At 33.7% G+C, this 72,089-nt stretch overlaps 4 protein-coding genes across 8 annotated transcripts in view; all 4 read left to right on the top strand.

Moving 5' to 3' along the window:
• The window catches only part of LOC123885868, a 5,615-nt gene extending 2,660 nt beyond the window's left edge, over positions 1-2,955 (top strand). Inside the window, exon 2 of the mRNA XM_045935208.1 lies at positions 1,864-2,955. Within this exon, the coding sequence (XP_045791164.1) occupies positions 1,872-2,573 (702 nt within the window). The 5' untranslated portion in view covers positions 1,864-1,871 and the 3' untranslated portion in view covers positions 2,574-2,955. The remainder of the gene's footprint in view (positions 1-1,863) is intronic.
• A 26,229-nt stretch (positions 2,956-29,184) lies between these two features.
• On the top strand, positions 29,185-31,926 carry LOC123884851. 2 transcript variants are annotated; one of them, XM_045934084.1, is made up of 2 exons: positions 29,185-29,282; positions 30,923-31,926. In XM_045934084.1, the coding sequence occupies exon 2, from the start codon at positions 30,931-30,933 to the stop codon at positions 31,648-31,650; it is 720 nt and encodes a 239-aa protein (XP_045790040.1). In that variant the 5' UTR covers positions 29,185-29,282; positions 30,923-30,930; the 3' UTR covers positions 31,651-31,926. The 2 variants fall into 2 exon arrangements, with proteins under 2 accessions (XP_045790040.1, XP_045790041.1); XM_045934085.1 differs by having other exon boundaries at positions 29,223-29,282; positions 30,928-31,926.
• Positions 31,927-37,549: 5,623 nt separating this feature from the next.
• LOC123884859 lies at positions 37,550-38,354 on the top strand. Its single transcript, XM_045934093.1, has one exon. The coding sequence runs from the start codon at positions 37,581-37,583 to the stop codon at positions 38,196-38,198; it is 618 nt and encodes a 205-aa protein (XP_045790049.1). The 5' UTR covers positions 37,550-37,580; the 3' UTR covers positions 38,199-38,354.
• Positions 38,355-41,672: 3,318 nt separating this feature from the next.
• LOC123884866 lies at positions 41,673-71,300 on the top strand. 4 transcript variants are annotated; one of them, XM_045934104.1, is made up of 2 exons: positions 41,673-41,743; positions 70,305-71,300. In XM_045934104.1, the coding sequence occupies exon 2, from the start codon at positions 70,308-70,310 to the stop codon at positions 71,025-71,027; it is 720 nt and encodes a 239-aa protein (XP_045790060.1). In that variant the 5' UTR covers positions 41,673-41,743; positions 70,305-70,307; the 3' UTR covers positions 71,028-71,300. The 4 variants fall into 4 exon arrangements, with proteins under 4 accessions (XP_045790060.1, XP_045790059.1, XP_045790057.1 ...); XM_045934103.1 differs by having other exon boundaries at positions 41,675-41,743; positions 70,300-71,300; XM_045934101.1 differs by lacking the exon at positions 41,673-41,743 and adding an exon at positions 68,205-68,302 and having other exon boundaries at positions 70,300-71,300.
• Positions 71,301-72,089: the final 789 nt, after the last annotated feature.

Raw genomic sequence — 72,089 nt, 5'->3', positions numbered from 1 at the left:
ATAAAAAATTTCTCAACTTTTGTTACAACAAACATTACGTTTGGCACAACGTTTTAGGAAGAGTTTGCAATCTATTGAGTCCTACAAGATTCGGTAGATTTGCCTTTGCAGCAGTGTATAGAGGATACTTGATTTACGCCAAACAAAAAAATATTATGTTTGGCAAGACCTAAAAATTGCTTATCAGCTATAAGACTTTGTTTGAGAATAGTTTTTTCATCATGAGCTTACCGTTTATTTTATTAACTTATAACTTATTTTTTGGACGCTACTTCAAGTAGCTTATGAGCGTGTAACTTATCATTTTTCTTTCACGTTTACTCTTATTATTAGAACTAAAATTACCCTTTATAATTTATTTTACTTTAAAATAATATAATTATGTTTTAGAATGCAAAACATCTCATGTATCATATATAGGCAAGACAATGGGGCAGAGACGGATTTTGCCCACCCTAAACTGAAACTCTATAAAGTTCGGATATGCTCATATTCATTCTAATTTCCAATGGAGAAGAAAAGTAAAATCCCGAACGCATACTTGATGGGTTTATATAGGTATCTTCAATGGGATTCAAGTATTCCCGTACCACCTCAGCCCCACTTGAACTTGGGTTGCATTATGGTATTTTGTATTAAAAAAAGTTAAAAGCTCAAAACTATTTTGTTTCAACAATAGTATTTTTTTAAAAAAATAAAAAGACAAAAAATATGGAAAACGGTTTGTTTAAGAATCGATTTAAAAATAAACAAATAAATGTAACTTATGAGTTTGTTCAATGGTTTCTAATTTGAGAGAGATAAAATGTAATTTTGATATAAGCGAGGCGAGTCTGGGGTGGATATCACTGTCCTTATTACCTGTCCCACCACTATCTTTTGAAATCGGGAAAAAACCCATACCTAAATTCAAACCCAAACAACTCAAATTTCTCCGGTCAAAATTGGACGGGTTTGAGCGGGTTATATTGTCATGTCTAATCATATATGTAGTACAAAGAGACCTTCCTTTACCCCTCCATGCTCTGTTTCATCAATCCCTCCTTCTCTATAGTAATCGTTTTTTTGCTACACTTCGATAGATTATTGTTTGTAGTATTTGAGCGACTTATGCTTCTTCTTTTCACATTTGTTGTGCAAAGAATTTGTTTCATTAATTCATAGAAAAACCATAAACCCCAACAAGGTTTTAAATTGCGGTTGCGGTCGCGGATGCTGTTGCGGTTGTTGCGAATGCGGTCATTGCGGTTGCTGCAACGGCAATGCGGTTATTGCGGCCTGAAATCATTTTGAAATTTCACAAGCTATATAAAATGAAACTACTATGTAACTACACTATTTATCCACCATTACATAATCTTAGTTTATTTCATAAACAATAATTTGAATGTATTTAAAATACACGGTTGAAAGATTGTTAAAAGTAAGATTTTTCATTAATTTGACACAAATTAGGATTTGAAGTTCATAAATTTTATTTTTTAGTGAGAAAATTTCAACGAACATCGGCTTCCGATGCGGTTACGATGTGGCCGTACACGTGAATTAAGATCACACAGCAATTGCGGCCTCAATTGCGGATGTGGACCGCAATTTAAAACCTTGAACCCCAATTTAATGATAAATATATCGAAATATTTCAACTTCACCTTTAAAAAAAAAAAATACTAAAAAGCCTCTTGACTAAGGGCAGCAGGAGTAGTAGAGAATGAGCCGGAGAAAAAAAAAACATGAATGTATGATACTGGTATTTGAGTCTTGCATTGTAAAAATAAAATAAAATTTAAAAATAGTTTATAAAATGAGTTAGATTGCATCAAATAAATTATGACAATTTTATATATTTCATGGTTTGTTTTGAAGGAGAGACAATGAACATTGAAATGGAAACTCATGGTGATTCAATAGTAGAAACCCCAACAAATGAGGAACCAAAGGAAAGTGGTAGAAAGGAATTACAACGAGCAGGAATTACAAAGAAGGATGAATGGCTGGAACAAATGAGAGGGAACTTAAGTTTAATGGCAACAGTTATCGCAACAATAACATTTCAAATGGCTTTAAATCCACCTGGTGGTGTTAGGTCAGTTAAAGATGATGGAGCTGACAACGCAAATGATATAGCATGTTCAGATTCTTCTAACGTTACTTTGGACCTATGTCCGGGTGAAGCTGTCTTAGCCGTAGTATATAAAGACGAATATTTTCTGTTCCTTGTTTCAAATACAATTTGTTTTGTTGCATCACTAAGTATTTGTCTCTTGCTTGTGAGTGGAATTCCGTTGCATCATAGGTTACCTATGTGGCTTTTATCAATAGGGATGTGTGTAACTCTCTCAATGCTTGCTGTTTCTTATATAACAGCTTTGCAAATGACCACACCAGGTACTATGTATAATACAGCTAATAAGTTTCTTGAAAAGTTGATTTATGGTTGGGTGGGATTGTTAGCGATTATTGCGTTGTGGCATACACTAAGGTTGATTATTTGGATAGTGAAACTTATCTGCAAAAAAATTAAGGGGAAATCCATTCGCAGTTATTCAAGCATCGTCCGCCAACGTGTGGATTGAAAATGTGAGGTATATATTTTGCAACAATGTCATTGGAGTACTCCAACCTGTCGTCTTCACCAAGAAACGGACTTCGATCTAAAAAAATACTTAAATTAATATTTTATGTTGTAATTAAATTATTCATAAGAATATGTTGATTCAAATCATGCATATTAGATATTTAGAATCACTAAGTGTGTGTTTGGTTTAGTGGTGGTTAGAATTGATTTTGGTAGAATTGAGTTTGACAGAATTGATTTTGGTTAAAAGTGAGTTGAGTAGAATTGATTTATGTTTGGATAATTTTATGTAAAAGTGATTCTTATCAATTTATGTTGTTTGGATAGTTTGAATCAAAATTACTTTTAGATATGTAATGACCAAAATGGGTTTTAGTTGTTATTAAAACTATATAATTCATTTATATTATAGATAACTATTTAAATTTAATAAAATAAATCAAAGATTAGTAAAAAAAAAAATATTCAATAAAATCTGATAGTGTACCCAAAAAAAAATGATATTTATTATTTTAAATGTATTATATATAAATATTTATTGAACACATTCTACCAAAAAATTGCTTTTATAAATTAAATTCTAAATGAAAAGTGGTTTTTCTATTAAAAAAAATAAATTAAATTTGGGTAATTTGGTTGAAAATTACTTTTAAATGTATAAATTGCCAAAAGGTTTTTAACATAATACTAATGTAATATTAATTATAAAAAATCACAACACTTCAACCCAATGATTTACTAGAAAAAAATACTGCAACCCAATATTAAAAAAAAAGCCCATATTAATCATCTTTTTCTTTACTGTAAAAAAAAAATCATATTTTTCTCTAGAACCTTCAACACAATCACTATCTTTTTCTACTGTTTCTCCTTCCCCCCATCTGTTCATATTCTTCTCTGTTGAAGAAATCGAGTCACTACCTTACCATAAAAAGCAAACTAAGATACCATGGAAGTAACATGTTCTTACCTGCAACACCAATTTCTCCTCTTTACTTCTTCCTTATGAACAACATGTTGTTTTCAACTATGGCAGATCGATGCTTATAAAGGGTAATAACGGAAAATGGCTTTGGGAAACAAAATTGAATTTTCAGAATCGATTCCATCAAACGTAGAAGCTCTGAATCCTAGCTTCAGGTCCACCGTGCGTTTGGGTTAGAATCGATTTACACGGATCCAAAGCCAAACATGAATTTTTACGGTCAAACCGCGTTTGATTGCTCCAAACGCACGTTAGAGGTATTCTAACGCCAAACCAAACAGGCACTAAGTGTTTGTCTCTTACTTGTGAGTGGAATTCGTTTGAATCACAGGTTTCCTATGTGGATATTATCATTTGATCATGACCGCACCAGGTGATGTTCTTAATTAATAAAGCTGATAACTATCTTATAAAGTTTGTTTTTGCTTGGATAATTTTGTTAGCAATTATTTTTGTTGTGAATTCGGATCGAAAACCATACTAATAATATTTTTGATGTGTGGGACAAATGAATTGAAGCAACCAAATCAAAAGTATTATTGGTGTGGTTTTCGATACGAATTCACAACAATTGGCGCCCACCGTGGGGCAAGGATCATTCGATAATCAAGTACCATGGGTTCAAAGTTTGATATCGAGAAGTTCACCGGTAGTAACGTCTACGGGTTGTGGAATGTGAAGATGAGGGCTGTTTTAGTCCATAACAAGTGTGTTGAGGCCTTGAAGGGGGAAGCACGGATGCCGGCGAGTCTCTCTGCTGCGGAGAAGGCTGAATTGAATGATAAGGCAGTTAGTGCTATAATCTTGTGTCTCGGAGACAATGTGTTGAGAGAAGTTGCAAAGCAGATCAACATTGTGACTATGTGGGCTAAGCTTGATTCATTGTATATGACCAAGTCGGCGGCACATAAGCAGTTTCTTAAACAAAAGCTCTTCTTTTCCCGAATGGTGGAGACGAAATCCATGACGGAACAACTGGCGGAATTTAATAAGATTATTGATGACTTAGCCAACCTTGAGGTGAACCTAGAAGATGAAGATAAAGCACTACATCTACTATGTACGTTACCTAAGTCCTATGAAAGTTTCAAGGATATTATGCTCTACGGCAGGGAAAACCCTGTTACCTTAGAGGAAGTTCAATCGGCCTTGAGGTCGAAAGAGCTAACTAAGTCAAATAACTTGAAGGTGGAGAACGGTGTGGATGCCTTAAACGTTTCAAGTGGGAGAGGTGAAGGTAGAGGTAGGAAGGCTAAGGGAAAGGGCGGTGACAAGTGGAATTATTTCCATTGTCAGAAGAAAGGTCACTTCAAGAAGGATTGTCCGGAGTTGAAGGAAAATAATTTTGATCATGTTGTTGAAGGCTCATCGGAGTTGAGGGTTATGAGTATGGAGAGGCACTAGTGGTGTCTAGTGATGATGCTTGTGACGGTGGAGAGTTAGGGTGCGTTTGATCTGCAAAAGATGGTTACAGGACATAACAGTACTGGACAAGTGACTGAGTTACAAGACAACTTTTTGTGTTGCACTGTGTTTGATGATCGATGCACAGGACAAACAATTTTATACTGTACCTTGTTTGATACGTTAATGTATTGGACAAAATAATAAAAAATGTACCATAATACCCTTTGTGATGTACAATGTTTGATATTGAATTGTATAAAGACACAGAGCAAAATTTTAAATATATAAAAATATTATATTTGTTATTTTAGTAAAAGTAAAAATTTTCTTTTACGGATAAAAATAACAATTATTGAAACAATTAAAATTATAGAATTATGAGGACACCTTTTAAATAAATAATATTATTATTTTAACCGTAAAAAATATTACTATTATTTTAACCGTAAAAAAAAACAAGAAATACCCAAATTCTCTCTCCGCCTCCCTAGTTCTTCTCCTCATCACGTGGCTCCTTCTACTCTCATCCCACATAGCTATCACTTCATGGTTTCACTCTATTCCCCAATACCCACCACAAAGTTTCTCTATTTTCATGCTGTGAAGAACTTTGAATAAAGCCTACAAGAAGGAAAGCAGTTGACGGCGATGGCGACGGCGACGGCATCAAACATCAGAGATGCTACTTGAAAGAGATGAGGGAAGAGGGATGCAGTAGCAGAGTTGTAGCAAAAGGAGGAAGAAGAGGCGATAAATAAATCAGAAGCAAAGGACAAAAGAGTATTTTTTTAATTGTTGTCAGCCGGACAAAAAGTTGTCACCCACTTTAGTGGGTTACAAAAAATCACTTAGTTGTCCTGTCCATCAACATTTATTTTGTGCTGTCCTTCCTTCTTTTTTTAGATCAAACACTGGACAATTATTTTTGTTCTGTCTTGTCCCTAGTTTTTTAGCAAATCAAACGCACCCTTAGGGAATTTTGGGGTGGCTGTTTCAGAGGAGTTGGAGAGGTCTTGCTTGTTACAAGGTGGAGATCATGGTGGGTATACTTTGGTGGAAACTCAGTTTGAGGTGGAGTCTTCCAATAGTGGTAGACAGTCAACATTAACCCTTGGCTATCTAATCGGATATAACAAGAAGTCAGAAGTTGTTTTTTTCAAGATTACTATTTTTCCGCCCAAGGCGGAAGTTTTCGTGCCTCATGCGGAATTGTATGCAAGAAATATGCGAGTTTGTTGATTTTTTGTGAAAAAATATCTTTTCTTGGAGAGCACTCTAACTTGGATTTGTTTTATTTTAAAATAGATTGTTACTAGTTTTTTTGTATATATTTTTATATAAATAGGGTTCACTTTATTCATAGAAAAATAAGAGAGTGAAAGGAACAATAAGGATTTGCCACCATCAAAGGCTATGGTTTTAGAGAGAGAACAAAAGAGTTTTCTTTTGATATAATTCTAGGGCAAAGGTTTATTGTTGCCTTTGTTCACCTTGGGTAGACTAGGTCAAATTGAGTTTCTTCATCACGGGAAGGAATTCGGGATTTGGGTAGAGTTAGGGTTTACTAATTCTTGTAACCCAAATTTGGGAATTGCTTGTAAGTGACTTATTTGATTCTAGTGGAACGGATTCTAGTGGAACGGATGACTGCTCTCTCCCCCAGACTAGGTTATTTTAACCGAACTGTGTAAACAAAGATTTGTGTCTCTTCTCTCTTTTATTTGTTTACTTGCTTTTGGATTATTATCATTGTCTCTAAACTCTTTGATATTGGTTGTTTGATTCAATTACTCCACACATCAAGTTTTGTATTGGTGTGACTCAAAAAAAAAAGAAGGTAATGACTCAAAAAATTACATAGGATGAGATTCCAGTTTGTTAGTATTTTAGAACTTTCTTAATATTTTTGTCAAGAGGTTCTTAAACCAGTGTTTTAAAAACCGGACCGGACCGGCCGGTCGAACCGGTCGAACCGGGAACCGAGCCTATCCGGTCTGGTTCATACGTTGGATCGTCCATGTTATTGGACCGGAAAAAACCGGGAAAACCGATGAACCGGTGGTTTTTCCGAACCGCCGGTTTGATTACACGCATGTTTTTTTCGCCCAAAATTCCAAAACGATGTAGCTCTTTCTTCTTTCTTCTTCCCTCTTTGTTCGGTTCTGTTTCTTTATTTCTATTCTGTTTTTTGTAGGTTTAAAATGGTGTGGTTTTTTATGGTGTTGTTTGGTGGTATTTGGTAGAAAATGATGGTTTTTGTGAGGAAGATGAAAATTATGGTTTATGAGTTTCTGTTTGTGTTTGTTGATGAGTTGTGGTGGTTTTTTATGATGATGGTGATGAATGAATTGAAGGATGTCGAAAATGGTGGAGAGGGGAAGCGCATATGTTGTGTTTCTATTTCTCTTCTTTCTCTAATTTTTTTTTATTGAGTTTTGTAGACAAAATTAGGTTTTGGTGTCCATTGAACAAATTTATGAACCGGATTCAAGGGTGTTTTGGAAGAAAAAATGGATTGAAGTGATTTGTGCTTTTGCTTGGAGTGTAGAATTGGTGAAGATTGGGTGAAAAGAGAGGAAGGAAGTGTGCTGCTTGTTCAGTTTCCTGTGTTTCCTGCTTCCTTGATTGAGTTGATGATTTTTGGTTTTTTTTTTTTAATGAAATTAAATATAATAAATTACAATAATAATGATAAAATAAAAAATAAGAAGAAAAAGAAGGGTTGGGGGACGTGATTGTTGCTGTTATTGTTGCTGTAATAGTGATAGGTAGTAATTAAAAATGGCATAAAAATAAAAAGGAAATAATAATAATAATAATAATTATGATAATTAATGGATGGAATATAAAAAGGGAATAAAGGGGAATAAATATGGTAAATAATACAAAACAAAATTTATAATAATAATGATAATAATAGTGATAGGTAGTAATTAAAAATGGTATAAAAATAAAAAGGAAATAATAATAATAATAATTATGATAATTAATGGATGGAATATAAAAAGGGAATAAAGGGGGATAAATATGGTAAATAATACAAAATAAAATAAAAATAATAATATAAAAAAACAATTGGTAAAACAAAAGATTTTTGACCTTTTTTTAAAGATAAATTTATCTGATTTAATAATTATATAATTTTATTATAGAGACCGGTTCATTCCACCGGTTTAATCCGATTTAATCCGGTTTATCATGCAGTTCGACCAGTGACCCGGTGGTTCGACCAATAAACCAGTGAACCAATACCCTCACCGGTTCGATGTCCGGTCCGGTTTTTAAAACATTGTCTTAAACCTTCAATTTTGTTTTGAAGTGTATTAATTTCTCATTTCCACATTTTCCCAATTCATTCTATAGTATAGTCCTTCGAGGAATTTCTATTATTTTGTCGATATATTTATTAAATATCACATCAAAAATTAGACAAATAAAAAAATAATGACTAAAAAAATGAGTAACGAACAATATCGTTCTTCCGTATGGACCTGCAAATAAAGAATTATAACTCAAAATTAGTACAATTTTCTGATTGTAGAATTAAACTTAAATATTTTATCCACTCCTCGTTCCCAATTCACATGTTATTTATCCCTCGTAGTCATCTTCATCAGTCTCTGCAAGAATTTCATCGATCATCATATAAAAAATTGAATAAGTAAATTCTTTATTTTATTTTTTAGAGAATATCATACTTGTGCAGAAAACTAACCAACATTTAGAACCCATAATTATAATCAAAAGTGAATGATTCAATTTCCTTAGAATTCACATATCATATGCTTCTTTTGAGATCTACATCTGCAAAAATCAAAAAGAATAATGAGTATATATTAAAATGAGTATAGATTAAAAAAATGAATATAGATAGTACGATAAATTGAAAATAATACAAAGAAATTAACCAAAGAGAAAACAATTAAAAAATGTGAGTGATTTTTAGTATTCACCAAAGACCATTTATATAAGAAACAAATATGGGTATATAAATAATTTTATCTAAAATAAGCAATTAAACTCATTAATAACAAATATATTGATTCCTTATTTAATTAATTGCCTGAAATTATGGAGTTCATTATGTAATTAACATTTTGGAAAATATTTATCAAAAAAAAATCTGAAAATATATGTTTAACTTGAATTATTTACTGTGTCAAAAAAACAAAACTTGTATTATTAATATTTTTAAAAATATATATTTAACTTGCATTACTATAATTTTCGATTATTTTTAATCTATTTCTGAAAAGAAAAAAAAACATATTGAGTTGAGACAATGAAATTGGAGTACGTACCTATATATTTATAAAAAAAAAAATCGTTTTAATGTACCTAAAGTTTTTGAAAAAATAAAAACATTATTAAAAACCTTTCCTTACAATAAAAAAAAATATTAATTTTATGCCAAAAATTAATAACAAAAATTATTAATAACAATAACTTTGTCATCTAATATGGTGGCTCTGCAAGTGCACAGAATCGCAACCAAGTAATAAAGTGATAAGTTTTTTCCACATGGATTGTGCCAAAATTACTAGTTTCGCTTAGGAATTTAGATAGTTTTGCATTCGCTTTGTTGTTTAGAGATAGTTGTAAAAGTAAATAGCAGGAAAATAAATAACTGTAAAAGTAAAAAGGTGCGTGTGTGTCCATGCGGGGTGGTTAAGTGTTTTCGAATCTCTTCCTTACTCTTGCTTGGTGGTTAATTTCCTTTGTTCCCCTCTATTAGGATTAATCTTATAAAATAGGTCAAGGAGCACTCTTTGCCTATTTCTATTACAAACTGGTTAGAGTCTAGTCTAGGTTGCCTTTACTGCTTATATATATGTATCCTGGCCCCAGTCGGTTCCACTTTTTCGTAGTCAATTTTACTTAGGTATCCTTACCCTTAAGGCTCAATAGTTTCGCAAGTTGTCACGTGTGCCTAAACTAGTTCTCACCCTAACTTCAGGTAGAATTTATCGTTCGCTACTTAGCTTTAATCCAACACTAAAACCTCAGATACTGAATTTAATGGTATCGTCCTTCGCTCGGGATAATTAATTTTGTTTCCTATCTGATATCCACTAATTTCCTTAGAGTTTATTCTAATGTGATCAGTATTAAAATAAAGAATAAAAACCGGACAATAAAAGAGTTTCTCTAGGAACAATTGAATTTAAAACCAAATTATAGATTACCATGTTGGAACAAAATTGATTTAAAAATGTTTGCCCCTAAATCTATAAAGGTTTTGATGATAACAAAGTATTAATTAACAATTGGAAGGACTAAAAATTTATTTTAAGTGCGCAGATATAAGCATCATATAAGCTCTGAGTGAAGTTCAGAGGATGTGAATTCAGAAGTTCACAAGCGCTCAGAAGATGTTGGACTTCAGAAGTTGCAACCTTCAGAGGATGAAGTCTTCAGAACTTCTTAAGTGACTAAAGCGTCATCAACCTCTGAAGATCTTTTTGATATCTGTGAAGATTCCCTTTGCAAGTCAACTCTTCTACCAATGAAGAAAAGGACCCTTCAAGCCTGATCAGTTCAGCTACCCTCTGTTTGTCTGTTCTCTTTTGAGAACGTGGGCTTTCAGTTTTGTTAGCTGAATAAGGAAAGTCTTCTCTGCTGTAGTCAAAGTACCTGAAACTCTTTCTTAGTTTTGGATACAACCAAACTGCATCAAGACAGATTGCTTGAAGACAAAAGATTATCAACTCCAACGGTTGTTTTTGCAACGACTCTTTTCTGGTACTATATATACTAGAAGGATCAGCTACAACTAAAAGACAACAATCAAGAATTGAACGTGGGCTGAACAAACTCTGAACTTTGTGATATACAAGCTCTGAACCGCTGTCAAGTGTTTTTGCACTTTAGTCAAATACTTTGTACTATTTGTATTTGCTCTCTTTAGGTTCATCTAAGAGCATTTGTATATTGTTACATACTTTTCTATTACTTGAGGAAACTTAAGCTTGTGTGCTTAAGTGTGAAGTCTTAAGCTTGTGTGCTTGAGCATTGTTGAGAAGTCTCTTGCTTGTGTGCTTGAGCAGGTGTAATCTTGTGTGATTATAGTGAAATCCCTTGGAAGTGCAAGGGGACTGGACTACTCTCGTTTTGTGAGAGGAACCAGTATAAATTGCTTGTGTGATTTCTCTCTCTCTCTATCTTGTTTTTGTTTGTGTTATTTATCCGCTGCTAACGTAGTTGAGTTAAGAACTTGAAAAAGTTTTAACTTGGCTAAAACACAATTCAACCCCCCCTTCTTGTGTTTTCACACCTTCAATTGGTATCTAGAGCTCTGGTCTGTTACTTTCACTTAACAGTGAGACAGTAAAGATCTTCTTGTGAGAACACTATGTCTGGAGGAGACGATAGTAGCACTAGAACTGGTGAGGACAGTGGTGCTGGTGGTGGTCCTAGAAATGCCTTTGGTTATGACTACTTAAGTAATGAATCACATGAACATAGTGGCAATAGAAAAGCCCCTATATTCAATGGTGATGCTTCATTATTTGAGTGGTGGAAAGAAAGATTGTATAGCAATATTACTGCTATTGATCATGAGTTGTGGGATTTGGTTGAGCTGGGAGTAACTTTTGAAAACTTAAATGAACATGGAAGGTTGTCCATTGAGCATAGAAAGTTACTCACACCAGCTAACTTAAAAACCTACACTAAGCATCATAGAGTAAAGGACATTGTTGTTGGTGCTATTAGACATGAAGATTATGTCAGAATAGAGGACAAGTCTACTGCTAAATCTATTTTTGACTCTATGTGTGCTACCTATGATGGTAATGAAAAGGTTCAAGAGGCTAAAGCTAGTCTTTTGATAAGGCAATATGAACTATTCACTATGCAACAAGATGAAAACATTGAGACTATGTTTACAAGGTTTCAAATCCTTGTATCTGGTCTTAAAGCTCTTAAGAGAAGTTATTCCACTTATGACCATGTTCAGAAGATTCTGAGAAGTCTTCCTATTGCTTGGAGACCCAAGGTCACTGCAATAGAGGAAGCTCAAAATCTCAAGACTCTGAGTCTTGAAGCTCTGATAAGCAATCTCAGAAGCCATGAGATGGTTCTGGATGCTGACTCAGAAACTAAGAAGAAGTCCAAGTCAGTGGCTTTACAGTCAACTAAGACTACTTCTAAGGCTCTTAAGACTCAGCTTCTTGATATTGAAGAAGAATCTTCTGCTGATGGTCAAGAGGATGAGATGAATGAGGATGAGTTTGCTTTATTCACCAAGTTTCAGCAATGGAACAGATTTAACAAAAGAAATTTCAGAGGTAACAGCTCCAGAAATTTTGTCAGCAAAAAGGATGATCAGAAGAACTGCTTCAACTGTAAGAAGCCAGGACACTTTATTGCTGATTGTCCAGAAATGTCTGCTAAAGACAAAAGCAAAAGATACAGCTCAAAGAAGCAACAATTCAAGAGTAAATTGAGAAAGAGTCTGATGGCTACTTTTGAAGAGCTATCATCTGAGGAAGAAGTTGAGGAAGAAGAAGAGGCAAATCTAGCCCTGATGGCTTCAACTGACTCAGATATAGACTCAGACGATGAATCAGAATCAGATTCAGAAGTAACTGATGAGGTATTTTCTGACTGCTCTAAATCTCAACTTATAACTGCACTTAACAAGGTCATTGAGAAACATCTCAGAGTGTTAAGTAAACAAAAAGTTTTACAAGAAAAGCTTAACACTCTGACTGAACAAGCAGAACATTTTCAAGGTCTTTATCAAGAAACTCTGAATAGAGTAAATGACTTTGAAAAGGGTTGTGCTGTTTGTCACAAACCTATTGATGAGCAGGAAATAGCTCTTCAACAGTTTGTGCATCTCAACCTTGGGAAGAGCAAAGCTGCTAATAGAATTTATAATGTCTTGAGACATAGAGGAGAAGGACTTGGCTATGAATATGGTAGAACATATTCAAAGCTGAAGACCTTTGCCAAAAAGGTTGGAAAATCTTGGGTTTATTATGTTGTTCCACCAAGTGAAGAGGGAAAGAATCCTGGTATTTGTGAAAATGACAATGATGATCTGAGTGATTTAGAAGCTGACAGCTCAGAGGAACCTAGTTCCTCAGGATCTGGAAAGAAAAGTTCAGAAGATAGAAGTTGTTCAGAACCTGATAACATTAGTTCAGATGTTCTGAAAGCTTCAACATCTGAGACTTCAAATTCTAGATCCAAAGGAACTTCAGTACCTGAAGCTAGTCAATCTAAGAGATCAGAAGTTTTTAAAAAGAAAAATTCAAACTCCAAATCTCAGATGAAGTACAAGACTCAGATTATTTATGATTCTAGAGTCAGTAGATATAATCAATCAGAACATGGGATTGATGATAAATACAAACCCTGGAATCATAAACAATCCAAATCTTGGAACAATAACAGATTTCAAACAAAGAAAAGATTTCAAAAAGGTTATTATTCCAAACCAAGGTCTTTCTCTAACACTAGACAACATAATAAGCATTTGTGGACTAACAAGCGTGGACCCAGAAGATGGGTACCAAAAGTTGAAATTATGTACCATTCAGATTTACCAACTAGGAAAGGATATGTCTTACCTAAAGTATGGAAACAAGTCCTATGCAAAGGAAGAAGGGCTTATGTCCTAGACACATGGCTGACAAGTTCTCAAGTTAACAATCAGAACTTGATAAATGAAGAGGAAGAATACTGGGATGACTTTATCATTAACCTTGATGAAGAGTTCTATCGCAATGATTAAAGTTGTTTCTCATACAGCCTGCCACTCAAAGAAGTATCATGAATCATTCATGGTATTTGGATAGTGGATGTTCAAGGCATATGACTGGTGACAAACAACTATTTTCTAAGCTGACTATGAAAGAAGGAGGATCTGTTGGCTTTGGAGGTAATCAAAAAGGAAAAATAATAGGTACAGGTACAGTAGGTAATTCTTCCCTATCTATTAATGATGTTTGGTTAGTTGATGGACTTAAGCATAATCTATTGAGCATAAGTCATTTTTGCGACAATGGTTATGTAGTCATTTTTAATAAGGAATCATGTACTGTAACCAAACAATCTGATAACTCCATTATATTCAAAGGTCTGAGAAAGAACAATGTTTATAAAATTAATCTTTCTGATTTGAATGAACAAAAAGTGATGTGTCTTTTGACCTTGAGTGAAGAAAAATGGATCTGGCATAAGAGGTTAGGCCATGCTAACTGGAGGTTAATCTCTAAGCTTAGTAAGCTTGACCTTGTTAGAGGTTTACCTAAAATCAAATATCACTCAAACACACTTTGTGGTTCATGTCAAAAAGGAAAGATTACAAAATCATCTTTTAAACCTAAGAACATTGTCTCTACCTCAAGACCATTGGAACTTCTTCACATTGATCTTTTTGGGCCAGTTCACACTGCCTCTATCAATGGAAAGAAGTATGGATTAGTAATTGTTGATGATTACAGTAGATGGACTTGGGTAAAATTCCTAAGAACAAAAGATGAAGCTTATGATGAGTTTAGCATCTTCTGCAAACAAATTCAAAATGAAAAAGGCTACACCATTTTAAAAGTTAGAAGTGATCATGGTGGAGAATTTGAAAATGAACCTTTTGAAAACTTTTGTGAAAAATATGGCATTCTGCATGAATTCTCTTCTCCTAGAACTCCTCAACAAAATGGGGTTGTAGAAAGGAAGAATAGAACTCTGCAAGAAATGGCCAGAACCATGATGCATGAAACTAATGTAGCAAAATTTTTATGGGCAGAAGCTGTAAACACAGCATGTTATGTTCAAAATAGAATCTATATCAGATCTAAATTGAACAAAACTGCTTATGAATTGTTCAAAGGAAGAAAACCTGACATTTCTTATTTTCATCAGTTTGGATGTACGTGTTATATCTTAAACAACAAAGTCCATCTAAAGAAATTTGATGCTAGAGGTTATAAGGGTATTTTTATAGGATACTCTGAACGCTCAAAAGCATACAGACTGTATATTTCTGAAACACATACTGTGGAAGAAACTATGCATGTCAAATTTGATGACAAAGAGCCTGACCAAGTGTCAGAGCTTGTGGAAGGTTTGTCTAGATTTCAGGTATCAGAGGATCAATATTCAGATATTCCAAACTATTCAGAACATCTGAAACACAAGCTCTGAAGTACTTGACTCTGATAGAGAATTTTAAATAACTCAGAGGCTCTGAACTATTTAAGTGGGAAACGTTTAGTATTCACTGCTGAACAGTTGTCCATTAAAATAGCAGTTACCGAGTAAATTTTTGCACGTGGTCTACGTGTGTCAAGTAGTGGGTGGTTAATGATGATTTTTGGTATTCAACTTTCTGTCAATTAGCGTAACTTCCCAAATTTGCTATTTTCATGTTAACTGTACTCATTTAAATAAACTTACACAATACACTTGCACACTATTCACTTTCACAACCTACACTTTCATATTCTCTCTAAACCTCCAACACACTTTCTTTCTCTCTCATTAGTTTTCCAAACCCTACCCTAATCTCCAACAATGGCCGGACCTTCGTCATCTTCTTCAACAAAGATTCCACCGTTTATGTTCAAGAATCTTCAGATTGTTGGGAACGAGATGGAGTTTCCTGAATCTGAACTCTGCTTTCTGTCTGAGAAGATTGTGGACTTTGATAGTCTTTCTGCAAACGGTTTTGAAGTTAAGCAGTACTTTACATCACAAGGATGGGATAAGTACTTCGACATACTTAACGGTCCTATCTACCCAGACTTGCTTAAGAAATTTTGGATGAAAGCAAGAGTGTTTGATAAACATGAAGCTAAGAAGGAAGAGATTGCTGCTATTGAGAGGAATCCTAGTCTGAAGGGTAAAACTAGGAAGGAAATGGGCTTGCTGGAATTTACAGGTGTTCAGATTAGGTCTAACATCTGTGGGATGAATATGGCTTTCTCACCAATTCATTTCAATGCTCTTCTTGGTCTACCTAACTCTGGGATAGAGTTAGATGCTTTTGAAAAGGATACCAGATATAGAGATGATCTTCTGCATCTCATCTGCACTGACTTTAAGCTGAAAGGGAAAGTCAAAGGATTGACTGACGAGTGCAGAGTGATGTTCAAGATAATCCTTGCTTCTATCAGTCCAGGAGTTGGAGGGACTGATACAATCTCCTGGACGCATCGTCATTTGTTATATTTCCTTCTGACAAGGAAGAGAGTTAATCTTGGAGATTACTTTTTTGAACGGATTTGTGAAGCAATTTTTGCAAGTAAGTCTCAGAGGAAAACTAATATAGTTTATCCCAGGATGTTGTCAGACCTTCTATATCAAGGTCACGTGATTCAGAACCTGCAGAAGTTCCACCCAGAATTAGTTCAGAAGAAGTTTTATCCAGAGATTCTGAATGCTAGTTTTCTATCCAAGATGCGTTTGATTGCATCTAAGCCTGTTGCTCCTCCTAAAGAATTGTCTGTTAGGCTTGAAAATCGTCTGTACGTTGAAGGCTACCCTGTTATTTCTGAAGCTGATGCTGAGCATGTAATTCAGGACTACTTAGAAGTGCTCAGACAAGAAGGTTTTGTTGTTGATAGGAGTATGGTTCCAAAGGCTCCTGCAAACCAGTATAACCCTTCTAGGAAGCAAAAGAGAAAGGCTGAAGCTCAAGATGATCTACCTAAGCCAGATCTTTTGGCTCAAAAGAAAGTTAAAGTTGAACAATCTATGGCTGAGCAAAGGACTAAGAGAAAACATGAAGAATCTGCTACCAAGGCTACTGAAGAAGTTTCAAAAGAGCCTGTTGTTGTTGAAGTATCCAGCTCATCTGAAGAATCTGAGTCAGAAGATGAGACTGAATCTGATGAAGAGACTCTGGCTGCACGTTTGAGGAAAAGACCTGCTCCTACTCCTAAAGGTAAAAGTAAGTCTACTCAGTACATCTTTAATGAAAATGAGATTGGATTAGGTTACACAAAACCTCTCAGAACTGTTTTACCAACCTCTGATATTCCAACCTCTGACAACCCTTTGTCTGAACTAGAGAAACATCTTAGTCCAGATCCTCTGAATAACCAAACCTTCACCCAGAAACCTTCATCACCTCCAAAACCTAAATCACCTCAACCTCAACCACAACAACTATCACCTGTCATTCCACCATCTGAACCTCAACCAGATATTCCAAATGCTGAACCAACATCTCCCATCAAACAACCCTCTCCTGACCCAACCCCTGAACAACTTGCTCCTGAACCATCTCCTGAACATATTTACCCTGAATCAACTTCTGACATCTCATCATCTGAACCAACTCCTGAACCCCATCCTAACCCAAGTGCTGAACATGCTTCTCCTGAGCGTATTCACACTTGTGCTCCCAAGCCTTCAGAGGCAGAAGTTGTGATTATTGACAACCCTGCTACTGAAACACCTAATCTCTCTACCATTCCCAATCCTTCACCCTCATCATCTAACCCTTTTTGTAATCTATCCACTCAGTTTCATGATGACTTACGTAGATTATCTAAGATAAAGGACAGGTTCTTAGTTTGTCCTTCTGATGTGGACCTAGAAGTGTCAAGCATTAAGGCAAGGATTTGCAATGCTTTGGATGATGCTGCTGAAGAAATTAAGGCTGTTGTTGGTAAGAGGGATCTGGATGTGATAAGCTTCATGAGGGACAGTTTGGCTAGGGCTGAGTTAAAGAGGTTAACGCCGTTCAATCATGAAGAGCATGAGCGTGCTAAGCTTGCCGCTATATCTGCTGCTGTGAGGCGTCTGTCTGCATTCAAGGATTGCTGGGTTGATTCTACTCTTTTACAACGTCTTGAGGATCAACGGATTGAGAATGAACGACTGGAAGAAGCTGCTGCTAGAGTTGCCGAGTTGGCAAATGAGCTACATAATGAGGATGCCACAGAAGAGGATGTACTGAATGTGCTGAACCAGGATGATGTGCTGATGATTGACTACCCAGAGGAAGGTGAACCCTCTGATAAAGGCAAGGCACCTTTGGTTGAAGAACAAGCGCCTTTGGTTCAAGATCAAGCTCCTGTTGTTGGTGATCAGCTGCAGATCTTTCAAGAAGCTCTGAGGGAGCAGCAAGAAGGTTTAGAAAGGCAAATGACAGCTCACCTCAACTTGGAATCCAAAGTGGATGGTCTGGTTTCCAACGTGGGATCTTTGAATGACAAATTCGACCAGCTCTTAGCCTTTCTTAAGAAACCCTAGGATTCTATGCACTTGTTTTAAGCTTTTTTTTTATTTTCTTGTTTATCTTCTGAACACTTTTTCTGGTTTATCTATTTCAAGTTGTTTTGTTTATGTTTTGCTTGATTACTCTATCATGTTTACTTGATATTTATATTTTCTTGATAAATAAGAACATAAGAACACAAGATGCTTTTTAAAACGAAAATTTTTTATTAATGCTCCAACAATGTTGAGTACATTGGTAAAACGAAAAAGAAAAAGACAACCTAATCCTAATCAGATGGATAAAACTCAGAAGAAATCTCTGATTTCTCCTCAGCATCATCTGATGAAATTTCTATGGGATCTGGGTTTTGCTCTTCTTCTTCTTCTTCTTGTTCCTCTTCTGGAACATAGCTAGCCAAAAACTCAACATAGTCAGCATCATCTTCATTCTCTTCAGCTTCAGAATCTGATGAGATGATTATTATCTCAGCATCTTGTGGTTTCTTGTTTTCTTTATTTTTCTCCTCTTCTTCGCGTTTTTCGTCTTCTTTTCTTCTCTTAAACTCTGCGATGCGTAAACTAAATCTTTTCATTATTCCTAATCTCTCTTGTTTCACTTGTTTATTCTTGTTTTTACGTGAAGAAGGCATGTTAACTCGTTAACCTTTTATAAACCTTTGAGCGCGTTGGTTTTCGTTTTTGAAATTAATTCACCTTTGTAACAACCACTCTTCTTCTTTGACTGTCTTGGTTATATAAATTACTTTTTTACTTTTTGATAATGACAAAAGGGGGAGTAGTTACGCATTAATTGATAAGTGATAAGTTCAAAACTGAAACCACACTTTTATCTCGCTTTTATCCGTTATGTTAAAAGTTGTTACTTTTAAGTTGTTTTACGTATTTCAATGCGGAGACTAAGTTAGTTGAAACTAAAATAAATTTCATAAGTAAGGATAAGTTAAGAGTGCAATTTTAACTTAGCCTTATGAGACTTAGGGGGAGAGCTTGCAAACCTCTCACTCTGAAGAAAGATATGAAATTTGTTTTATTTCAAACCATCTTAATCTTATACTAAATTAAAATATCATGGATAAAACATAAAGTTCAGACTTTATGGAGTATCAATCTTAGGGGGAGCTTGCAAACCTCATAAACCTAAGAGAAACATGATAAGCTAATTTAACAACAATTGTCAATTAATACTGATGTTTGTCATCATCAAAAAGGGGGAGATTGTTGGAACAAAATTGATTTAAAAATGTTTGCCCCTAAATCTATAAAGGTTTTGATGATAACAAAGTATTAATTAACAATTGGAAGGACTAAAAATTTATTTTAAGTGCGCAGATATAAGCATCATATAAGCTCTGAGTGAAGTTCAGAGGATGTGAATTCAGAAGTTCACAAGCGCTCAGAAGATGTTGGACTTCAGAAGTTGCAACCTTCAGAGGATGAAGTCTTCAGAACTTCTTAAGTGACTAAAGCGTCATCAACCTCTGAAGATCTTTTTGATATCTGTGAAGATTCCCTTTGCAAGTCAACTCTTCTACCAATGAAGAAAAGGACCCTTCAAGCCTGATCAGTTCAGCTACCCTCTGTTTGTCTGTTCTCTTTTGAGAACGTGGGCTTTCAGTTTTGTTAGCTGAATAAGGAAAGTCTTCTCTGCTGTAGTCAAAGTACCTGAAACTCTTTCTTAGTTTTGGATACAACCAAACTGCATCAAGACAGATTGCTTGAAGACAAAAGATTATCAACTCCAACGGTTGTTTTTGCAACGACTCTTTTCTGGTACTATATATACTAGAAGGATCAGCTACAACTAAAAGACAACAATCAAGAATTGAACGTGGGCTGAACAAACTCTGAACTTTGTGATATACAAGCTCTGAACCGCTGTCAAGTGTTTTTGCACTTTAGTCAAATACTTTGTACTATTTGTATTTGCTCTCTTTAGGTTCATCTAAGAGCATTTGTATATTGTTACATACTTTTCTATTACTTGAGGAAACTTAAGCTTGTGTGCTTAAGTGTGAAGTCTTAAGCTTGTGTGCTTGAGCATTGTTGAGAAGTCTCTTGCTTGTGTGCTTGAGCAGGTGTAATCTTGTGTGATTATAGTGAAATCCCTTGGAAGTGCAAGGGGACTGGACTACTCTCGTTTTGTGAGAGGAACCAGTATAAATTGCTTGTGTGATTTCTCTCTCTCTCTATCTTGTTTTTGTTTGTGTTATTTATCCGCTGCTAACGTAGTTGAGTTAAGAACTTGAAAAAGTTTTAACTTGGCTAAAACACAATTCAACCCCCCCTTCTTGTGTTTTCACACCTTCATACCAAGCATTCGTAAGGAGTTCATCGACTCCACCTAACCTAGGAAAAATAAATTACAAAGACAATAAAGAAAAGAACCTTATTGGCCTTGAAGTTCATTGGCCCTCCTTGCCTCCTCCTTAGAGTTCTCCTAACTCTAGAGTGAATATTGAATATGTTCCAATATTTCTGAATGAATAATAGTGAAGGAGAAAGACTCTATTTATAGTTTTTCAGCTGAGTTTGGGCTTTTTCTGCGCGTCCATTGCACCCATCGTGGCCACGATGGCGTGTAATTTTGTCTCATCGTGGCCACGATGAATCTATCGTGGTACGATGGAAGATATTCTCCAGATTTTCTGCTTTCTTCAACCGCCTTTCAGCGTGCCACGATGACAAGTCATCGTGGTACGATGATAAAGATTTGTTACGGGCTGCTATAAATATAAATCGAATATGTAAAAAAAAATACTAACAAAAAAGCATATCATATTGAGGATATGTGTCAAATATGAATATCTCAAAATAGTCACAAATGAACTATTACCATTTTTAATAAATAAAATTTTTAAATGGGGAGAGTTCAAAATACACCGTGTAACACTCAATAACGCATTAACAAATACAAATTTTACAAAATTTATCGTTGGATTGAAAATTTATATCGTATAGATCATTAATGTTAAATTATACAAAAATTTAAAATCGTTTTATATGTTATTGAAATCAATCAAAATGAATGGTTTATGTGTTTTTAAAATATATCATGAAATATATTTCATGTCAATTCATGTGTAAACTTTATACTTTTTAATTAATTCTTATATTTATGTTTATAATATTATATGAATCTCTCCAACAAAAATTTAAAATTTTTTAACAAAAGATTGATCAAACTTGAATTTTTATACACTAAAGCTCTATTTTTTTTTTACGCAAACACTAAAGCTCTACTTTAAATTAAAAAAAATTGATTACTTTTTTCTCAAAAAAAATATTCTTGAATACTTTGACAAAATAAATTACACATTTTAAAACATCTATAAATTATTAAACAATAAAACATTGGAAGCTTAGTAAAAAAAAATTAGAAGGGACACTTCAAAAAGTAAATTAAAAAGGATGAATTCTTAATAATAGAAATTTTTTTGAAGACCAATTTAAGGAAGGTTAATAATCTTGTAAATTAGAATGTCAACTTCCAAAGAGAGGGGGTTTGAAACCCCCGCAAACTGGAAAGCAATAAAAGAATTCTGGATCGTAGTGATCCCTCACCCATAATTACGCATGACAACATAATTCACAGTCACATATATCGCCGGAACTAGCTCTAACATTGGCGGAAAAGTTTCGCTTTAAAATACGTGGTTTGTATTTTCCTTAATCTATTTTATATACATAGCGAGATTCACACGGAGCTATCTCATGCATTCTCAATAGAAATTGCTTAGGTGACATGAAATTAAAGAATTTGTTTACGTGGAATTCAATTGTATCTTCTTTGATCCATTATTTAAAAAAAAAATAAAAAATTCTTTGATCCATTAATAAAAAAAATCAAAAAGATTCTTAGACCCATTGTTAAAAAAAAAAAAAAAACTTCTCCTAAAAATTTTCTCTAACCCATATCAGATATACATTAACAACCAAAAAAATATCTTAAATAAAATAAAAAAATTATTTTCTAATCTATTATTAAATTAAAAAAAAAACCTGAGTATCTTATCTTAATTTTAATCTTAATAATATACAAACTCAAACCCATGTTTGGGCAAGTTTGCTTATTTGTCCACCTCTAATCACATTCTTGTCAAATCATCATTAAATAATATTATTTTCATTCCATATTTAGTTCCTTGCCATGTTGGATGCATGAGTTGGATGCAATTTCAAACTTTTAAAGAAAATAAAAGAGTGACTTTTTTCTTTGCCAATTCAAATACTAAATTTTTACCATTTTAAACTTAGGGGTCAAACTTGGTTGCTTGATTTGAAAGTAAAATTCAAATGTTTAAATTTCTCTCTTCTTTTGTTATTCTTTTTTTTTTTTGACTAAATAAAAGATATTCATTCATTCAAATTGATAAGAGTACATCGATGCAATACAAATCAAAATCGCTAAAAACAAAAATGAATCTGCGAACAAACTCACATCATCCGTGTTAATAGCATCAAACGGCATATTGCAAAAGCCTACATATTTGACTATATTGAAGTTTCCGGAACATTCATGTCGCCGGATCTGTAGCGTTGATGGTACAAAAGTCATTGATTGGATCTGCACTGGATCAACCTTAATCTTCAAACCTGAAACAAATGAACACCGCACAAAGACGGGACAACAATACTCCGCACTAAGACGGGACAACAATACTCCGCACTAAGACGGGACAACAATACTGAAAATCAAAACAAAGGATAAAATCCCAAAGATGAAAACAAAACTATAAGACTTAAACTATGTGAAAATCACTTATTTGTATTAAAAAGCAAGAAGAAAAAAATGTAAAGGGGTGATTTTAGGCCAAAAATTGACCTAAAACCACCCCTCTATGGGTGAGAGAAGAAGAAGAAAATCAAAAAGAGTTTTAGGGCCGGCGGTGGTTCTTAGGAATCGTATTGTTTGTGATGACAATCGCATGGACTATAAATTAAAAGTTAGATTTTGTTAACAAACAAGCCTAATCCGGATTTGGCCCAATACAAAAGCCCATTTTGCTTACAAACAAAAAAACCACATATGTGAGTAAAAAAATTAACACGCGTACAGTAGAAAGGAAGAAACCAAAACACGGGATTTCTCATCAGCAAATTTGGCAAACATATCTCTCCCTCACACGATTAAGCAAAAACATAGCCCCCAATTTATGCAACTCTCTGAAACCATATGGAAGAAGCCAAATTTTCTCCTCTGTACCCATGAACCAAAAGAAACCTTTAATCTATCAACTTGTACTATCTCAATTCTTCATCTCCCAATTTTATCCATAACGGTGAAATCAACACAGAGGAGGTAGCTTTAATCAAACAATTTTGAGGTATTAGATCAAAGTTGAAATCAAATTGCTGCAGAAGGTAAACAATTGTCAAGGTTTGAATCTTTTAAGAAAGGTTATAATATATTGTCAAACATCTCTATTAACCTTATTATAATAATAAAAAAATAACTTTTAACCTTTTTAAAAAAAAAAATAAGATCTACCAAACAACTTTAATTTTAGTTTTAAAGTTATTATTTTTAGCTTTATTGTTAAAATAGCTTCTACACTTAAAAAAAGTTGGGCCAAACAGTACATAAGTCCCCGAAGAAAAATTAAAATTCAATGAACTCATAAATAGAAGATTCCTAAGGTGCCCTTGGACTAGACCGAGAGCCACCAACCCCCAAAACATCAAATGGCCAAAAAGAGAGAGAGAAAAAGAAGAAAACAAGAAAAGACACACAAAAAAAAAAAAAGCTCATATCTCACCAAGACCACCATCAAGTCCCTGTATCACCACCACACAGGACTCGAACTATTCCAGCATAAAATATGTAGCCCCTAAAAAAAATCTTACAATTATGTTTGTAAACTTTAGTTGTGTTTCACGTTTAATTTGTCACTACTCTATGATCTATCTAATACCAAAAAGAAATATTGATAAAAGTTGTTTTATTCAGTAAAAGTCTTTCCATACAGACCACATATCAATTATCATTGAAATCAAGTTATCGTATCAAAAACGAAACAAATTGAATAATGCAATCAAAAGTTTAACTTTTTAAAAGGATGTTTAACTTTTCTTTTTGAGTAAAAACAAAAGTTTTGTGTTTTTAAATTTTTCAATACTTTTTTTTTGGTACATAATAACATCATAAATAGTGTTTATTAATTTATTTATATTTAATATTATTTTGTGGATTTACCAAAACTAACCACGTACATTACAATGTTCACTTCTGATAAATTTTGCTTCTTTTTTCTTAGTAATATTCTTGTGGAATTGGAGCTGCTTTAAAGCATATAAAATTGGATGTAATACTTTTTAAAAAAAAAATAAGTAATACTTTACTTCTGTGTACACGTAATAAATTATTATGTAAGATATAAAAACTTACTATTAAATTAATAACTCAAAGATGATATATAAGGAGGATTTAAAAAAATTATTAATTTATACATAAATAAAAGATTACATAGTTTACATAGTTAGTACGTAGCTAGTATATTTGTAGGATAATGAACATTTTTTATTAAATACTTTTTTTTTTTGAAGAAGCTAAATTAGCCCACCCAAATTGGCGCAAGAGAGAATCAAACCTCAGACCTCAAGAGGAGCACACTTTCAGGTCCCAAGTCAATACCAATGCACCAACCCAAGTCGGTTATTATTAAATACTTCTTATTTTAATTTTCTGATATATATTTTTACAATATTTCTAAAACATAATATCTCAAATTTATGGTGAACATGTAATAAAGTCATTTCTCACTTTTTCCGATAATTAATTAGTTCATTGAAAATGTCTATATATCCAAGAAAATTGATGGAAAAAGTACAAAAAAGTTCACAAAAAAGAAAAACCACCCAGCAAACACCTATTAAACAAACTTCTACACCACAAAGATAACAAAAATCGGAAACACCTAGACAAAAATAAGAAACTAATACAAAAGAAACTAGTTAACTAGAAACACCTTAAGGGATCATCTATTCGGAAAAGGATCCTCTCCCGTGTGCTTTTTCCCGGAGGGAATAAGTTTCAATCTTAGCCATTCAATAGTTTTGGAATGGCTTAATTAGTTCAATAGTCTCTTAAAGACATTTTAAATTTCACAATAGCCCATTAAAGAAAAAAAAATATCCGGATTGATCCCTTAAAGACATCTCTGTTAGTCATTTTGGTTCATTCCGTAAGTTTTTGGCAAAAAACGTTAAATGATGCACAAATAGCATTGTTCATCTTCTTCATCATTCTTCATCTCTCTTGATCACAGAAATTGAAGAAAAAAATTCAAAAATTTCATCTTCTTCCTCCATTCTTCTTCATCTTTTTCATAAACATCATAAAAAATAAACTCAAATACAAACCCAAAAATTCATCTTTTCCTCAATTTTTTAATATCATCTTCTTCCTTCAATTTCCTTTTTTGTCTCTTTGACCTAACCACCACAAACCACTCATACCCCATCACCATCATCAATAATAACTACAAGCTCGTGCACCGAACTCGAATCCTTAATGAACAAAATCAAAGACAACCTTCAAACAACACCAAATTAATAATAAAAGAAGAAGCACAACAAAATGAAAGGAAACACAAAAAAAAAAAAAAACAACCGCGGTATGTTGGTTTATGGTGGTGGAGATGGGTTTAGGGATGTCAACGGGACGGATAATGTGCGGAGGAAGCTTCCCCGTTCCCCGCCCCGAAGTTCCTGCGGGGGAGTTTTTGCCTCTATCCCCACGGGAGAATATTTGTCCCCATCCCCACAGATCACCACAGTTCCCGCGGAGATCCACGGATATCGAATATTAACAAAATTTCTATATTTTTCGGTCAAAATTATGACAATAGGATGACGTTATTTTTCCCGTTTTATTTTTAAAAACAAATATCTTGCATTTTTCTTTTTTAAAAAATAAAAACAACACATAATGCATTCATAACCAAAAAAACATTGCAAAAACATTTGGCTACTAATAATCATACAAAACCTAATAGTCAAAATATTCCATAATGTATAGCAAAGTATGCATAATCATACAAAAATTCATAACCAAAATATCGCAAAACTGTTGGAGAAAATAATGCATATATACAGTTATGTATATATGGGCGAATTCAGGGAATCTGCGGGGATGGATGCGTCTTCCCCAATCCCCGCCCCGAAGTCCAAGCGGGGGAGTTTTTACCTCCATCATCGTTCCCACGGGGAAAAAATCCTCATTTTCGGAGCTCTGAACGGGGCAATCCCCGCGGGAATCCCCTCTGACGGATGCAAATTGACATCCCTAGATGGGTTGGTTGTGGTGGCGGTTATGGCTTTGATGAGATTGAATTTGAAAAGTAAAGATGAAATTCAAGGTTGGGTTTGTTGGGGATTTGCCTTTTGGGATTTAGAGTTTTGTTTGGAGATTTGAGATTTTGATCAAAGTTAAGAGTTTTGCAGTTTTGAAATCTTGAAATTTTTAAATTCGTTTTGAAATTTTGGGTTTGAATGATGAAGTTATGAAAAAAATGATGAATGAATGGAGGAAGAAGTTGAAGAAATTGAAACAAAAATTTGTTGGTGATGGTGCACTCTTAGATCCGGTGGACATCCAAATCTAATTAATATTTGTTTTTCTTTCAAACAAATCCAATGGTTAAGACGAAAAAAAATATATTGTGGTATATGGTGAACCACATTCAATGTTGGTCCACCTAATACATATGTGATTGATAAATTAACGGAAGGGACCAATGTGACAAACAGAGATGTCTTTAAGGGATCAAACCGGACTTTTTTTTCTTTAAGGGACTATTGTGAAACCTAAAATGTCTTTAAGGGACCAACGAACTAATTAAGTATGTGTTTGGTTTGACGTCTTGAAGCCCCAAACGTGAGTTTCCATCTTCAAATGTGATTTGACCAATTTTTTATGTTTTGATAACTTGCAAAATCAAATCAATTGAACGTGAATTTAACCCCAAACGTGAGTCCTTTTTATTAGATGGAGAAATGGTGAAGGTTATGGATAAATGGAAGAGAGCACATGTAATGGAAGACTCTCGAAAACATTATTATTCCATTAATTTTTTTTTTCAATTGGGTTGAGCTTAGTGATTTTTGTTTATAATTTTTTAAATGTGTTTTTTTTTTTACTTATGTTGATTGTTAGTTAAATTAAAAACTCATTTTAGTAATTAGCTATCACAAAAGCAATTTCAATTTAAACTATCCGAATAATATAAATTGGTGAATCACTTTTACTAAATGTATCCAAAAATAAATCAATTATGTTCAACTCACTTTTAACAAAAATCAATTTTCTCAAACTAAATTCTTTCAAATTCAATTATCTTCATCGCAGAACCAAAGACACTAAGCCTTTTTGAATAGCATGGCAACCTTGCAGCAAAAAAGAAAAACATGTGGTTGAGATTTAACGAGAAACAATTTACACAGTAGAGGATGTGCACCCCATCTATTCAGTATATTCAAGAGCTTATTTACGTGTTTTTGAAAAAAATGTCAAGGTTAGTATTTTTTTTGAAAACTTGATATCCGACTTTAGAACGACTAATTCAAAGGAACAATCCTATTGTCCACTTACGGGGGACCCCATTTAAAGATTGATAATGAACTGTATAAATGTTAAAATGAGAAAAGTCACCCCCAACAAAGTTTAATATTTATAATTGTACAAATTATAGTTTATAAAGATTATAATTATAACTATCATACACGTGTGGGACAACAAATCTTATAATAATGAATAATTTTATAATGAACTAATTTTACAGTACAATATTAACCCCTAGGATAAAAAAATTGCAGGAATGCTACGACCCGTGTGTGTAGAAAATGTCAAACATTAATTAAAATTATAAATTGGTTCTCGGACATTAGAAAGTGGAGTCCAACATTTAGCTTTGATGTCGACTTGAAAGTTAGTATGGTCCATGTTAAATGTTTTGGGATTCCTTTAGTGCTTTCGATCATTTCAACTAAGGATCCGATTGCTTCGAGGTAGGTGGAGGGGAGGTGAGGAGATAATTTTGACAAAAAAAACATTTTTTTTATTAAATCATTTTTTTAAAAAAAGTAATTTATTCTTGAAAAAAAAATTAAAAACAACAACAGAAAATCTCAATTATTAGAGAGATTTGATTGGTTAAAAAAATGTTTTAAATTTGTAGAACATTTTAAATTTTGAGGGAATATTTAAAAAAATATATATTGTTTTTAAATTTTGTATCTTTTTTTCAAGAATAAAAAACGTTTTTTTTTTTAAAAAATGATTTAATAAAAAGAAATTTTTTTTTGTCAAGATTATCCCCTCATCTTCCCTCCTCTCTATCAACCTCAACCAATCGGGCCCTAAAGGATGTAGGAGAATATTGTTTGAGGTATTTTATTAGAAAAAATATTCATTTAGTCAAATTGGTATTGTACATCAAATATAAACAAAAATTTAATATTGCTAAAAATAAAAAAAATAAATATGTGAATTTCACAATACAAATTAATAACACAAAATTTCATACTTATCATGTTTACAAATAATGTAACAAATCAAAGTGATCGAAAAACATATATCTTTGGATCTACATAATTGTTGATGACCTAGTCATGTTGATTAAAAATAATCTGTCAATCTTCACCAAACAAATATCGCAAAAGATACAAAATTAAACAATATCTCACTCGACGAAATAGTTGTGATAAAAAATTGTAAGAAAAATTTAGTGTATATATGGGAAAAAATGCACAAGGGTATTTTGGGTAATAAATAAGCAAGATAATATATACTCTTGATTCAACTAATTAATTACCTTTTTTTTTGTCTAGTAGCCTAGAGACTAAAATTCCACTTTAAAGGCGAATAATTGGCGTGTCCGGGATTCGAATACCGACTCTTACATATATAATGTGATGTCTCAACCAACTGAGTTAAGCTCATAGGGACGATTCAACTAATTACTTAGTTCTTACAAATGAAAGAAAAATAATAATAATAATGAAAATAATAGAATGAAAAGAATATTGTGTGTATATATATCTGCTTCACTTCATTCACTTGGCTTCAAAAGCACACTCCACCTCCGCAAAACACAAATAGCACTTTGAGTTAGTAAGGTACGTATTCAAGATATTCATATTGTTCTGGTAATTAACTTTGTAGTTTTTAATCAATTTGCTTCAACAAAAAAACTCAAAACAAGTTTTCTCAAAGAAAGAAATTTATGCTTATAAATTGTTTAAACAAGTTTTTATTTATTACATATGCAAAGTATTAAAAATATGGCTCAAATGAAAAATATGGTTCAAATTGCAACTCTATTAATTATATTTTCTCTATTTCTTGTGGTAATCAATGGAGGTAATTAAGTAATTGTAAACATGATTTACTTTATGTTTTTATTTATGTTTGCAATAACCTTAACTTGTGCATTTTTATATTACGGTTTTCAAGAATACTTATCATAACCAATCGTTAGTTGGTTAGTGGTGATTGGCGCTGAACTTGGTAGGAAGAACCGCAGTTCGATCCTCCACAACTGCATCAGGAGGGGGCTGGAATCACTTGATGCCAGAAACGACCTCTCGAACCAGATTAAACTGATGATGAAAAAAAATACTTATCATAAAAAAAAAAGTTAATACTTACCATAAAACATAAAATTATATTCAAAATTCAAAATCTTTTATATCCAATATTTGGTGGATAGAGTGAAACTTTCATTTTAAAAATAGTTTTTAGGTAAATATTCTGACACCCTTGTTTTCTTCTATGAGTGGAGGATACACCCTAGGTATCGATGTCTCAGGTTGGGTTGAGGCCCTTCGATGTCTGTGTGCCTTGCTGGTTGATCATTTTCTTCTCTTCGATAGAATTATGATATTCTCAAAGTTGAGGTGTAGGGGGCGTTCTTTTGTTTTTGTGGTGTAGTTTTTGGTGTGATGGTCTTTCACTGCCTTATTTAATTTTTTCATTGCCTTTTATTTAGATGATGGATATCTAGTTGTGTATGTCTGATACCCATTTGTATTATGAACTCTCTTTTATTTTTATTTCATAAATATAATCTTGTTGTAGTATTGGGAAAAACACCTAAGGTCTGTTTGACAAGCTAAAAGAGTTTTTTGGTAACAGTCTTTTCAGAAAGAGCTTATAGTTTATTTTACTGACTTATAGCTTATTTTCCAGAAGCTATTTTAAGTAGCTTTCTGAACTTATAGTTTATAGCTTATCATTTTTGCTTCCAATTTTACCTTTATAATTTTATCTTAAATACATTTTTATCCTTTATACCGTATTATTTTTTTACGCTTGTCCCTATGTTTATTCCTGAAACGTTGTTGTAAGTACTCCTATATTATCACCATTTTATTTTTATACTAGTATTACTGTATCATTACTTTTGATTTATCCTTTTATATATATGTTACTCAGTATAAGGAAATTGCTTGTTATTACCTGTATGTACCTATATTTGTTATAAAAACCTAAAAAATGTTAAATAATTTTGTTTGTTATAAAACCTAAAAAATGTTTTTTTTACGCAACATGTTTGTTATAAAACCCAAAAAATGTTATGTTTAATTTTTGCCAAACAGAAGTCTTACATAAAAAAATATAAAATTTAATCAAAAAATATATATATATAATTTATAAGTGATATACCCTTACAAATTGAGTTTTGTAATAACGGGTTATGCTACTATTAAACAAGTTATGACTCATGAAAACTTTTATATTTCATGCTTATTTGAAGAAAAGACAATGAACAATGAAACGGGAAATCAAGGTGGTAATTCAACCGAAATCTCAACGAATGTGGAACCAAAGCAAGGTTGGAAAAAGGTATTATTAGAACAAGTAGTGAATTGGATGACACACAAAAACAAAGATAAATGGTTAAAGGACATGAAAGGGAACTTAAGTTTAGTAGCAACAATCATCGCAACAATGACATTTCAAACGGCTTTAAATCCACCCGGTGGTGTTAGACCGGTTAAAGATGACAAAGGTAAGAACCCAGATGATATAGCATGTACTCGTGAAAACAATATATTGAAACTATGTCCGGGTAACGCTGTCTTAGCTGTCATATATTCCGATGAATACGAGGAATTCCTTCGTTGGAACACAGTATGTTTTATTGCATCCCTAAGTGTTTTACTCTTGCTTGTGAGTGGAATTCGTTTGGATCATAGGTTTCCTATGTGGGTTTTATCAATGGGAATGTGTTTCACACTCACAAGTCTTGTTATTACTTACATAAAGGCAGTACAATTGGTTACCCCAGATCCTGTTTGGGATCCAGCTAAGAATTTTCAAAAAAAGTGTACTCATGCTTGGATTGGATTGATGACATTCTTGGCTTTGCTCCTCACACTACGTCTTATTATTTGGGCTTTTTTCATCAAAAAAGGTAAAATATTAGCAATTAGTACTCCAAAGTCCAAAGATTGCAAGGGAGAATATTCCACTAACTTTTGATTTGAACGTACAATATATGTATTTATGATGACTATATAATAAGTAGTGTACTAGGTATTGGGTATATGTAACATATGTATGTCTAAATTTTATTGTTGTAATTTGGGTGTTTTTTCTAATTAGCAAATGTTAGTGTGGTTAATGGTCAAAGAGTTATAGTATGGTAGGAGGAAGGAAGTATATTTGTAGTAGAGAGATCAAACCACTTCATTTCGCATGTATTTGTGTGTAAGGTTGTCTTTTATATGTTAAATAAGTATGTTGAAAATAGAAAAAGGCACATTTTGTTTCTTGAAAGATGATAGATTAAGAAAATAGAAAATAGTATTATATTAGCAACAATTATCATAACCAACTAACCGTGGCTAATAGACTGTGATTAAAGCATGAATTTTTTATGGTGACGTATTAACATGACCCTAAGCTATTTGTCCTACCTACTTCTCACTACTTATGATTGAGAAAAAGTGTAATTAGCTCTAACCTTAGGCTTTGAGTATCGATTACACTCACTACAAGAAAACATGCATTTACTGGCGGCCAAAAGCCCTCAGTAATGCACAAATTTCGTCTAAAATGCATGCATTACTGACGGCCTTGGGCCCTCTGCAATTAGCTCGCCAGTAATGTTTACTGACGGCCCAGGACCGTCAATAACGTTACTGACGGCCTGGAGCCGTCAATAATGCCCAACGGTCACAATCAAAAGACTTACTCATTTGTGACGGCCTGCAGCCGTCAGTATTGCTTTTACATTTGTGACGGCCTGCAGCCGTCAGTAATGTTAACGTATTAAAAAAAAAATTAATAATTTAATTATTTAAAAATCAATATTAATATTGATTTTTAAATAATTAAATTATTAATTTTTTTAAAAAAAATTCTAGTTTTAATAATTTAGTTTTTTAAAAAAATATACTGCATAATAAATAATTAAAAAATATTAAATATAATTTTATTTTTACAAAAAAATATTAAAATTTAATAAAAAGCATAATAAAAATACTTAACATAAGCATAATTAAACATAATGATAATATTGTCATTACAAAAAGAAAACAATTAAACATAATATAAATTGTCGTTATGTTATACAGATAATTAAATCAACAACAGATTATTAAAATTACACATCAAGGTTGGTCAGGCGGCTGATATAGTGGTCGCTTCCCCTTGCCACTGTATGTTGGCTGACGCGACCTTCCTCGGCCTCGGCCTCTACCTCCCTCATTTATTACGACTCCGGGGAGTGACGTTCGCGGAGGTCGTGCCACAGGCCTATGAACGAAGTTAATTGGGGCTTGATTGGGATCAAAGCTGGCTTGATTCGGGAAGAAGTTGTCTTGGGGTTGATTGGGGTTGTCATGTGGGATTATGAAGTCTTGTTGATATGGATTTGATGATCTCTGTCGATGGTATTCGGTGAAAGCAGTTTGTTGATTATTTCTACCGCTTCCGCCACTACTGCTTCCACTTGTTTGCCCAACAGGATCAAAAAATTGTAAATGAATTGGTTCATTAAGCATTTGACTCATATCCTCTATGCTCATACTCAGTATTGGATCACCCTCTCGGTACTCCGGCAGCTGATTCAAATTGACCATGCTATTCAACATCAGCGCATCTTCACTTCTTTTACCCATCGACAAACAGATTTTGCTTCGTCAGGAGATAAAGTATAGTTTGCACGAGGTTTAAGAAGTTTGCCGTTAGATGTCTCCACCAACAACAGTTCGTTACGTTTGCAATACAACCCTATGTCTCTCCTCGCGTTGTCATTATCTTTCGTTTTTCCTTTGACATTCATGACAGTGTTAAATATATTTTCAAACACATTTTTCTCAATATGCATAACATCAAGGTTGTGACGTAAAAGGTTGTCTTTCCAATACGGCAAATCCCAAAAGATACTTCTTTTTGTCCAGTTGTGTGTTTGTCCATAACCACGCGGTTTAGAGGCAACACCACCTACAACCTCAACCTTTGGAATATCTTTCACTTTGTTCCAGACTTGTCGGGATGTCAAATAATCTGGTGGATCACGAGTCTCGGTCTCACCATGAACAAAAGCATTTTTATTTCTTCTAAACGGATGATCAGTAGGCAAGAACCGACGATGACAGTCAAACCAAGTAGCCTTCCCACCGTTGTGTAACCAAAACGCTTTGGTGTCCATCATGCAAATAGGACATCCTAGTTTACCATGTGTCCCCCATCCAGACAACATCCCATATGCAGGAAAATCATTAATGGTCCACATCAAAGCTCCTCTCATATTGAAATTTCGTTTTTGGTTGATATCATACGTCGCAACACCGTTCCACAATCTCTTCAAATCATCAATCAAAGGTTGTAAATAGATATCAATACCAACAGTTGGACTAGATGGGCCTGGTATTACAGCGGCTAAAAACATGTAAGGGTTTGACATGCACATATCAGGAGGAAGATTGTACGGGGTAATCAGAACAGGCCAACATGAATATGGAGTGGCTGATACTTGAGTATATGGTGTAAATCCATCTGAGCATAACCCAAGTCGGACATTCCGTGGCTCCGAAGCAAAGTCGGGATAAACTTGATCAAAATGCTTCCAAGCCATTCCATCAGAAGGATGTCGCAACTCACCTGACATTTTTCTCCTTTCATAGTTTTCACGATGCCATGTCATTTTACTGGCAGTTTGCATCGATGCATACAACCTTTGCAACCTTGGTATTATGGGTAAATAGAACATCGCCTTTCTTGGAGGAGATTTGCAACCTTGGTATTCTGCGCGTCCATCGCACCCATCGTGCCACGATGACAAGCCATCGTGGTACGATGGAATAGATTTGTTGCAGATTTTCTTCAATTTAACTGCCTTCTCATCGCGCCACGCTGAGATTCATCGTGGGTACGATGGTTGCGCTTCTTTATTACATTTTTGCCAGTTTTTGCTGATTTTTCCACTTTTCTTGCTTCTGGGCCAAGTTAACTTCACTTTTCCAGGTATTTGCTTGCTTTTGGGCTTCGATTGCTATTAAAACTACCAAATATTACTACTAAAACCATCATATAATTGACTGTCATCACTAATGGAGTTCAACGACTCCACTTAACCTAGGAAAAATAAATTACAAAGACAGAAAAGAAAGGAACCTTAGAGCATCCACGATGGAGATACTCATTTTTTATTACTTAACTGGGCCCCACGTGTACACATCACTCATTTACAATATTTTAATAATAATACCTAATAAGTACTCAATCCCTCAAACCCAACATCTCTTAAAAAGTTCTAAATAGGCCCTACCAATAACATATCTCACCAATAACTATACATCATTATAAATAGGACCCACGAAAACAAAATAAGTACTAATGCTTATTGTAGAACTAGTACCTATTAGGTACTAAAATAGGTATTGCTCCAATGGTAGTACCTAATAGGTGCTACACCATTGGAGATGGTCTTATTGGCCTTGGAGTTCCTTCGCCTTCTTGCCTCCTCCTTAGAGTTTTCCTAACTCTCTTTTGAGTCTCACTATTGTTGAGTGATTTCTGAATGAATAATAGTGGAGGAGGAAGTCTTTATTTATAGTTTTTCAGCTGTGTTTGAGCTTTTTCTGCACGTCCATCGCACCCATCGTGGCCACGATGGTGTGTAATTTTGCCTCATCGTGGCCACGATGGATCATATCGTGGTACGATGGAAGATCTTCTCCAGATTTTCTGCTTTCTTCAACCGCCTTTCATCGTGCCACGATGACAAGTCATCGTGGTACGATGGTAAAGATTTGTTGCAGATTTTCTTCAATTTAATCCGTCTTCTCATCGCGCCACGTTGGGATCTCATCCTAGGTACGATGGTTGCGCTGTTTATTACGTTTTTGCCATTTTTTGCTGTTTTTTCCACTTTTCTTGCTTCTGGGCCAAGTAACTTCACTTTTTCAGATATTTGCTTGCTTTTGGGCTTCAATTGCTATTAAAACTACCTTAAATTGCTACTAAAAACATCATATAATTGACTGTCATCACGGGGCTTCACGGCTTAGAATTACATTTTAAGATAAACTATTCAAACAAATTTTTCATTCAAAATTTTCCTAAAAAATTTCTTTGTTAAAAAAACTATAACAAAAATATATTACATTATTTTTTGAAGCTAAATATATTACATTATATAAGAATCTATTTTAAATTTAAGAATCTATTCTAAAAAAAAAAACTATTACAAACGGGACCAATTCAACTTTTTTTATTGTTTTTTCTGCACGGTCTTCTTCTATCCTCGTACCCTCGGCCCCAGTTTATTGTTTCCATTGAATAATATATTAGATTTTAGCTGTGTTTTTGTATTGTTTATTTACATCAGTAGCTCAGTACCACACAATCGTAACAGGGACAATATATAAACATTCTCTCTTGCTTTTTTTATTCATATATCAAGTTAATTAACTTATTTAAGGGGTTGATAAATAAATGATAACGAAATGAGAACTATTTACTTCCACTCTTAATATATGATATTTATCATTTCAAAATATTGTCCCTGATTGACCAATGTGGAAAATTCTAACATTCAATTAAATCGCGTTTAGTTGAAGGTTCTTCAAAAATGCATAATCTTTGCAATTCCTATAAAGAAAATCCTAATTAGTGTCTTAAGTTTGATATATGGATTAAGGTATGTGGATGGACCATTTAACCCGCAGTTTGTGCAAATTTAAGATCAGTTTTTTTTCGATCAATTTATATTTTTGTGCGAGTGGATTTGACTTTTAAAATTTAAGATCCGTTTTTTTTTTCTTGATGTGAATTGTCGTAAAATATTAGCGATAGAACGACAACCAATAACAAGCGGAATAAGTAATAATAATAATAATAATAGTTGATAAAAACGATAAAGGTGAAGGAAGAATACGAAAATTTATTTACCCAATTTAGACCAACAATGACTTACTGGGGAGAGAACAACTCATCCATTCCACTATAATCAAATAGCCACTTTACAAGAAATTCTCAATTGAGTTACAAGAATTAATCCTAATTCTACCCAAATTTTGAATTTCTTCTAGTGACCAAGAGACTCAATTTGACTTAGTCTACACAAGGTGTATAACAAAGATAGTTCGCCCACCCCTAGAATTGTACCAAGAAAAAACTCTTTTTCCTCTTTAAAACCCTAACCATTTTGTGGTGGCAAACCCTAATCCTTACCTCTACATCTTTCCATGCTCTCTTATTTTTCTATGCCAATAGCAACCTCTGTTTATTTATAAAAAAAATATATACCTTAAAAATATAAACAAATTTGTTTTAGAATAAAACTGAATCTTACTTGGTTTCTAAATAATCCAATTTAAAAACAAATATAATTTTTAAAAACAAATAAAATCTTTATTTCCTGATTTTCAAGTCAAATCTTCACATTTCATATCCATTTATATTTGTGAAAGAGGTCAACATTTTAAATAGTTCAAAGTTACATTAAAAAATTACTTGTTGCACCTACGGCGGTTTACTATAGATATAAAAATAGAAGTTTTCAATAAAAAAAGTTCATATTACTAAATTTATTTTTATAATTTTTTTTTGTCAAGTAACCTTGTGGCTAAAAAATCTACCTTAAAATGAATAAGTGAAGTGTCCGAGTTCGAACCTCGACTCATGCACATATAATGCAATATCCCTTCCAACTTGAGCTAATTTTTATGTATAATAAAATAAAAAATTCAAGACGTTTATTTTTATATATACAAGTTGAAGACCACATGCATGCATAGTAAAAACTAATGGACTAATTAATAATTGTCAATATGTTGTCACATAATTCCAAAATCTTAATTTGAGGTACAATTTGCACCAACTCTTATCTACAAAACAAAATTGTCTCTATATATATGGTACAATTTGCAATATTGATCATCAACAATCAAATCAACAAAATGAGTTTTGAACGATTGAATACCCCCAAGTCTGGTTTTAGAAAGTTCTTTCAGTCTTTAGATGAGTGGTTTGAATACAAAGATAAAGGTAAATGGATAGAAGATATGAAAGGTAGCATAATTTTAGCAGCTTCCATGATAGCAACCATGACATTTTCACTCGGTACTAATCCACCCGGCGGCATCGTGAGTGTTAGTCTCGAGAACGTATCTAGTTTCGAATCTTTCGATGAACTTTGTTCTAATGTCACCGGAATATGCGCCGGATCAGCGATCTTGGGTAGTTTGTACACTAATACCTATGTTAGATTTTTGGTATGTAATACAATTTGTTTCATTGCAGCAATTAGTGTTATTTTCTTGCTTGTTAGTGGAATTCCTATGGACAATACATTTTCAATATGGCTTTTATCAACATGCATGTGCATCACTCTCACAAGCCTTGCTCTTACCTACATGGTTGCTGCAGTCATGATCACACCAGATTCCATTTTGAACAACTATGATAATCCGTTTGCCATTGCTCTTCTTGTTTGGGTTGCCTTTGTGCTACTTGTTCATGGTGTTCACATTGTTCGCTTCTTAGTGAGGAAAATATGCCGCAAATGCCTCAAATGATGACTAACTTATTTGTAGCAATTAAATTGAAAGTCCTGTCCTTGTGGTTTTATAATTAATATTTCTTATCTATTATGTATTTGTCAAAATAAGTATCGATTACATGTAATTGTATTTGTTGTAATTTCATTATTGCATTGAGTTGAAAACTTGAAATACTCCTTGTACTTTTGTTAATTCAGTTAGTTTATAGTAATAAAATTATGGTATTCTATATTATGTGCCTTTGTTTGGTCTATAAGCTACAATTTGAACTTCGATCCACTTGAGATGGATCGTAAATATTTTGTTGACGATGTGAATAATTCTAGAATTAATCACTCTAAGTATGGTTCAATCATACATGATTGTCGAACCTTACTCCATTCCTATAATAATTATTTAGGTTTTACTAGGCGTCAAGAAAATGGTAGCGTCTTGAACCCAACAACTTTATCATATATTTTTCGCAATACTTTGAATATGTTTGGTCGTGTAAAAAACAGTTGGCCATTAAAAAAAGATTAAATTTTGTACTTTAAAATAATATTTACGTGTACCAAGTGTCTTGAAATAATCTATTATTAACTTTGAACTAATACTTGCATAAAATTGATGATGAAAATATTATATTTTTTATTATATTGCATATACACTAAAAATAGAATGATTTAATCCAAAAAAAAAGTAATAAAAAAGAATGATTATTTTTAATTGATAAAAAATTGTATTTTTTTTTTTAACTGGAGAGGGCTAGAGCCTATAAACAATTATGCTTTATTCACAAAAAAAGTTAGTGAACAAAAATATTATTCAAACAACCATTTTCTACCGATAACATGAAAATGTTAAGATGACGTATAGAGCTTGCATCAAAGTAGGCAATACAACTCGAAGACTTTTATATATAAAACAAAAAACATCAATAGTTAGTTGGTTCAGTAGTGATTGACGCTGAACTTAGTATGAAGTACCACAGTTCGATCGCCTGTAACTGTGATTGTGTTGAGATTTGATAGAGATAGTTTGTTAGACTTTTCTGTTATCATTCTTTCATTTCATAGAATCAATGAGATTACAAAGGGAGTTTTGTTTATATACAAAGGAAGTGGAAGAAGCTCTTCTAACAAACTCTGCCACCTGAGCTTGACAGCTGTAACTGAATAAATCCTATGTGGCACTTTTACTAAGCCAGCTAAGCTATACTCTAATACCCCCCTACAAACTCAAGGAGGTTGATTACATGAAAACACCCTTTAGTTTGGTTCTGAGAGTAGCATAGTTTGTTAAGGTATCGTTTGACCTAGTTTTTTTCTCTTTTGTTTTCTTAAAAGTAAGCTAAGTCAAACAACAATTTTTAAAAGTTATAGTAGAAAAAAACAACTTCTATATTTTAGGAAAAATTATAATATATTATCAAACATATCTTTTAACCCTATTATAATAAAAAACAACAACTTTTAACTTTTTTTTTATAAAAAAAATAAAAATTAAATTTTTATTTTAGTTAAAAAGCTATTATTTCTAGCTTTATGGTTAAAAGAGCTTCTACACTATATACAAACTCAAACCCATGTTTGGGCAAGTTTGCTTATTTGTCCACCTCTAACCACATTCTTGCCAAATCATCATTAAATAATATTATTTTCATTCCATATTTAGTTCCTTGCCATGTTGGATGCATGAGTTGGATGCAATTTCAAACTTTTGAAGAAAATAAAAGAGTGACTTTTTTCTTTGTCAATTCAAATACTAAATTTTTATCATTTTAAACTTAGGGGTCAAACTTGGTTGCTTGATTTGGAAGTAAAATTCAAATGTTTAAATTTCTCTATTCTTTTGTTATTCTTGGATCTTATTTTTGTTAACAAACAAGCGTAATCCGGATCTGGCCTAATATCACAAAAGCTCATTTTGCTTACAAACAAAAAACAACTTATGAGTAAAAAAATTAACACGCGTACGGTAGAAAGGAAGAAACCAAAACACGGGATTTCTCATCAGCAAATTTGGCAAACATATCTCTCCCTCACGCAATTAAGCAAAAACATAGCCCACAATTTATGCAACTCTCTGAAACCATATGGAAGAAGCCAAATTTTCTCCTATGTACCCATGAACCAAAAGAAACCTTTAATCTATCAACCTATCACTATCTCAATTCTTCATCTCCCAATTTTATCCAAAACGGTGAAATCAACAAAGAGGAGTGATGAAAGTACAAAAACAAGTATTTTCGTTATATCGTATCCACAGGGACTAGTGTGATATCGAACGGTGATTCGCAATTTCCATGATTTTAAGTGCGGGTTTTTAAAAGATTTGTTTTTGGAAATATAAAAGTGCGATCAATTAAAAAGGATTTAAAACTTTCGGATAAAAAGAAGTTGTCGGGACTAGACTCGCTATCTCGTTAACATGTATCAATCAACCATCAATATATATATTTCATTCACCAATCATTATTATCACATATCACGCGTCGAACGTATCCGTGTCCGGATTACGCCGTGAAATCTATTATATCTATTAACGTTCGATGTCTCGAATCATTAATTGACATAATAGCATTAAGATCTGATATTTGAAGTGATTATTAAACTCAAAATCTATGTCTAAACCTTGAAGTTTAATAAGTGATTATCTTTACTCTTGATTTTAAACAATATATGTCTATACCTTTCAAATCTAGAAATAAACAATAAAAACAAGATAACACTCATAATGATTGATAAATAAAACATATATATCAAGATTGAATTGAGTACATGATCACAAAATAGCTACATCTAATCCCAACAACAAGAGAAATTTAGCTAGACATGATTGTAACCAACTTACAAAAGTGAGGAGAAGAAGGGATGAAGAACATCTCTTGATTTCTCAAGTATTGTGATGAATCCACCTTAAAAACTCCTCTAGAACCCTAAAATAGTGTCTACTCTCGTAGTTGATCTATTACAAGTGAGATCATCTAAGAAAATGACATTTGAAGGCTATTTATAGATTTTCAGGACAGAGCAGTTCGCTGAGCGAAGTGTTGTTCGCTAAGCGAACAGGTTACTTAGGAAAGGGGTTTCTTGACACGTAGCAAAATAGCCTGACTCATCATTTAATTTGTTCGCTGAAGCTCGCCATCTCTCGCCATCAGACCATAACTCTCTGCCTCTGTTCGCTGACTCTCGCTAACCTTCGCTGAGCGAACGTTCATTTGTTGTTCTATTCGCTGAGGCTCGCTGATCTTCGCCAAGGACCCTTAACCCACTGGTTTTGTTCGCTGTAGCTCGCTGAGGCTTCGCTGATCGAAGGCTTCAAAATCCTGCCTTTTTCTAGCCATTCCTAACAAAATGTCTTGGGATTAATTCTTTTTTGATCATTACTATATTTACATCAAATAGGGGTTTTAATCACAATTTCTTCATAAATGAATTGCTAAGTGCCCATAATTTATTATACTTTTTAACTCAAATTGGGCACTTATCAAGGAGGTAGCTTTAATCAAACAATTTTGTGGTATTGGATCGGAGTTGAAATCAAATTGCTGCAAAAGATAAACAACTGTCAAGGTTTGAATCTTTCCCCCCAAAATCGTTTCAAACCCTAATTTTGTTATGATTATTATAATATCTAAAACCTAATTTTTCAACTATAAAAAGGAGAGGTTTAGGTTCACAGAAACTCGCCCTAGCAAAACGCTCATTGCTTGCTTTCTTTCTTTCTTTCCTTCTCTTTAGTTTTTCACATTTTAGTTCTGAATCTTTTTTAGTCTTAAGTTTTATAAATTCTGAGTTTAATTATCTAAGGTTATGGACAAACAACCTTTCTGATCACAAATTATGATTTTTCTAGTAACATTTAATTTGTGTTTTTTGTGTTCTGAAATCCCTAATTTTCTAAAACCTACTCAAAGATCAAAACTGTAATTTGACATGGTTTAACAATTTTTACTTTTTTTTTGTGTATGGATTAAACTAGAGTTTGAAGTTAGAGGTAGAAGGGATTTGCTTTTGCTACTCTCTATTTCCATAATTTTTAAAAGTTCTAGTAAGAAATAAGTAACTTCTATATTTTAAGGCTTATCAAAAAAAAAAAAAAAAAAACAAAAACTTCTATATTTTAAGAAAAATTATAATATATTTACAAACATTTCTTTTAACCTTATTATAACTAGTGACCAAACGCCGTGCCCGTTTGTGTGATCCGTATTTTTTGTTCTGCTAACGTGTATATATTTGACTATTATGTGTGGAAAAAAATTATTTGAAAAATACACACATTGTAGTAGAAATAAGACAAAAAAAATTCAGCACCATAAGTAATACAAAAAACTTAAAAAACAAACATGTTAGCAATAGAAACCAAAGAAGAAGCTATAAAACCACTTGAAAAATATAAACATTGTAGCATAAATTGTAAGAGAAAAGAAAACAATAATTCTATTCTTTTTCCCAAATACTCCAATAGAAAGCACTTGCTCCACGTATATGTTTGTTGATCCCATGATCATACATTAATTTGTGAAGACAAACATTCATATTATCCATACTTGAATGAAACTTTGGATAGAAAATTGCATCCTACAAAAATAAACGTTCACATTTACTCCTTTTTTTTTTGTCATCGACAATGCTGCTTAACATGAAGGTTGAACATAAATTCAATCAAGAGTTAACAAAACATCACTAAAATGTATGGACTTGATATTCTTATATACAACTTTAATCATGAGGTAATTCAAGAGATGAATAATCATATATTTTTCATCCAACCATGACATAAAGGAATGATTTAACACGCCATAAAGGCAAAAAATTACAAATAATATACTACTAAGAAAATGCACTTGTTTGACCCTATAAAAAAATGCACATGTTAATTTAAAATATGCTCACAGCTACTCATAACATTTGTTTGTTCACGCCATTATTTTCTTCACCATCTTCATTGTGAGTGATTTGAGACTGCAATTTCCTATTGAACTTATATTTAAAGAAAACAACAACCTATAGTATTGATTTGATAAAATTATTCCAAAGTGGATTGTTAAAATATTTAAAAGGAAAAGGGCTAACATTTTATCAAGTAATCAACTTTCACGTACACAACCTAAAAAAATTCCTCCTATGTATGATAAACTTTATGAAATCAAGAAATATTATACTTTTTGAACATTAGATTTACTCAACAAAAAAAAAATCAAAAAAAAATTTACTGAATAGGAAAAGTAACTAAAAATTGAGTAGTACTAAAAGAAAGACAAACAATAAGACAACATAAGAAACTCATTAAACCAATCGTAAAATACAAAGAAAAACATGTACATCTTTCACATCATTATAGAAGACTACTTTTTTATCTCCCACTCTCGCTCTTTGTCTATATCTTTGTATTTGTTGCCTCCACCCGTCGTCTCCATTTCAATCCTTTAATTATTACTTTTCTCTTTAATTACCTTTGTTTTTCATGCACCATTAGTCTCAAAATTTCCTTTTATAATATCAAAAGAAATTAATGTTCTGTCAGGTTTGACTAAAGAAAAAAATATACACATGTCAATCAAAACTTAACCAATAGTAATCTAATATAAATTTCAATGTTTGATACCACATACTCAACTCTCAAACTTTAAATTCGGGAGAAAAAAATTTGTTCACACCAAAACATTTAAAGTAAAATAAAAAGGTCATCCCAAATACGGTTTACATCAAGATTCAAATCAAAATTCAATGAAAAGAATTTGAATAAAAAGAACACTACTGATTTTTATTTTTTGCAAAAGAAAGAAAAGTTATGGTAAGAAAAACAAAATAACAACGTTGAGAAAAACAAATGAATAGTTCAATATAATGAGTTCTTTATAATTAAAAGTAAAAAAATGAATGAAATGATTGCATTATAATTGAAATATCTAAATATATTTTAATATAATTTTCAATTTCTCTTCCCACCATTCCAATGTATACCCGATATAAATATAAACACCACTCATAGACATATATAAATATGAAAGTTTAGAAATAGTATGGTGGAAGATTTAAATTTGAAATTTACTCTAATGAAGAAAATGATTGAATTAGAACAACAATATCACAAAGAAAAAGAAATAATGTCATACATCTTTTCTGTCTACAATTATGACATTTTCTATGTCCTTGTGGAAGTAAATATTTCTTTTGTTAGCCATTTAAAGGAATTGAATTAACAAAAAATAAATAAATGAAATGAGAGACAAATATGGAGAAACCAAAGATAGAAGAAGACACTGAGAGAAGAAATGGTAGAGTGAGGAAAAAAAATAATAGTAAAGTCCTTGCAATTAGTCATGATGAGAGTTGGAAGTCATACATTTCTTCTATCATTGTGAGATTTCTCTCATAGATATGACAGCATTACAAAATAACCAATTTCTCTTCCGCTTTATCTTTTTGAATAACCGAATGTGGGTGTGGTGGTTATACTTCATGTAATTTTTTTTAATAATCAACTTTACACAATTTATAATTGTCGTTGCTATACATATATACATATACATATGATAAACATTTCATCATTCTTTGCATTAACTTTCATGTGCATATATGTCTTTCATCATTTGCCAACATCGCCCTACCCTCTCCGAATAGTGGGCATGTAGACATATCATTTTTAATAATCTTGAAGAAAAATAGGAAGAATGAAGATGTGTAAATAAAATGAATGGAATAAATGGATGGTTTGGAAATTAAAAAGAGTTGGTTTTGGAAGTTAAAAAAAAATTAAAAAATAAAAAGTTGGTTTTGGAAGTTAGAGTGTGAAAAAAAAAATACTAAGGAAAGGATATTTATGGTATTTTAAAAAAGGCTACACTAAAAGAAGTGTTTTCCCTTTATTAATGTTATAGATAATAAAAAAACAACTTTTAACCTTTTTTAAAAAAAAATAAGATCTGCCAAACAACTTTAATTTTAGTTTTAAAGCTATTATTTTTAGCTTTATTGTTAAAATAGCTTCTACACTTATAAAAAGTTGGGCCAAACAGTACATAAGTCCCCGAAGAAAAATTAAAATTCAATGAACTCATAGATAGAAGATTCCTAAGGCACCCTCGGACTAGACCGAGAGCCACCAACCCCCAAAAATCAAATGGCCAAAAAGAGAGAGAAAAAGAAGAAAACAAGAAAAGACACAAAAAAAAATAACCTCATATCTCACCAAGACCACCATCAAGCCCCTATATCACCACCACACAGGACTCGAACGGTTTCGGCATAAAATAGATAGCACCTAAAAAAATCTTACAATTATGTGTGTAAACTTTAGTTGTGTTTCACGTTTGTCACTACTCTATGATCTATCTAATACCAAAAAGAAATATTTTATTCAGTAAAAGTCTTTCCATACAGACCACATATCAATTATCATTGAGATCAAGTTATCGTATCAAAAACGAAACTAATTGAATAATGCAATCAAAAGTTTAACTTTTTAAAAGGATGTTTAACTTTTCTTTTTGAGTAAAAACAAAAGTTTTGTGTTTTTAAATTTTTCAATACATTTTTTTTTTTGGTACATAATAACTTCATAAATAGTGTTTATTAATTTATTTATATTTAATATTATTTTGTGGATTTACCAAAACTATCCACGTACATTAACAGTATGCGGTACATAACCACATACATTACAATGTTCACTTCTGATAAATTTTGCTTCTTTTTTCTTAGTAATATTCTTGTGGAATTGGAGCTGCTTTAAAGCATATAAAATTGGATGTAATACTTTTTTAAATAAAAATAAGTAATACTTTTCTTCTGTGTACACGTAATAAATTATTATGTAAGATATAAAAGCTTACTATTAAATTAATAACTCAAAGATGATATATAAGGAGGATTTAAAAATATTATTAATTTCTACATAAATAAAAGATTACATAGTTTACATAGTTAGTACGTAGCTAGTATATTTTTAGGATAATGAACCTTTTTTATTAAATACTTCTTATTTTAATTTTCTGATATATATTATTACAATATTTCTAAAACATAATATCTCAATTTTATGGTGAACATGTAATAAAGTCATGCTATAATATAGTGTAATTCTTACTTTTTTTCCGATAATTAATTAGAAGTTCATTGAAAATGTCTATATATCCAAGAGAATTGATGGAAAAAGTTCACAAAAAAGAAAAACCACCCAGCAAACACCTACTAAACAAACTTCTACACCACAAAGAGAACAAAAATCGGAAATACCTAGACAAAAATAAGAAACTAATACAAAAGAAACTGGTTAACTAGAAACACCTTAAGGGATAATCTATTCGGAAAGGATCCTCTCCCGTGTGCTTTTTCCCGGAGGGAATAAGTTTCAATCTTAGTCATTCAATAGTTTTGGAATGGCTTAATTAGTCCAATAGTATCTTAAAGACATTTTAAATTTCACAATAGCCCCTTAAAGAAAAAAAATGTCCGGATTGGTCCCTTAAAGACATCTCTATTAGTCATTTTGGTCCATTCCGTAAGTTTTTGGCAAAAAACGTTAAATGATGCACAAATAGCATTGTTCATCTTCTTCATCATTCTTCATCTCTCTTGATCACAGAAATTGAAGAAAAAAATTCAAAAATTTCATCTTCTTCATCCATTCTTCTTCATCTTTTTCATAATCCCATCATAAAAAATAAACTCAAATACAAACCCAAAAATTCATCTTTTCCTCAATTTTTTAATATCATCTTCTTCCTTCAATTTCCTTTTTTGTCTCTTTGACCTAACCACCACAAACCACTCATACCCCATCACCATCATCAATAATAACTACAAGCTCGTGCACCGAACTCGAATCCTTAATGAACAAAATCAAAGACAACCTTCAAACAACACCAAATTAATAATAAAAGAAGAAGCACAACAAAATGAAAGGAAACACAAAAAAAAAAAAAAAAGCAACCGCGGTATGTTGGTTTATGGTGGTGGAGATGGGTTTAGGGATGTCAACGGGACGGAGAATGTGCGGAGGAAGCTTCCCCGTTCCCCGCCCCGAAGTTCCTGCGAGGGAGTTTTTGCCTCTATCCCCACGGGAGAATATTTGTCCCCATCCCCACAGATCACCACGGTTCCCGCGGAGATCCACGGATATCGATTATTAACAAAATTTCTATATTTTTCGGTCAAAATTATGACAATAGGATGACGTTATTTTTCCCGTTTTATTTTTAAAAACAAATATCTTGCATTTTTCTTTTTTAAAAAATAAAAACAACACATAATGCATTCATAACCAAAAAAACATTGCAAAAACATTTGGCTACTAATAATCATACAAAACCTAATAGTCAAAATATTCCATAATGTATAGCAAAGTATGCATAATCATACAAAAATTCATAACCAAAATATCGCAAAACTGTTGGAGAAAATAATGCATATATACAGTTATGTATATATGGGCGAATTCAGGGAATCTGCGGGGATGGATGCGTCTTCCCCAATCCCCGCCCCGAAGTCCCAGCGGGGGAGTTTTTACCTCCATCATTGTTCCCACGGGGAAAAAATCCTCATTTTCGGAGCTCTGAACGGGGCAATCCCCGCGGGAATTGTTGGTGTAAGCCCTAGAGGCCAATTATTTATAATTGAATAATAAATGTATTGAATAATTTACTTATCAAATAAAAGGCTTTTCTTTATTAATTTTATATATGTTAAAATGATAAAGTCCCTAGAATAGTCAGTTCACTTATGGAACGTTAAGTATGACTTAATCGTGAGATTCCATTAAATATAAGAACACTATTCTTAAACATATCCATAGTCAAGTTTTATTGTGAAATGGGATAACGATAAAGCATAAAGACTATTATGTTGGTAGACTGATGATCATATCTCACTGATCATGGATAATGAGTTATCAAGTCTTCACATAGATATAAATGTTAAGGGTAACTTTATATCGGATTGACCCACCATGAGAATACTACATAGAGTGTTATGAAATGTCATAAGTTTTCTCATAGTGATAAAAGGTGTATTCCACCCTTCGACCTGAAACCACTATGTACCCTAGATGCAGGAGTGTAATACCTTGTTGTCATTCAAACGTTATCCGTAACTGGATAATTATAAAGATGGTTGATGGGTATCCCACGAATCATGCTGAGGGACATGAGTGACCTAGATGGAATTTGTCCCTCCTACATAACGGGAGATATGTCTATGGGCCCAATATTGAACTAGACAAGGATGACATACTATGCCTTGTGTTCAATATAGACATGAGGACAAAAGGGTAATTGTGCACAAGATATTTATCACGGAAAGGTTAGTCAGATCACGTGACATTCCTATGACTTGGGTAACAGTGATGTGTTGCTAGATACCGCTCACTGTTTATAATATTACGATTAATATTATTGCCAACGTCATAAGAACCTACAGGGTCACACACATAAGGACAGTTAAGAAGGGAAAAATAAGTAAGACTTATTGTGGGGGTGCAGTTAGTGAAAAACGGTTATCGGGCTTGAGAAGCCCAATTTCGTGTAAACTAAAGACCTCATAAGAAACTCTATAAATAGAGCCTTATGAAGTTCAGAAGTTACACTTTTGAAACCCTAACTGAGTTTAGAAAAATTCTGAATTTCTCTAAACCCTAAACCGCACAAAATTCCCTCAGCCTTCATCCAAGAACAGCTAGCACTGTGAGATCGAAGGTTCCTGTTCGTGTGGACTAAGTGGAGGTGCTGCAAGTGCGGTGCTTGTGATCGATAAAGGCAGCCACAGATTTGTTCTTCAAAGGTAATATTCTAGACCTGATCATGCTCATTCACAAGAATCCATTGATGGGAAATCGTAATTTTAAAATTCCGCTGCGTTTATAAAAGTGTTTTATAAAACGATTTTCCAACAGTGGTATCAGAGCCACTTGTGAAACCATGAATCGGTTTGCTGTTTTATTACTGTTTTATTAATATGATTTTGAATCGGTATTAATAATAAGAACAACAAGGATTAATAAAATTTGATTGATCGGTTTAAAATATATATGTGATATATATTTCTGATACGACGCATCAGTGTATGTGATACATTGATCGTGTCATTCATTCGAATGTTTGAGTGATTGGCGTTTAATTTGGATGATTGTGAGCGTGAGCTTCGGAACCGTTTATGGTGAAGCATCATATATCCGATCGTTCATCTAGAACTAGCAGTCCTGAAACGTTTTGATGAATGGTGGTTGTATTAGGGTTTATAACAATACAAGTGTTGTGTTGTTATATAAACAGAACATATTGTTCATTGAAAGTTTTAAGTGATTGTCGTGAGCATGAATGATTGTGAGCGTGAGCTTCGGAACCGATAACTGGTGAAGCATCATATATCCAATCGTCTATGGTGAACAAAATCCTGAAACGTTTTGATGAATGATTACTGTAACAATACAAGGGTTGTGTCGTTATACAAACAGAGTACGGCTAGGGTTTGTATCTGAAGCATCAAGTGTTGGTGCGATTAGGAACCACCGTCCGCTGACCGGGCAGCGGAACCCCCGGCTAACTCTGCGTAAGGTGATCAATCATAGTATTTTATTAATTGGACTAATGTAATAATAATAAATTGTGTGTTTATTGTTATTAAAGTAGCATGATGAATGGTTATGGCCTTAGTTCTTTTTCGTTTTATTTGGGATTTTAAATACGGCCTGCGTGTCGTGCCTCTCTTATATTTTCTTGATGTAATTTCTTTTCTCATCTCACTCCCTCGTATGAACACGAGTTTCTTGTAGTGATGTAATATAAGATTAGCAAATAGGACAGGAAGGACATCAATGAAGATCTATCTTGGAGAAGTATAGGTCATTCTTAGATATAGCATAGGTTCTCTCAAAGGCTTGAGGGAACAATTACGCTAGGGGCCATAACCATATCATTTTATTATATTATGTATATTGATGCATGTTATGAATGGAGTGACGTCATTGTATGTAAGCCGTGGTAAGGTGAGATCAAATTAATTATAAAAGCCCTCAAAGGAATTAATATTAAGTTTTATTGCTTTCCAACGAATAGCGCCCTTCAAGATCAATATCGATCAATGTAGGTTTTGCCAACGCGAAGTGCATTGTCAATATTGATAAGTTGCGGTGAGGTAATTTATTTATCCGATCGCTATTTAATGGGTCTAACTTAACTAAAGAAAGTATAATAAGATTATATAACTTTAGAAGCAAGTATTGGGTTATTCCATGTGATGGATTAGAATAAGTGTTATTCACCCAATAGAAAGGATATGAGAGTTGTATGAGATACAATTGGAAAGGAGTTTCCTACCTAAATAACTAAGTTTTGTGTAATCAGCCCAACGCTGACTTAAAACGAAGTGAAATATGGATCTCATTCTCACTAGAAAATCTTCCAACGGGATTTTCCGAATCAAATGTCGAGGGTCATTTGTTTTGAGTAAAATAGTGAGAGAGCATGTTTAATTAAAGGCCTAATTAAATGTGTATTAAAAATTGTTCAATACTTATATTTTCACTTTTATAATTGTAGATCACCATGTCAAACACCAATACTTCGAACAACATTTTGCGAAGCATTCTTGACAAAGAGAAATTGTCTGGGACAAATTTTCTTGATTGGCATCGTAACTTGAGGATAGTCCTCATGCACGAGAAAAAGCTGTATGCTATTGAGGAACCCCAACCTAACCCTGAGGATGAACCTGCCGCCAATGCTCCAAAGGCACAAAGGGATGCTTATCAGAAGCGTCTTGATGATGCCATGGATGCAAAGTGCCTCATGCTGGCTACCATGACCTCTGAGCTTCAGAAGCAACATGAGGACATGAATGCGTTCGATATGATCGAACACTTGAAAACGCTCTATCAAGAGCAAGCCAGGATTGAGAGGTTTGAGGTTTCCAAAGCCCTGTTTTCAGCCAAGCTATCTGAGGGATCTCTAGTAAGTCCACATGTGCTCAAGATGATTGGGTACGTGGGGAACTTAGAAAAATTGGGATTTCCACTTGGAAATGAGCTTGCAACTGATCTGATCTTGCAATCGTTGTCGGAGAGTTTTAATCAGTTTGTTCTGAACTTCACCATGTCGGACATGGAGAAGACTCTGCCACAACTGCTAGGCATGTTGAGGCAAGCTGAGCAGAATATGAAAACAAAAGGGAAGTCCAACCATGTTCTTATGATTGGCAATGGAAACAAAGGGAAGGGCAACAAAGGGAAGGGAGTCAAAGGGAAGGGCAAGGAAGTTGCCAAACCCAAACCTACCCCTAAAGCCTTGAAGCCCACTGGGGGAGTTGCAAAGGAGGGTAGGTGCTTCCACTGTAACAAGACTGGACATTGGAAGAGGAACTGCCCAAAATACCTGGAAGATAAAAGGAATGGAGTAGAGAGCTCTAATTCAGCAGGTATCTTTGTTATTGAAATTAATTTATCTACTTCTTCTACATGGGTATTAGATACCGGATGTGGTTCTCACATTTGTACTAATGTGCAGGGGCTGCAAAGGAGTAGAGGATTGGCTAAAGGTGAAGTCGACCTACGAGTGGGAAATGGAGCAAGAGTTGCCGCATTAGCTGTAGGAGTTTATAATTTGACTTTACCTTCTGGTTTAATAATACAGTTAGAGAACTGTTTTTATGTACCTGCCATTAGCAGGAATATTATTTCTGTTTCTTGTTTGGATAAACTTGGCTTTTCATTTACAATAAAGAACAATTGTTGCTCCATTTATTTAAATGATATTTTTTATGCCACAGCACAAATGAGTAATGGATTATATATTCTTGATCTTGAAATGCCAATATATAACATTGATACAAAAAGGATTAAACCTAATGAGTTAAATCCTACATACCTTTGGCACTGTCGTTTAGGCCATATAAATGAGAAACGCATTTCCAAGCTCCATAAAGATGGGCTCTTGGATTCATTTGATTATGAATCTTTTGAAACATGCAGATCTTGCTTATTGGGAAAAATGACAAAGACCCCATTCACTGGTAAAGGTGAAAGGGCAAGTGATCTTTTGGCTCTCATACATACTGATGTATGTGGACCATTGAACACACATGCTAGAGGAGGTTTTCAATACTTCATCACATTTACTGATGACTACAGTAGATATGGATATGTGTATCTAATGAAGCACAAATCCGAATCCTTTGAAAAGTTCAAAGAATTTAAAAATGAAGTACAAAACCAACTAGGAAAGAAAATCAAAATCCTTCGATCAGATCGAGGAGGTGAGTATTTAAGCCTAGAGTTTGATGACCATCTAAAAGAGTGTGGGATCTTATCCCAACTCACTCCTCCTGGAACACCACAATGGAATGGTGTGTCTGAGAGAAGAAACCGAACCTTGTTGGACATGGTGCGGTCTATGATGAGTCACGCTGATCTTCCAAACTCCTTTTGGGGACACGCCCTATTAACAGCAGCTTATACACTTAACCGTGTTCCTTCTAAAACGGTTGAAAAGACACCATATGAGATATGGAGTGGCAAGAAACCACATATGTCTTACTTAAAGATTTGGGGTTGCGAAGTTTATGTAAAACGTCAAATTTCTACTAAACTTGAACCTAAATCTGACAAGTGCTTCTTTGTGGGATATCCAAAAGAGACAAAAGGATATCACTTCTACAATCCTTCTGAGGGCAAAGTGTTTGTCGCTCGAACAGGAGTATTCCTAGAAAAGGACTTTGTTTCCAAAGGAATCAGTGGGAGGAAAGTAGATCTTGAAGAAATTCACGATCCACAAGGTAGTGACACACCAATGGAGGAACAAGAGCACGATGCACAAGATGTTGTGACAGAAAATCCTGCTCATGTAACACAAGAACCACGTAGGTCCAACAGGATACGTCAAGAACCTGAAAGATATGGATATTTCATATCGGAACAAGGTGATGTATTACTCATGGATCAAGATGAGCCTGTGACTTACCAAGAGGCCATCACTGGCCCTGAATCTGAGAAGTGGCTTGAAGCCATGAAATCTGAAATGGATTCCATGTACACAAATCAAGTTTGGAACTTGGTGGAAGCTCCTGATGGGATTAAACCCATAGGATGCAAGTGGGTCTTCAAGAAGAAGACTGACATGGATGGAAAGGTACAGACCTACAAAGCGCGATTGGTTGCTAAAGGTTTCAAACAAATTCATGGGGTAGACTATGATGAAACATTTTCACCAGTTGCGATGATCAAATCCATTCGGATCTTACTTGCCATCGCTGCATACTATGATTATGAAATCTGGCAGATGGATGTAAAAACTGCCTTCCTTAATGGGAGTCTCCTTGAGGATGTGTATATGACACAACCTGAAGGCTTTTGCATTCCAGGAGAAGCCAAAAAGATATGCAAATTACAGCGATCAATCTACGGATTGAAGCAAGCTTCCAGAAGTTGGAATCTTCGTTTTGATGAAACTGTAAAACAGTACGGATTCATTCAAAATGAAGATGAGCCTTGTGTTTACAAGAAGGTTAGTGGGAGCGTAGTCGCATTCCTAGTATTATATGTAGATGACATATTACTAATAGGAAACGACATCCCTACCTTGCAACAAATTAAAACTTGGTTAGGGAATTGCTTTTCTATGAAAGATCTGGGTGAAGCAGCCTATATATTAGGAATAAGAATCTATAGAGATAGATCACAAAAACTGCTTGGCCTGAGCCAGAGTACATACATAGATAAAGTGTTAAGACGCTTTAATATGCATGATTCCAAGAAAGGATTCATTCCTATGCAACATGGCCTATGTCTTTCAAAGACACAGTCTCCTTCATCTAAAGAAGAAAGAGACCGCATGAGTAAGATCCCTTACGCATCGGCTATAGGATCTATCATGTATGCCATGATATGTACTCGACCAGATGTTTCATATGCCTTAAGCGCAACAAGCCGTTATCAGTCTGATCCTGGTGAGGCTCATTGGGTGGCTGTCAAGAACATCCTTAAATACTTAAGGAGGACTAAAGACTCATTCCTAATATATGGAGGCCAAGAAGAGCTAAATGTAATTGGTTACACTGATGCTAGCTTCCAAACAGATAGGGATGACTTTAGGTCGCAATCAGGCTATGTGTTTTGCATAAATGGTGGCGCTGTGAGCTGGAAGAGTTCAAAGCAAGATACAGTTGCTGATTCTACAACCGAAGCTGAGTACATCGCTGCATCAAATGTGTTGGATATTTGTGTGTTGGCCTCATTTTGCTAAAACAAATATACAAGCAAGATGTTGGACCAAATGTTTCAACATGTTAGGTACAAAAGATGTTGGACCAAATGTTGTAACATGTTTGGGTACGACAGTCAGATTGCCCAAATCTCGCGCATTTATTACACGTATCTGCTATATATGGAAATCCACTATACAAACGTGTATATCAAGATTTGATCTGATCAAGACGTTATTAGTGCAGATATGTTCTTATCAAGACTTAATGGAATGATTCAACACATTATTTATTTCCTAAAGAGGATCAACCATTTTAGGAAAGTTTTTATTAAGGTCTGATTTGCTTAGCTGGACGTGACTCAAAGACCAGCTGTGTTCTGAAGCTTATCTTGGATGATCAGGAGTGTGCTAGCTCTGTCTATATAAAGAAGACTCAAGACCAAGATTTTACGAACCGAAACCATTGTTCATCAAAGATGTAGTCTTTAGGGTTTCGTGTTTTTGAGCCACTCTCTAGGAGAGTTGGTGTAAGTGAACCACTCGGGTTGTGAGATGGTCACTATGTCCTCACTCAGAAACCTTTAGGTAATGAGTTGAGTATTGTAATATCTCTGAAGCTTTTAAGCAAGGAGATAGTGTTTGTATTTTTTAATTGTGATTCTTACTTGTGGATTCTATAACACGAGTTAAGAACTGAGTTTGTTATTTTAAGGTTACTCCTAAGCTTTGAAGTACGGAGTTTACCGTGTGTGATTCACTTGAAGCTTTTAAGCAAAAGTGAAGTAGTGTCTTGGTAAGTTGTTGCCACATCATTCCCAACATTGTTTAAACAACACAGGTTGTGTTGTGTTAGTGGAAGTGAGATGGGATCTCATGTCTAGGAGTTCCTAGGCAGAAGTTGCATGCGTAGTGTCGAGGTCATAAGGCGTAAACCTAGGATTTGCTGGAGGTCTTAGTGTAAGACGTAAACCGAGGGTTTGCTGGAGGTCTTAGTGTAAGACGTAAATTCAAAGGGTTTGCTGGAGGTCTTAGTGACTAGAGCTATTAGTGGATTTCCTTCCTGGATTGGTATCCCCCAGAGTAGGCAGGTTGGCTGAACTGGGTTAACAATTTCCTGTGCAGTTTATTTACTTGTTGATTTTATTATGTTTCGTAAGATGTTCAAACATTAAGTATAACATTCTCTTTAAGTTGAATGTTGGAACATCTGATCAAACATTATTCCTCAGTATCCGTTTTAATGTTATATGCCTTGCCGTGTTATTCATGTCAGACCAGATGTCTCGACATTCTATACAACATCTGGTTCTGCTATACCAGAATTTCAATTGGTATCAGAGCAGGCATCCTGTTCTGTTTTCTGGATGAGATCTTAGGGAAGATACTTTCTGGTTATGGGCAAGTAAGGAATACTGAAAATTTGTTTGAACTTGGAGAAGTTCACATTGATTGAATGGTCCCTAGAAGTGGATGATGGACTATTCATGATAGGTGTGCCTGAAGTTTGTTGAGGAGTTTTGTGGTTTGAATTCCGCTGCATATATATCTGATGGAAAACTCCTGGTGGTTTTGTTTGTTGAGGATGCACCACTTTGTTCTATGATGTAAGCCCTGGTGTGGTGATGCTCGAGGAGAGTTTGTTTAATTAACTTGTTAGAGATGACAAAGATATTTGGGGGTGATCTTAAGTCCACTCATAAAGGCACTCATGTATGAGTTTGTTGAAAAGGGATGTGAAGAAAGGTATGAGCAATTTATTTTTGCTTCCAACTCTAAAAGGCTAACCTCCATTGGCTTTGATAAAGGATTTCTTGGTGTGTTCCGTTAAAAGGGAACTGATGTCTTATGAGATGTTGGAACATCTGACGAGCAGATTCTGCAGAATCTTGTTGGATGACAGTAGGGCATGGCAGATGCTTGGGTGCTAAACAAGTGTGTGTTGGTTACATATGTTTGGAACCTTCTCCTGACCTGGAAGAGGAGGCATCTGTGTCTGAGATGGTTTCTACGCTAGAAACATGTCTTAGATAAGTTTGTTGGGACACGATCAACATATGGTTGACCTCTCGGGTTAGTTCATGTCTGATCCAAGTAAGTGGTAGTTGAAGTTGTGTGCAGTGTTGATGTGTTATATGATGTTTTAACCATGCATGTTATATTCTTGTGATAATATCTTGTTGTATGAATGCATGATTAAACAAGGAGGATTTATTTTTTTTGACCAAAGGATTATGGTTCTCTGGTATTTTTGGTGAAGTTAATTCTTTACCTTGTGCGTTAAAGATATCTTTTGAATTAAGATTGACAAAGTTTTTACTTCCCTTCAAGATGTGTGTTTGTGTTGAAGTGAAAGGAAGTATATGTTGCATCCCTCTCTCCATTGTCTGGTGCACACTAATCAAGGGAAATCCATCTGATGTATTTAATGCGTCCACTAAGGTCACAACTGAGTTTGTTGATAAGTCTCTCAAAGGATCTGTCTTTGAAAATGATGTTGTGTCGAATGTTGGTACATCTTTGGCACCTAAGACTGATGTTGTGCTAAGTACTGTCACATCTGTGGTACCTGATATTATGTGGGATCAAAGTGTTCCAGATACCTGTTAGAGGGAATCTCCTCTATAGGTTCAGAAGAATGGCATCAAACATCTCAAAGTAAGACAAGGGGTTGGAACATTAGAAGAAGTTTTTGAGATGTAAAATATGCACGTCCCTGCATGTGTGGATGATTTGATATTGAAGGTTGATCAACTACCGATGGTTGATTCTCCTGTGTCCCCTTGCAAGAGTTATGGACTACTATGGTATCTTCAGACCATAGTTCAGGATGAAACCGATGGGATTGAGATTGATGTCAGAATTAATGTTGAAACATCTTCTCCAACATCTGCTCCTTTAGCCAAGGAAGCTGGTTCTACTCAGGGTGGAGTACAAGGTCAAGCAACTGACTTAATCTGGAATGACTTTTTTGTAAGAATAACTGTCATGAGTGGATGTTATCTGTTGGTGCCATATATGTGCAGAAGAATGATGTCAGATCTAATGTCCTACCTTGTGTGAGAAGGTAATCCTATCTGACAAATGATAAATACTTTAATGGGAGCCAAGTATCTGTATATCCTTTGTTGAAGTTATGCATAAAACTGTGCAATTATGTCTGAAGATCTGTGCAATTATCTAGTCTGAACTTTATTGTTCGGAGAGTGTATTTCTCTTCATGGTATTCAGGTGTTTTGAAAAACCTGGATGATCTGCATTGATGGTACTCTATTGGGAGCTTCTTGAAGGATGTCTATGCACAATGAATCCTTTTGAATGATGATTTATGAACCAATGTAATTGGGTTCCAAAATCAGAAGCTGATGTCCCAAATGATGTTGTAACATCATATTTACTGATGGCTGTTCTGTGGAAGGTGCTTGAGACTTTGCATGGGAGTGCTCAAGCTGTGTGGTCAGAAGACGTGTTTCTGACTATGTGAATCAGAATGTGGAGGTTCTGATCTTGTTTTAATAGTATGCTCTAGTAATGCATGACTATTTATTCCACTAGTATCAACAACTACTAGTGAATGTAAGGCCAGAAGAATATTGTCAAATACTGAGGTTTGATAATTGTCTTTGGTTTTCTTCTGTTGCAAGTCACTCTAGAAAAAAAGGTTGATAATCAGGATCTTAGTCAAGCTTTTAAGCAAACTAAGATGTTTTGGAGTTTGTGAGTGACTTTACACCTTGTATGCATGACATCCTGCCTATTCAAAAGGTCATGATACATAGTGTGGTTCTGCTGGGACATTGTTCAGAAGTGTCCTTGTTAAGTGAAGAGGTCAGAATGCTTGGATGTATTCTCAAGAAGTGAGAATATCTGACTCAGAATCGACTCTACTGAGGGAGTTGGTGTTGCCCTTCAACATGAATGCATGAAGTCTTTCACATGTTTTCATTAAGTGCTCAAGTTTTCGTCTTCAGCTGGAGCCCTGATTATCTATGACAAGTAGAGTCTTGTGTTTATTTGTGGATTGCATTGGTACATATATTATCTAGAGTGTTGTACAAGCTTGTGGAGATCTTATGGCTCATATGAGAATATGATGTCAGACAACATGTTGTGACATTATGAAATTATTAACAAGGCATGGTTGATTCTATTCATGTAAAGCTGAATAATTATATCAGTTATCCACATATCTCTCGAGTGGTTAAATGGTTGAGTCTGGGAGAATTTATTTTTCTCTACAGATTTTTTTTTTTGGAAGGACTTTCCAAGAGTCTTCATTATTAAGAGATGTCACAAATGTGATATTCAGATGTGTTGGTATGTGTCACTAAGTCTAAGTGAAAGAAGAACACTTAGAATCAAGTGGGAGACAATATGTTTGAAGATGTGTTGATCAATGCAAGTAAAAGAAGACAATGTCTGACTGAATGTTAGAACATTATTCGAGACATGTTTCCTGTAAGATCAGCAAGGAAGTGAAATGGACATTGTGATCAACCACGTGTCAGAAGGGAATGCATAAAAGGTCTGTGAATACTTTGAATCCATCTGAATCTATTCTATTTTGCTTGGTCAACAAAATGTGCATCATCTAGGAAACCTATTTCTAAATCCATTATCCAGGTTAATCTTTTCTCTCAAAAGATCCTAGAAAAGTTTATCTTTGTTTGTTGATGATGTTAATAAACCTACCAAAATTGTTTTGATAACCTCATTGATTCAGTTGTCACCCATGAATGTTGAATCAAATTTTGTTACCTCTGTTAAAGGTTTTTGGGTAGGGTTGAAACATCTGTGAGATCTGCCTCCGAAATTGTAATTCTAGATAAACCAAGATCTCTTAAAACCATAGGTCAGTCTAGTATGAATGTTGTGGTTGTTGATGACATTTTTTTTAAAAAAAATTTCATGTGTCATCTTTCAAAGTTGTTGATTCTGTCACTTTGATATCCCCCACTAAAGTTGTGGTTGTGTCCCCCAAAGAAACCTCACCTGAGTCTGATGTCACATCAGATGTTGAAACATCTTGGACCAACCTGTTCGTGTTGTTGAAACCTGTTCTACAATTCCCCAAACTGGTGCTAATATGGTTCTGAGAGTCTTAAACCTGATGGTGGTTTGGAGTATTGAAGTTTAGACTGTGGTGGAAGAAACTGATCTTGATGATCTTCCACGTGACCAAGCTATTGCTCAAAGTATGACTGAAAGAGAACTGGTCATGCTATGACTGTTTGTGTGGATGTGCATTCTGTTGAGAAGTACTATACGTGTTCAGATGTGTTGTGATCAGATGCGATAATGCTCGGATATGTGATACTTAAATGTGATTATGTGACAGTTTCAGATCTGCTTCTGAAACCTCTAGCTTTATGCTCTCATGAGATATGTTATGCTATGATGTCACCCATGTTGTCTACACATCCTGATCTGATTTTTGAGAATTTATTTTTCTCTGATGTGTGAGAATTTATTTTCTTCAGTATATGGGAGTTTATTTCTCCCTTTGTACTTTAAAGGAAAAAGAAGCTATGAGAAGTATTACTAGTTCCTGACATTATTATCTCTGCTGGTGTGTATGTTGCTGATTCCACAAACACAATTGTAGATGGTAATGTTCTTGCTGCTGCATCTCAAACAAAAGATGCTATTGGTTCTGTTGTTGATAAATCAAAACAAACTGTTCCTGAAAAGGATGTTGTGACAGACGTTGACACATCTGTGGACCAACCTAAGGCTGATGTTACTATTGTCCAGAAACCTGTTCAAGAAACTGCTGTGGTGAAAGATGTTGGGACATCTGTTGACCCATCTGACTCATCTGATAAAGAAACAGGGTCTGATGAAGAGAATTCTACTGAGGTCGAAGAAGGGTCTCTCAGTCTAAAGAAAGGCATCAAACTGTGCCACTTAATGAAGAAGTGGTTGAAGAACATGTATGAGGTTATTGTGCTTGCTAGTAAGAAGAGATAGAGTCTGAACAGAAAGGAAGCACCTTCAAGTAACTCTGAGTATAATGTTGAGGAGGATGTACCAGACATCACACCCTCTGCCTCAAAGAAAAAATCTGGTGGGAAAAAGATCCCTCAGAATGTGCTTGTTTCTCTCTGTGGCAATGTTTCCTTTCATCGTGCTTCCTTTGCACAAAGATGGGATCATGTGTACAAGGGGAGTTTCTGTTAGATGGATGCTGCGTGCCCTGATTGGAAGACCACGTGCTTTGATACCATGCTGGAAGAACCTGTGCTAGAAGCTGTGCTACCATATGTTGCAACATCTTTGCTAACATGTGACGTATTTTGTGATTGCTCATATTCGCTCTGATACCACGCTAGATAAACATGTTGAAACATCTTTGCTAACATGTGCTATGTGTTGTGCTATCATGTGTTGAAACATCTTTGTTGTCAATGCTCTGATACCATACCGGAGGAACCTGTGCTATCTGATGTGCTACTACATGGTGAAACATCTTGGTCATCATGTTGAAAATTTTGTGCTGATGAAGTGTGATCTGTTTTAGACTATTTGATGATGACTCCACTGCTGATTTATATCTGATGAGGTATGTATCCCATGGTGTTGTCTTCGTTTGTAGTAGCTCTGTGCACTATGTTCCTGGATATCTCTACTATTGTACTATTTGATTAATGCATGAAGACCCTATTTTGTCTACACTTCTGACTAAAAAGGGAAGTACTTAAGTAGTTGGTAGACATGATATGTTTTGCTGCTAATGTCTGTTGTGCTACCTGATGTTGACACATATGCATGCTCTTTTAGTGGTTGGATGTGTTCTACTATATGATGTGGTATCTGATGCTTAGACATCTGCTAATCTGAGTGGTGTAGTATTGAATCTGCGTTGCTGTATGCTTATGTGCTGATATGGATGATAAAATTGAGGGGGAGTAAGAATTGTTTTCTGATGATCATTCTGATAAGCATGTGTCAATGTATTTGGAGGGAGTAAAATTAATTTTTGCTCTGATTCTGATTTTGAGGGGAAGTAGCATAATGCAGTAAGTAGTTACTATTCTGTTGTGCATAGCTCTATTTGTTTGCTCCGGATGATGTCCTGCCATATGTTGGAACATCCTGAATGCATGAGAACTTATTTTTCTCCGCTATGTGAGAATTTACTCTTCCCAACTGCTACTTTGTGGTTTGCTTAAGGAGTTGTGATCTGTGATGTGTTTTGTGTGCGGTAGCAGTATGTGATGTATAGTATCTGATGATTATATGATGTGGAGCATAATGTTGAGGACATTTGCCTTTTCTGTTGGTACGTGATGTAATGCTTCTGCTATTTCAAGACTATGGATTGCTAGATACTAATATATGGATCTGTTATGCTCTGATATTCTGCACTATGGATTTTTGTGATATTCATTACTATTGCTCTTAATGCACGAAGTTTTTGTTTGGCATATTTTGTGGCTAAAAAGGGGGAGTAGTATGTTTGTGTTTGTCTGCTACTTTATAATGTTGTATCTGATGTTGTGACATGCTAGTCTAGCTTGTCTATGAAGAAGTAGTAGTGTGTGCAGTGACATGCATGAATTCAGGGGGAGTAAGAACCAGTTTTTCTGATGGCCTGATGAGATGCATGAGCTGATGTATTCAGGGGGAGCAAAAGTATGTTTTTCCCTGATCTGATATTAAGGGGGAGTAATGCAATATCAAGTTCTCTGCCTATGTGTGCTTAATGTATGGATGTTATGATGCGCTACAAAATGTTGAAACATCTTGATGCTGATGTGGGAATTTATTTTTCCCAAGTGTGCTTGTGAGAGTTTATTTCTCTCTACTGAAGGATGAAGCTAAGTATGTTATGATTCCGCTGCTGTGTATGCCTCTGATGGTTTATGGTAAAGTTTATTTCTTTACCCTGCGCGTTATTTTCATTTGAGGAATTCTTTTGGAAGTAACATAGAAGATGTTCTACCTTCCTTCATATTTGTGTGTTCACGTTGACTTGAAGGATTGTATGGTTTTTTAAATCTCTCTATGATAATTAATGGGCTGAATTTGTTTTAGCCAAAAATTGCCAAAGGGGGAGATTGTTGGATATTTGTGTGTTGGCCTCATTTTGCTAAAACAAATATACAAGCAAGATGTTGGACCAAATGTTTCAACATGTTAGGTACAAAAGATGTTGGACCAAATGTTGTAACATGTTTGGGTACGACAGTCAGATTGCCCAAATCTCGCGCATTTATTACACGTATCTGCTATATATGGAAATCCACTATACAAACGTGTATATCAAGATTTGATCTGATCAAGACGTTATTAGTGCAGATATGTTCTTATCAAGACTTAATGGAATGATTCAACACATTATTTATTTCCTAAAGAGGATCAACCATTTTAGGAAAGTTTTTATTAAGGTCTGATTTGCTTAGCTGGACGTGACTCAAAGACCAGCTGTGTTCTGAAGCTTATCTTGGATGATCAGGAGTGTGCTAGCTCTGTCTATATAAAGAAGACTCAAGACCAAGATTTTACGAACCGAAACCATTGTTCATCAAAGATGTAGTCTTTAGGGTTTCGTGTTTTTGAGCCACTCTCTAGGAGAGTTGGTGTAAGTGAACCACTCGGGTTGTGAGATGGTCACTATGTCCTCACTCAGAAACCTTTAGGTAATGAGTTGAGTATTGTAATATCTCTGAAGCTTTTAAGCAAGGAGATAGTGTTTGTATTTTTTAATTGTGATTCTTACTTGTGGATTCTATAACACGAGTTAAGAACTGAGTTTGTTATTTTAAGGTTACTCCTAAGCTTTGAAGTACGGAGTTTACCGTGTGTGATTCACTTGAAGCTTTTAAGCAAAAGTGAAGTAGTGTCTTGGTAAGTTGTTGCCACATCATTCCCAACATTGTTTAAACAACACAGGTTGTGTTGTGTTAGTGGAAGTGAGATGGGATCTCATGTCTAGGAGTTCCTAGGCAGAAGTTGCATGCGTAGTGTCGAGGTCATAAGGCGTAAACCTAGGATTTGCTGGAGGTCTTAGTGTAAGACGTAAACCGAGGGTTTGCTGGAGGTCTTAGTGTAAGACGTAAATTCAAAGGGTTTGCTGGAGGTCTTAGTGACTAGAGCTATTAGTGGATTTCCTTCCTGGATTGGTATCCCCCAGAGTAGGCAGGTTGGCTGAACTGGGTTAACAATTTCCTGTGCAGTTTATTTACTTGTTGATTTTATTATGTTTCGTAAGATGTTCAAACATTAAGTATAACATTCTCTTTAAGTTGAATGTTGGAACATCTGATCAAACATTATTCCTCAGTATCCGTTTTAATGTTATATGCCTTGCCGTGTTATTCATGTCAGACCAGATGTCTCGACATTCTATACAACATCTGGTTCTGCTATACCAGAATTTCAAAATGCAGCAAAGGAAGCTGTTTGGATAAAGAAGTTCATTACTGAACTTGGCATATTCCCTAGCATTGTGGATCCCATTGAATTATTTTGTGACAACAATGGTGCAATCGCACAAGCTAAGGAACCTAGATCTCACCAAAAGTCCAAACACATACTCAGGCGCTATCATCTTATTCGAGAAATAATTGATAGAGGAGATGTGAAAATATGCAGAGTACCAACACTTGACAATGCTGCTGATCCACTTACAAAGCCTCTTGCTCAGCCGAAGCATGAGGGCCACACTAGGGGCATAGGTATTAGGAGTATGCCTGATTGGCTCTAGTGCTAGTGGGAGATTGTTGGTGTAAGCCCTAGAGGCCAATTATTTATAATTGAATAATAAATGTATTGAATAATTTACTTATCAAATAAAAGGCTTTTCTTTATTAATTTTATATATGTTAAAATGATAAAGTCCCTAGAATAGTCAGTTCACTTATGGAACGTTAAGTATGACTTAATCGTGAGATTCCATTAAATATAAGAACACTATTCTTAAACATATCCATAGTCAAGTTTTATTGTGAAATGGGATAACGATAAAGCATAAAGACTATTATGTTGGTAGACTGATGATCATATCTCACTGATCATGGATAATGAGTTATCAAGTCTTCACATAGATATAAATGTTAAGGGTAACTTTATATCAGATTGACCCACCATGAGAATACTACATAGAGTGTTATGAAATGTCATAAGTTTTCTCATAGTGATAAAAGGTGTATTCCACCCTTCGACCTGAAACCACTATGTACCCTAGATGCAGGAGTGTAATACCTTGTTGTCATTCAAACGTTATCCGTAACTGGATAATTATAAAGATGGTTGATGGGTATCCCACGAATCATGCTGAGGGACATGAGTGACCTAGATGGAATTTGTCCCTCCTACATAACGGGAGATATGTCTATGGGCCCAATATTGAACTAGACAAGGATGACATACTATGCCTTGTGTTCAATATAGACATGAGGACAAAAGGGTAATTGTTTTATCACGGAAAGGTTAGTCAGATCACGTGACATTCCTATGACTTGGGTAACAGTGATGTGTTGCTAGATACCGCTCACTGTTTATAATATTACGATTAATATTATTGCCAACGTCATAAGAACCTACAGGGTCACACACATAAGGACAGTTAAGAAGGGAAAAATAAGTAAGACTTATTGTGGGGGTGCAGTTAGTGAAAAACGGTTATCGGGCTTGAGAAGCCCAATTTCGTGTAAACTAAAGACCTCATAAGAAACTCTATAAATAGAGCCTTATGAAGTTCAGAAGTTACACTTTTGAAACCCTAACTGAGTTTAGAAAAATTCTGAATTTCTCTAAACCCTAAACCGCACAAAATTCCCTCAGCCTTCATCCAAGAACAGCTAGCACTGTGAGATCGAAGGTTCCTGTTCGTGTGGACTAAGTGGAGGTGCTGCAAGTGCGGTGCTTGTGATCGATAAAGGCAGCCACAGATTTGTTCTTCAAAGGTAATATTCTAGACCTGATCATGCTCATTCACAAGAATCCATTGATGGGAAATCGTAATTTTAAAATTCCGCTGCGTTTATAAAAGTGTTTTATAAAACGATTTTCCAACAGGAATCCCCTCTGACGGATGCAAATTGACATCCCTAGATGGGTTGGTTGTGGTGGCGGTTATGGCTTTGATGAGATTGAATTTGAAAAGTAAAGATGAAATTCAAGGTTGGGTTTGTTGGGGATTTGCCTTTTGGGATTTAGAGTTTTGTTTGGAGATTTGAGATTTTGATCAAAGTTAAGAGTTTTGCAGTTTTGAAATCTTGAAATTTTTAAATTCGTTTTGAAATTTTGGGTTTGAATGATGAAGTTATGAAAAAAATGATGAATGAATGGAGGAAGAAGTTGAAGAAATTGAAACAAAAATTTGTTGGTGATAGTGCACTCTTAGATCCGGTGGACATCCAAATCTAATTAATATTTGTTTTTCTTTCAAACAAATTCAATGGTTAAGACGAAAAAAAATATATTGTGGTATATGGTGAACCACATTCAATGTTGGTCCACCTAATACATATGTGGTTGATAAATTAACGGAAGGGACCAATGTGACAAACAGATATGTCTTTAAGGGTTCAATCCGGACTTTTTTTTCTTTAAGGGATTATTGTGAAACCTAAAATGTCTTTAAGGGACCAACGAAGTAATTAAGTATGTGTTTGGTTTGGCGTCTTGAAGCCCCAAACGTGAGTTTCCATCTTCAAATGTGATTTGACCAATTTTTTATGTTTTGATAACTTGCAAAATCAAATCTACTGAGCGTGAATTTAACCCCAAGCGTGAGTCCTTTTTATGAGATGGAGAAATGGTAAAGGTTATGGATAAATGGAAGAGAGCACATGTAATGGAAGACTCTCGTAAATATTATTATTCCATTAATTTTTGTTTTCAATTGGGTTGAGCTTAGTGATTTTTGTTTATAATTTTTTAAATGTGTTTTTTTTTTTTTACTTATGTTGATTGTTAGTTAAATTAAAAACTCAAAGCTATCACAAAAGCAATTTCGATTTAAACTATCCAAATAATATAAATTGGTGAAAATCACTTTTACTAAATGTATCCAAAAATAAATCAATTATGTTCAACTCAGTTTTAACTAAAATCAATTTTCTCAAACTAAATTCTCTCAAATTCAATTATCTTCATCGCAGAACCAAACACACTAAGCTTTTTTGAATAGCATGGCAACCTTGCAGCAAAAAAGAAAAACATGTGGTTGAGATTTAACGAGAAACAATTTACACAGTAGAGGATGTGCACCCCATCTATTCAGTATATTCAATAGCTTATTTACGTGTTATTGTCACGTAATTATCTATTTCTTTATTTTATTTTTGAAAAAAATGTCAAGGTTAGTAATTTTTTTTTTGAAAACTTGATATCCGACCTTAGGACGACTAATTCAAAGGAACAATCCTATCGTCCACTTGCAGGGGACCTCATTTAAAAATTGATAATGAACGGTATAAATGTTAAAATGAGAAAAGTCAATATTTATAATTGTACAAATTATAGTTTATAAATATTATAATTATAACTATCATACACGTGCGGGACAACAAATCTTATAATAATGAATAATTTTATAATGAACTAATTTTACTGTACAATATTAACCCCTAGGATAAAAAAATTGCAGGAATGCCACGACTCGTGTGTAAACACGGATATTATACTAGTATGTGTAGAAAATGTCAAACATTAATTAAAATTATAAATTGGTTCTCGGACATTAGAAAGTGGAGTCCAACATTTAGCTTTGATGTCGACTTGAAAGTTAGTATGGTCCATGTTAAATGTTTTGGGATTCCTTTAGTGCTTTCGATCATTTCAACTAAGGATCCGATTGCTTCGAGGTAGGTGGAGGGGAGGTGAGGAGATAATTTTGACAAAAAAAACATTTTTTTTATTAAATCATTTTTTTAAAAAAAGTAATTTATTCTTGAAAAAAAAATTAAAAACAACAACAGAAAATCTCAATTATTAGAGAGATTTGATTGGTTAAAAAAATGTTTTAAATTGGCAAAAGAAATATTTTAAATTTGTAGAACATTTTAAATTTTGAGGGAATATTTAAAAAAATATATATTGTTTTTAAATTTTGTATCTTTTTTTCAAGAATAAAAAACGTTTTTTTTTAAAAAAAATGATTTAATAAAAAGAAATTTTTTTTGTCAAGATTATCCCCTCATCTCCCCTGCTCTCTATCTACCTCAAACCAATCGGGCCATAAAGGATGTAGGAGAATATTGTTTGAGGTATTTTATTAGAAAAAATATTCATTTAGTCAAATTGGTATCAAATATAAACAAAAATTCAATATTGCTAAAAATAAAAAAGATAAATATGTGAATTTCACAATACAAATTAATAACACAAAATTTCATACTTATCATGTTTACAAATAATGTAACAAATCAAAGTGATTGAAAAACATATATCTTTGGATCTACATAATTGTTGATGACCTAGTCATGTTGATTAAAATTAATCTGTCAATCTTCACCAAACAAATATTGCAAAAGATACAAAATTAAACAATATCTCACTCGACGAAATAGTTGTAATAAAAAATTGTAAGAAAAATTTAGTGTATATATGGGAAAAAATGCACAAGGGTATTTTGGGTAATAAATAAGCAAGATAATATATACTCTTGATTCAACTAATTAATTACTTTTTTTTTTTCTAGTAGCCTAGAGACTAAAATTCCATTTTAAAGACGAATAATTGGCGTGTCCGGGATTCGAATACCGACTCTTATATATATAATGTGATGTCTCAACCAACAGAGTTAAACTCATAGGGACGATTCAACTAATTACTTAGTTCTTACAAATGAAAGAAAAATAATAATAATGAAAATAATAGAATGAAAAGAATATTGTGTGTATATATATCTGCTTCACTTCATTCACTTGGCTTCAAAAGCACACTCCACCTCCGCAAAACACAAATAGCACTTTGAGTTAGTAAGGTACGTATTCAAGATATTCATATTGTTCTGGTAATTAACTTTGTAGTTTTTAATCAATTTGCTTCAGAAAAAAAAACTTTTGTAGTTTTTGTAAGGTTACAACGTTGTATAATTAGTCAAAAAACGTTGTACAAGTATATTAGCAATAATAACCGAGTCTGCCTCTGCTAAATTTAATTTCATGGATGTGTTGACAGTTAATTTTGCAATAACTTTAACTTGTGCATTTTTATATTACCGTTTTCAAGAATACTTATCATAACCAATCGTTAGTTGGTCAGTGGTGATTGGCGCTGAACTTGTTAGGGAGGACCGCAGTTCGATCCCCCACAACTTGATGTCAGAACTGACCCCCCGAACTAGATTAAACTGATGGTGAAAAAAAAATACTTATCATAAAAAAAGTTAATACTTACCATAAAACATAAAATTATATTCAAAATTCAAAATCTTTTATGTCCAATATTTGGTGGATAAAGTGAAACTTTCATTTTAAAAATAGTTTTTAGGTAAATATTCTGACACCCTTGTTTTCTTCTATGAGTGGAGGATACACCCTAGGTCTCGATGTCTCAGGTTGGGTTGAGACCCTTCGATGTCTGTGTGCCTTGCTGGTTGATCATTTTCTTCTCTTCGATAGAATTATGATATTCTCAAAGTTGAGGTGTAGGGGGCGTTCTTTTGTTTTTGTGGTGTAGTTTTTGGTGTGATGGTCTTTCACTGCCTTATTTAATTTTTTCATTGCCTTTTATTTAGATGATGGATATCTAGTTGTGTATGTCTGATACCCATTTGTATTATGAACTCTCTTTTATTTTTATTTCGTAAATATAATCTTGTTGTAGTATTGGGAAAAACACCTAAGGGTCTGTTTGACAAGCTAAAAAAGTTAGCTTATAGCTTATATCTTATGGCTTATAAGTTAAAAGACTTGTTTGGTAATAGTTTTTTTAGAAAGAGCTTATAGTTTATTTTACTGATTTATAGCTTATTTTTCAGAAGCTATTTCAAGTAGCTTTCTGAACTTATAGTTTCTAGCTTATCATTTTTGCTTCCAATTTTACCCTTATAATTTTATCTTAAATACATTTTTATCCTTTAAAATTTATTACAATTGAAAACAAAATAAGTATGTTATATACCGTATTATTTTTTTACGTTTGTCCCTATGTTTATTCCTGAAACGTTGTTGTAAGTACCCCTATATTATTATCACCATTTTATTTTTATCCTAGTATTACTGTATCATTACTTTTGATTTATCCTTTTATATATATGTTATTCCGTATAAGGAAATTGCTTGTTATTACCTGTACGTACCTATATTTGTTATAAAAACCTAAAAAATGTTAAATAATTTTTTTTGTTATAAAACCTAAAAAAATATTTTTTTACGCAACATGTTTGTTATAAAACCCAAAAAATGTTATGTTTAATTTTTTTATAAAGTATAATAATTGATGAAAATAAATTTAAAACAAAATTTCAAAGAATAAAATTTAATTTAATAATATATAAAAGATATATTAAATTAATAAATTTAAATAAATAAATTTGAAGTATCTTAAATATTAATTAGATTTAGATTTTATAAAAAAATTACAAGAGATTTTTTTTTTTGTTACAATTACAAGAGATTTTATTATATATTAAGAATGGCATTTTATGTCATTTTACGTTTATCAGTCAGTTGAACCGCTAATTTTACCAAACACTTCAATTATAAGCTATCAACTATAAGCTATCAGTCATTAGCTATAAGCTAGCTTATTAGCCGACCGCTATTTTTGCCAAACATAAGTCTTACATAAAAAAATATAAAATTTAATCAAAATATATATATATATATATATATATATATATATATATATATATATATATATATATATAATTTATAAGTGATACCCTTACAAATTGAGTTTTGTAATAACGAGTTATGCTACTATTAAACAAGTTATGACTCATGAAAACTTTTATATTTCATGCTTATTTTGAAGAAAAGACAATGAACAATGAAACGGGAAATCAAGGTGGTAATTCAACCGAAATCTCAACGAATGTGGAACCAAAGCAAGGCTGGAAAAAGGTATTATTAGAACAAGTAGTGAATTGGATGACACACAAAAACAAAGATAAATGGTTAAAGGACATGAAAGGGAACTTAAGTTTAGTAGCAACAATCATCGCAACAATGACATTTCAAACGGCTTTAAATCCACCCGGTGGTGTTAGACCGGTTAAAGATGACAAAGGTAAGAACCCAGATGATATAGCATGTACACGTGAAAATAATATGTTGGATCTATGTCCGGGTAACGCTGTCTTAGCCGTCATATATTCCGATGAATACGAGGAATTCCTTCGTTGGAACACAGTATGTTTTATTGCATCCCTAAGTGTTTTACTCTTGCTTGTGAGTGGAATTCGTTTGGATCATAGGTTTCCTATGTGGGTTTTATCAATGGGAATGTGTTTCACACTCACAAGTCTTGTTATTACTTACATAAAGGCAGTACAATTGGTTACCCCAGATCCTGTTTGGGATCCAGCTAAGAATTTTCAAAAAAAATGTACTCATGCTTGGATTGGATTGATGACATTCTTGGCTTTGCTCCTCACACTACGTCTTATTATTTGGGCTTTTTTCATCAAAAAAGGTAAAATATTAGCAATTAGTACTCCAAAGTCCAAAGATTGCAAGGGAGAATATTCCACTAGCTTTTGATTTGAACGTACAATATCTTTATTTATGATGACTATATAATAAGTAGTGTACTAGGTATTGGGTATATATATGTAACATATGTATGTCTAAATTTTATTGTTGTAATTTGGGTGTTTTTCTAATTAGCAAATGTTAGTGTGGTTAATGGTTAAAGAGTTATAGTATGGTAGGAGAAAGGAAATATATTTGTAGTAGAGAGATCAAACCACTTCATTTCGCATGTATTTGTGTGTAAGGTTGTCTTTTATATATCAAATAAGTATGTTGAAAATAGAAAAAGGAACATTTTATTTCATGAAAGATGATAGATTAAGAAAATAGAAAATAAAAAATAGGATTATATTAGCCACAATTATCATAACCGACTAACCGTGGCTAATAGACTGTGGTTAAAGCACGAATTTTTTATGGTGACGTATTAACATGACCCTAAGCTATTTGTCTTGCCTACTTCTCACTACTTTTGATTGAGAAAAAATGTAATTAGCTCTAACCTTAGGCTTTGAGTATCGATTACACTGTTCTTCTAATTTTTTATGACCAAATTAGTTTCTTCAGAGTTATTCCCTCCAGCCTTATTTATAAACAAAAGTCAACATAAAAATTTATCTATTTAAGCAAAAGTTACTAAATTCAACACTATTTAATGACATCATTCCAATAATACTCTTTCTTTTGAAAATCAACTATAACCAATTAATTTTTTTAGAAGAATACGTAAAGGTATTCTAGTGGAAATATGGCATATAGGAAAACGTGCAATCAGTGCAATGGTGAACAGCTTTTTAATTTTTATGTAGTATGATAACTAAGGTTATTTTTGTCCATACAACTTATTTTTCACATAAAAGTATGACTTTTTAATAAGTGTGAAAATGAGAATAATTGCTTATAAATTAGGCTGAATGGAGTACTCCAAGTCTCCAATTAATTATTCTCCTTCATATTAACTCTCTCACTCTCATCCTCCTTCCCCTTATTTGGTTATACTTTTCTCTCCTTTTCGGCCGGTGGGAAATCCCTGGTTATACAATCTTTGTGAGAATGTTGAGTTAGAATTCA

The sequence above is a fragment of the Trifolium pratense genome, linkage group LG5 (genome assembly GCF_020283565.1).
Source record: "Trifolium pratense cultivar HEN17-A07 linkage group LG5, ARS_RC_1.1, whole genome shotgun sequence".
NCBI lineage: Eukaryota > Viridiplantae > Streptophyta > Magnoliopsida > Fabales > Fabaceae > Trifolium > Trifolium pratense.
This window is presented reverse-complemented; position numbering and strand designations above follow the sequence as displayed.

Bases quoted from the DNA above. Each gene is read 5' to 3' on its own strand.
- LOC123884851 (XM_045934084.1), top strand. From the start codon at position 30,931: ATGAACAATGAAACGGGAAATCAAGGTGGTAATTCAACCGAAATCTCA.
- LOC123884859 (XM_045934093.1), top strand. From the start codon at position 37,581: ATGAGTTTTGAACGATTGAATACCCCCAAGTCTGGTTTTAGAAAGTTC.
- LOC123884866 (XM_045934104.1), top strand. From the start codon at position 70,308: ATGAACAATGAAACGGGAAATCAAGGTGGTAATTCAACCGAAATCTCA.